Genomic DNA, 69,639 nt, shown 5'->3' with positions numbered 1-69,639 from the left:
TGATCCTGGAGACCCAGGATCGAGTCCCGCGTCGGGCTCCCTGCATGGAGCCTGCTTCTCCCTCTGCCTGTGTCTCTGCCTCTCTCTCTCTCTGTGTCTCTCATGAATAAATAAATAAAATCTTAAAAAAATAGACTTTATTTATTTTAGAGAGAAAGAGAGAACAAGTGGGGGGAGAACAAGATGAAATCAGAGGGGGAGACAAACCATGCTAGACTCTTAAGCACAGGAAACAAACTGAGGGTCGCTGGGGAGGGGGTGGGGGCAGGGTCACTGGGGGGCGGGCAGGAAGGAGGGTGCGGGATGGGGTGAGCACCGGGTGTCATGTAAGACCGATGGATCACTGACCTCTGCCTCGGAGGCGAATAATACACTATTTGTCATTTAAATTGAGTTTATTTTATTTATTTAATTTTTTTTAATTGAGTTCAAATAAAAAAAAAAAAAAGAGACTGTCCTTTCTCCATTGTGTTGTCTGTGCTCCTTCGCCGGTGATTCATTGACGGCGCTTATCTGGGTTCACTCGGTGTTAACTGACTGATTAGTCCGTTCTCTCACCGAGACTGTGCTGGTTTGGTTACTATAACGTGAGTAAGCCTTGAGGTCGGGTAGGGTCAGTCTCCTGACTCTGTCCCTCTTTAGTGCTGTGGTGGGTAAAATCTAGAATCTGTTTGTTGATATCTGCAAGTTAACTTGCTAGAATTTTGATCGGGATTACATTAAATCTATAAATAAAATCAGGATGAATTGACTTCCCATTTATTTAGATTTTCTTTGATTTCTTTCATTGGAGTTTTATAGTTTTTCTCATGTTGAACTCATACGTATTTTGTTAGATTTATACGTAGGTAATTTTTGCCAATGTAAATGCTATTATGTTTTAAATTTCAAATTCTAGGGACACCTGGGTGGCTCAGTCAGTCAAGTATCTGCCTTTGGCTCAGGTCATGATCCCAACGTCCTGGGTTCAAGCCCCACTTCGGGCTCCTTACTCCATGGGGTGTTTGCTTCTCCCACTTCCTCTCCCCCCGCTGCTGCCTTGCTTGTGCTCTCTCTGTCAAATAAATAAAATCTTAAAAAAAAATTTCAAATTCTACTTGTTTATTTTTATTTTATTTTTTTTAAATTCTACTTGTTTATTGCTGAGATATAGCTAATATATAAAAGCAACTGACTTGTGTGTTGAACTTGTATTTTGCAACCTTGTCATTACTGAGTTACAGGAGATTTTTGGTCATTTTTTGAGGTGGGGATTTTTTTTTAATAATAAATTTATTTTTTATTGGTGTTCAATTTGCCAACATACAGAATAACACCCAGTGCTCATCCCGTCAAGTGCCCCCCTCAGTGCCCATCACCCAGTCACCCCCACACCCCGCCCTCCTCCCCTTCCATCACCCCTAGTTCATTTCCCAGAGTTAGGAGTCTCTCATGTTCTGTCTCCCTTTCTGATATTTCCTACCCATTTCTTCTCCCTTCCCTTCTATTCCCTTTCACTATTATTTATATTCGAGGTGGGGATTTTCTACATAGACAATCATATCATTTGAGAACAGAAATTTCTTTCTTCCCTCTCAGTCTGTGTACTTTTATTTCCTTTTCTTGTCTTATTACATTAGCTCAGTCTTTCAGGATTGTTTTTTTTTTTCTTTTTTTTCTTTCAGGATTGTTAAATGTCAGTAGCAAGATGGGACATCCTTACCTTTTTTTCCAATCTCAGGAGGGAAAGCATTAAGCATGGCATTAGCTGTAGGTTTCTGGGTAGATGTTCTTAATCAACTTGAGGAAGTTCTCTTCCATCCCTAGTTTGCTGAGTTTTCATCATGAATGGGTATTGGATTTTCTCAAATGATTTTTCCTCACCTATTGATATGATCGTGATTTTTCTTCTTTAGCCCTGGACACGAATTGATTTTCAGAGGTCCCATCTTGCACACCTGGAATAAGTCCCAACTGATTGTGGTGTATAATTTTTTTAAAGAAATTTTTGGATTTGATTTGCTAATTTTTTTGAGGATTTTTATATCTATGTTCATGAGAGATTTTGATCTGTAGTTTTTCTTTCCTGTGATGTCTTTGGTTTTGGTATTAGGGTAATGCTGGCTTAATAGAATGAGTTAGGAAGTATTCCCTCTGCTTTTAGTTTCTGGAAGAGCTTGTAGGGAACTGGTATCACTTCCTTCTTAAATGTTTGACAGACCTTATCAGTGAAACCATCTGGGTCTGGGGCTTTTTCTTCTTTTTAATTTTTTTTTTTTTACTTTTTAAATTCCTGTGACTTATTTATTTTATTTTTTGTATATTTTTTATTGGAGTTCAATTTGCCAACATATAGTATAACACCCAGTGCTTATCCCGTTAAGTTGGGGCTTTTTCTTCTTGAAGACTGGTTCAATTTCTTTAATAGATATATGAACATTTTTTAAGGGGACAAATAACCTTACTTTTTTTCCTTTTTAGTGAATCATATATGCTCATCGTACGGGTGGTTAAAAAATAGCCATATTAATGGTTTAGTGTATATTTAGATTGTTTGAAATGATTTTCTTTTTTTTAAGATTTTATTTATTTATTCATGAGAGACACAGAGAGAGAGGGAGAGGCAGAGACACAGGCAGAGGGAGAAGCAGGCTCCATGCAGGGAGCCCGACGTGGGACTCGATTCAGGGTCTCCAGGATGAGGCCCTGGGCTAAAGGTGGTACTAAACCACTGAGCCTGGCTGCCCCTGAAATGCTTTTCTAAGCATATCCTCACTCCTATAAAAATATGATCACAGGACATCAAAGTTTGCAACCTAAATTTCCATTTATAATATGGATATATATTTTCATCTCAACAAATAACAGTTCTGTTTCTTAAATTAATGGTTATCATTCTAGTAAATGGATATACTATAATTTATTTCGCCAACTTCCTATTAGTTAGCATTTGGTGGATCTTAATGCTTTCCCTTTATAGACAATACTGCAAAGAATGTGCCTGAATGAGGCTCTTTGAACCCCTGTTTGACTCTTTGACAAATTACTGCCAAGTTGCATCAAAAGGTTGTGCCAGTTTACACCCCACAGCATGAGAAGCTCTATTTCCTATGCTGTGCTATGGACCTAGTGAATGTGAGCAGCGGGAACTCCTTACATGTGATCTGGTCATTACAATTTATTTTATTTTTAAAAAAGATTTTATTTATTTATTTGAGAGAGAGAGAGTACATGAGCAGGGGGGAGGGGTAGAGAGAGAAGCAGACTCCCCGCTGAGCCAGGGGCCTGATGTGGGGCTCTATCCCAGGACCCCGGGATCATGACCTGAGCTGAAGGCAGACGCTCCGCAGACTGAGCCCCCAGGCGCCCTGGCCATTACATTTTATAGATCATTTCATTTCATGCCCGTAGCTTCCCTGACAAATAGACCAGGTCAGATTTATCATCTTGTTTTACACGCCAAGTAAACCACGGCCAGCCAGTCTGTGAGCTGCACCCAGACCTTCCCCCTGAGGCTTCATCGCCGACTGTACTATCCCTCCTTCCTCTAGAAAACAAACTTAAAGTTCAAACAATCAAAAATACAGGGGAGAGTAGAATCTTTCCTTGGTTCTTCTCCTGGCCTCCAGCCTCTTTCCTGCTGCACCACAGTCTGTGGCTCTGCTGAGTTCAGGGGAGAACCTCCCCTCTCTGATCTGCCATTGCTGGATGCCCACTGAGCCTGCACAGGTAGCTGAGCCCTTCTCTGGTGATCTGTCATGTTGCCTGAAGCCTGGGGCCACTTTATTCTGTCTCTCACCTCTCTTCCCCCTAGGAGCCCCCAGATATGGACTAGCCTTGTGAGTAGGGAGGCCATCCAGGGCCTGTCTGGTGCATGAATCCCCGCATGCACCTTCACACACCTCAGCTGTTCTCACTATGCCTCTGAGGTCTAGTTGTATCACAGGGTCTATCTTTTGACCTGACTGTATCCTCAAGTGTTACCTAGTGGTTTTTCAGCTTCTTTCTGTTCACTGATGGTTCCCGACACCTCACTCTTTTTTTCTTCTTTTGGAATCACATATCCAACTACCTGATGGAATGTCCAGTTGGATTTCAGATTCAACAGGTCAAAAATGAAACTCACTCTTCTCTCAAATTGGCTTATTCTCCTGTATTTCCAATCCTCATAGCAGCAGCCATGAAGCAGTGTAATCTCCATTATCCCATAAAATGCTTTGGTCTTTTGCTGTGTTCCAGGTGCTGACTGGGCCCTGGGGGGACACCGGAAACACATTAGGCCAGGTTCCTGCCTTATGAAGAGACAGGTTTGCAGGCCATTAGGACAGACCGTGGAAGGTAACCAAGACTGACAAGGCCAAGGTGCCATGGGGACCCCAACCTCAGCTGGGGGCATTAAGGAGTGTGACACTCAAGCTGAGGCTGGAAGGAGGAGCACAGACGATCAGTAGGTGCTGAGAGCTGTCCTAATAAACTTCACATGTGGCTGTGCCCTCCTTTACCACAAATAGGGGGCAGGTGCCGTTTCAGTCCCACGTTACAGATGAGATCACAGCACAGAGAGGCTGTGACATTGGAGACTGGCCAGCAGGATCTGAATCTGGGCAAAAGTCACAGCTCCACCTGGCAGCTTTCTGTGTCTGGAGGGAGAAGTGAGTGGGGTCCAAAGGAATCTGAACTTTAGAAATTGCTCTGGCCTTGGTCTGGGGGGCAGACTGGGGTTCCAGCATCATCGAGAAGACATGATGGGATGGTGGCAATGTGAGACTGGGGACAAGCATTTGGAGGGAGATCTGAGGGGTGGGGACATGCTGGATGTGGAGTGAGGAGTCTGGACAGCTCTCGGGTCACTGGCTGGGGGACTGGTGGGTGACTCTGGATATTCTGGAAACCTATCCTCCCTCATCACGTTGGCCATGCCAGTATGCACACACACTGTAGTGTGGCTGTTCCAAGACCTGGCTCCTCCCTGTGGCTTGTGTTTTCTCATCCATCTGTGTTCTTGACATGCTGCCCCACGCTCAGGAACATCTTTTCCTTTTGTGCTGATTCAATGCTTTTTCAGGCCTCCTTCATCCTGTGTTCCCGGGAGCCCCATGTCCATTATCTACACACCCGAGGCAGCCGCAAAGTGTCAGTGTCACCTGCCTCTCTGCCACTCATGCTCATGACATGCCACCTGCCTCTGAGCTACCCTAAAGTTTGAACTATGGCTGCAGAACTCCACTGGCTTTTAAGGAACTCCCCACCAAGTGCAACTTGGTGACCCAGGTCGTCATTTTCTTTTCTTTTCTTTTTTTTTTTTTTTTTTTTAATTTTATTTATTTATTTTATTTTATTTTTTTAATTTTTTTTAAATTTATTTATGATAGTCACAGAGAGAGAGAGAGAGAGGCAGAGACACAGGCAGAGGAAGAAGCAGGCTCCATGCACCGGGAGCCCGACGTGGGATTCAATCCCGGGTCTCCAGGATCGCGCCCTGGGCCAAAGGCAGGCGCTAAACCGCTGCGCCACCCAGGGATCCCTCTTTTTTTTTTTTTTTTTAAGATTTTATTTATTTATTCATGAGAGACACACAGGGAGAGGCAGAAATACAGGCAGAGGGAAAGGCAGGCTCCATGCAAGGAGCTTGATGCAGGACTCCATCCTGGGACTCCAGGATCATGACCTGGGCCGAAGGTAGGCGCTAAACTGCTGAACCACCCAGGGATCCCCTGGTGACCCAGGTCTTGAGCTGGGCTCCTTGCCTTGTGGACTTGGCTATGTCTGGACTTGGTTTCTGTTTGAACCATCTGGTCAGGATGGCCGTCTTCGAGCCTGTGCTTAAGGCCAATCTCCCCTAAGCTCTTTGGGTGACTCCTGACTCCATCTCAAGTCACCTTTTCCTGGCAAAAGGATGTCATAGTGTTAATCTGTCACTTGATTCTTCCTACACTGTGAGCTCTTTGAGGGCAGAGGCCAGTGGCTCTTATGTGTATCACTACCATCAGCACTGTCATCTGCTCACTCACCAGCCCAATTACCCACCTACTATTCATCCATCCATCTATCTACCACCTATCCACCCACCTACCATCCATCCACCTACCCACTCATCCATACCCAGCTATCTATCTGCTATCCATTCACCCATTCATCCAACTGCCTGTCTATTCATCTACCTGTCCACACACCCATGCTTTCCCTTCTTCTAATTTTTTGGCTCCTTCCCCTCCCTCCTTTCCTCTTCCACAGGAGGAAGGCATGTTTCCAGGGGAGTTGAGAAATAGCTGTGGAGCCTATGTGTCTGGAGTGAGGTGATAGAAGGGTATAGTAGGAGAAGATGATGTTGGAGTGGAGGAGGGCCAGGGTATGTAGAATCTTGCAGGTTCTTACCTGAAGACCTTACCTGTGCTCTGGATGGGATGGGAACTGTTAGTGGTTACCAGTGGAGGACTGGTGAAATCTATCTTTTGTTGGAAGGACCCCTCAGCAGCTATGTTGAGGAGACACTGTAGTGTGGAAACAGGGAGCCCAGTTGGGAGGGCTTCGCTATAATCCAAGTGAGAGGTGGTGGTGATGGCAGCAGTGGAGGAAAAAGCCACTGGGGTCTAGTCTAGATATATTCTTTTTTAAAAAAGATTTTATTTATGCATGAGAGACATAGAGAGAGGCACAGCGACACAGGCAGAGGGAGAAGCAGGCTCCATGCAAGGAGCCCGATGTGGGACTCGATCCCGGGACTCCAGGATCAGCCCTGGGCCAAAGGCAGTGCTAAACCGCTGGGCCACTGGGGCTGCCCTAGTCTAGGTATATTCTTAAAGCAGATCCAATAGGACGGCTGATGGGATGTGAGGGAAAAAAGAAGGGCCGAGAATAACTCAGGGTTTTGTCCTGAGCAACTAGAAGGATGGACTCCATTAACAGAGATGGAAGAGCTGTGACTAGAGCAAGTTTTGGAGGGAACTTCAAGGGCTCTATGTCAGATGCATTGGGTCTGTGAGGCGAGGGGACATCTGAGTGGAGATGGTCAGTGAGCAGCCGGACACAGGCCTGGATGTTCGGGGAGACCCCGGGCAGTGGCACTGATTGGAGCGTCGCACTGGAAGTCCCAAGACCGGCCAAGACCCTGAAGGAAGAGCCAGGGAGAGAAGAGAGAAGTTGGGTGGTGGACCTGAGCCCTCTGAGGCTGGGAGGTGAGGAGACTGGGAGGTGAGGAGGCTGGGAGGTGAGGAGGCTGGGAGGTGAGGCAGCAGCCCAGGAGCCTGGGAGGCTGGGCACAGGGAGGCGGAGAGGCAGAGGGCGGCGCTGCTGAGGGCACCTGCTCATCCTCAGCTGGACCTGGCTTCGCCACGGGGGAGGCCACATGACAGGACAGTGTGGTGAGGTGGGAGGGACAGGGGCTTGGAGGAGGTAAGAAGCTGGGGGGAGGGAGTGGGGTGCGCCTGTAGGATAGTGTCACCTCGAGGGCAGCGTTGGTAATGAGGGAAATCTCCGAGTCGTGGGACTAAGAGAAGGTAAGTGCTGCAGTGACCTTGGGTCAGGGGGCAGCGGCCATCCAGGTGCTCTGGGGCTTCCCGGATCTGCAGCCCAGGGTGGAGGTGAGGTGGTCGGGACTTTGGGACTCTTCCGGTGCCTTTGTGAAGGCAGGGGAGCTGCGGCGGCCTGTTGCCCTGGGTCTGCAGACGCGGGGCTTCTGTGCCCGCTCTCGAGGGGGACTGGAGTGGACGGCTTGGCTGGAGGTGGCCGCAGTGTCCTCCCGGGTGGCCGCTGCCAGGAGGCGCCTCTGGGCCGGAGGACGCACCCAGGCCTCTGCCGCTAACCGACCCTCGCGCCCGCAGCCTCAGCCGTCCTGGCGGGCCGGTGTTGCCAAGCATCCTGACGGGCGTCCCCGGGGCTTTTCGCCTGTGAGGAGCGGAGTTTGGTGACAGCCGAGCCCCTTGGGCCGCCCGCTGCCGCGCACCCGGGGGAGCGTGTCCCCCCTCGGCGCTGCGTCTCAGAAAAAGTTTCTGTTCTTCAAGCAGCTGGGGAATCGCTCAGAAGCCCCTTGGCGCCCAATCAAGTCTGCAGTTCACGGAGGTTGCAGCCAAGTTGGACGGGAGTCGGCTCAGGGCGGGGGGGAGAGGGTGCCCTCCTCCCGGGGCCCATCAGGCGGCGGCTCGTGCGCCCCACGACAGGCGGCCGAGGCCTCCGGGCGCCACGGGGACCGCGTCCCCCACTAACAACCACACGCGGCTCCTCACAACAGCTCGGCTCGCGGGAGTCAATTAGTCTCAACGAGCAATTACAGATCCTGCTTCGCACACCGGGCGCTGGCGCAGGAGGGGACCCGAGGCGGCTCGGGAGGAGGGGGTGTGCGCCTTATTTATTTTATTTATTAATAAATAAAAATCTTTTTTTTTTAAAGATCTACTCTCTTAGCAGCTTTCAAATAAAACATACTATTATCAACTGTAGCCATCATGCTGTGTGTTGCCTCCAGAATGCAAACTTTTAATTTTATTTTATGATTTTTTATTTTTTTGCAAACTTTTTATTGAATTATAAAATACATATAGAAAAGTGCCAAATCTTAAGTGTATAGTTTTGTTTTTTTTTTTAAAGATTTATTTATTCACAAGAGACACAGAGAAAGAGAGAGGGAGGCAGAGACACAGGCAGAGGGAGAAGCAGGCTCCATGCCGGGAGCCCGATGTGGGACTCGATCCCGGGTCTCCAGGATCACGCTCCGGGCTGAAGGCGGCCCTAAACCGCCGAGCCCCCCGGGCTGCCTTAAGTGTATAGTTTGATGAATTTTTATAAACTGCACAAACCCATGAGACCCACAGTCAGTCGAGAACCCGACGTGGCTAGAACCGCACAGCCCCAGCACTCCCTCCCCCCACGGCCCCCAAAGGGAACCACGGTCCTCACTACCCACTACCCTAGACTGGTTTTGCCTTTTTCCTCTATTTATTTCAGTGGAATCACACAGAACGCGCTCTCGTGTGCTTCGTGTTTCACCCAAGATCGTCTCCTGATGCCGTGGGTGGCTGTCACTCATTAATTCTCCCGCCATGAGCACATCATGACTCCTCCACTCAGCTCTCGGTGCACACCTGTTTCTCCCTTTTGGCCACTACAAGTAGCGCCGCTCTGATAATTGTCATGCACGTCTTTGATGGAGAACGAGCATGCATTTCTGTCGGGTCCACGCCCCAGGGCGGGATTGCTGGGTCATAGGTCTGCGTCTATTTAGCTTTAGCAGGTAACAGTCTGTCTTCCTTTCCTCTTTTTTTTTACATTTTATTTTTGTATGTATTTAGTTATTTTAGAAAGAGCATGAGCGTGAATAGGGGGAGACTCAGAGGGAGAGAGAGAGAGACCCTCAAGCAGACTCCTAGTGGGGCGCAGAGCCCGACGTGGGGCTCGATCTCACGACCAGGAGGCCATGACTTGAGCCGAAATCAAGAGTTGGATCTCAAGTGGCTGAGCTGCCAGGTGGCTGACATCGGTCTTTCTGGACGGTCGCCGCAATGCCCAGTCCCCCCAGGAGCGTACGGGGGGTGCTCTCTGCTCTCCATCCCTGTGAGCACTCAGTGTTGTCATCTGTCTTCATTGCTGCCGTCCTGGAAGACATCGCACGTTGCGGTTTCATTTTATGTCTCCCGATGACCACGATGCTGGGCTCTCCTTCGTGCCTGCTTGCCGTGGGGACGTGAGCCAGCGCTCTCTTGATCTTGGGTCTGGGAGAGCAGGACGGGGCTTCTGTGGGACCTGCACCCAGATGGCCCAGCTCAGCAGGGCGCCGCGCTCCATTGCCGTGGAGACGGTGGACCAGGCCAACACCTCTGTCCCCAGCACCCCCGAAGCCTTTCTGTGTGGAATACACGCGGTTGGCGACAAGCTCCTCTTACATCCGAGGAAACGTTGGATGAGGCCACGAGCTGCGCGGCCTTTGCTGTGCCAGACGCGGGGCCTCGCTCCTCGCTCGGGGCAGCACACCCAGGCTGGGAGCTGGGGTGGGTCTTGCTCCTGCTCTCGGTGGCTCTGTCGTTGCGCCCCGTCCGCGCAGTGAGAGTGACCGCCACACTTCCTGCAGCACTGGGGGGGCCTCGGTGCTACCTCATTTGCCCCACGGGCGGGACAAGGCAGGGAGAGAATCCCACTTTGTTGAAGAGACTCGTCATCCCGTGCTGAGCCACTGGAGACCCAGGACCTTGAACCTCCGTCCTCCTACGTCCCTACGTCCCCCTCTTGAAGGAAACGGCTCAGCCTGGCGGCGGCGAGGGGAGGGGGCCTCCAGGGCAGGTGGGCCAAGTGTGCTTCTGTGGGAGGCTCACGGGTGGGCCCAACTGTTACGTGACTGTGCTACTTGTTCCCGGGGATGCGGGCCGCGGTGACCTCTATTCCGAGGACTGCTGAGTTTGCTCTGAACACAATTCTCTAAGAAAATATTCCTTTTGGCATAAAGCATCCTTTAGGATGATGACGCGTCATTGTGGTCACTAGATCATTTACTTATTTCATTCCTGCAGACGTGACGGGAACGTCTTCGTGTGGCTGGGTGCAGAAGCCTGCGCTCAGTGAGCAGACGGGGACCCCAGGCACAGGCATGCAGCTGGCTGGGTCCCCACAGGCAATGGGGGACCTGCTTGGCCCCTATTGCTTTGGTGTCGTCTTCCCTACTGGCCACGCAGCACGGAGGCCACTTGGTCCTACGGTGGCCTGTGCACGAGCCACCTCAGATCTCAACTGCTTACTTTGGAAAACAGCCCAGCAGTGTTCCAGAAAGCTGAGCTGCGAACGCTCTGCACGTGACCCAGCCAATCTGCTGCTGGGCGTTTGCCCAGGAGAAGTGGAGCCGTGGGTCCAGGCGGACACGTCCAGCAGCAGCCTTCTTCATAACGGTCCCAGGCTGACTGCGACCCAAGGTCTCGCCTGGATGGACACGTTGCGGGACGGTTCCCCGGGGGGGGGGGTGCGGAAACACAGGGACACGCACAGAGGAACGCAAGACGCCCCGTGGAGGGAGGAGCACCCGGGACGACGCATGGCAGCCTCCACTTCTGGGATGCTCGAGGGGGACAAGGCTCCACAGTTTAGAATGAATGAATGAATGAATTTTATCACATGCCAATAACAGCTGAATAAAAGCGTGGCGGTCACTCCCACTCCTGCTGCTTGTGCTTTGGGCGTTGTCGTGTCCAAGAAATCCCTGCCGAGACCGATGTCACGGGGCTGTCCTCAGTGTTTATGGTTTCAAGTCCTGGGTTTCATTCTTTTTTTTTAAAAAGGTTTTATTTTTTTTAATTTTTATTATTTTTTAAAGATTTTATTTATTTATTCATGAGAGACACAGGCAGAGGGAGAAGCAGGCTCCGTGCAGGGAGCCCGATGTGAGACTCGATCCCAGGACCCCAGGATCACACCCTGGGCCAAAGGCAGACGCTCACCCGTTTAGCCACCCAGGCGTCCCTAAATCTTTGATCCACTTTGAGCTTGTGTGTGTGTGTGTGTGTGTGTGTAAGATGGGAGTGCAATGTCAACCTTTTGCACGTGGATCTTGTTTTCCAAGACCGTGTGTTAAGGGGCTGTTCCCCCCCGGTGCGTCCCGGCGCCTTGCTGAGCGTCGGCGCGGTCGCCCGCTTTGGATGACCTGGCTTCCAGGGTCTGTCTCACTGTCCTGGTCTGCGTGTCGCTGCTCGGCTGGGACCACGCTGTTTTAATTACTGTCAGTTTGTCATTTAGTTTGAAATCACGATGCGTGACGCCTCCAGCTTTACTCTTCTTTCTCAAGATTGCTTTAGCTACTCGGGGTCTTTCACGGGCCCACATGATTTTAGGATTTTCCTGAGACTTATGCCAGAAAAAGACGCTCAGAAGAGAAAGCCGCAGGCCAAGCTCCCTGATGAGCACAGGTGGGAAAGTCGTCGGCAAAACACTCTCAAACCAAACCCAGGAGCACGTTCACCGCTTCATACACCACGTTGGGGGGATGGATCAGGATACGGACACCAGTGGATGTGAGGCAGCCCCGTAACAAGGGGACGGGGGTAAAAATCCTCGGCACAGCCACCTGCCATTATCCAGCCCCCGGGACTGTGTCACGAGTGTGCTGAGGACGGGACGAGCACGGCCAACACCAGGCCCGGCGAGAGCCCAGCCCGCCCACGGCTCCCGCACCGCCTCGGTGAGCTCGGCCGCGCCAGCACGAGGGGTGAGAGGCGGCTCTGCATCAACCGACTGCGATGCTCCCAGGCTTTTATTCACTGTTATTGGCATGTGACAAAATTCATTCATTCATTCGTTCAAAACTGTGGAGCCTTGTCCCCCTTGAACATCCCAGAAGTGGAGGCTGTCGCGCATCGTCCCGGGTGCTCCTCTGCCTCCACGGGCGTTTTGCGTTCCTCCGTGTGTGTGTCCCTGTGTGTTTCCGCTTCTTTCTGGGCGCCATCCCACGTGTTCCTCCAGGTGAGTGGGACGATATCACACAGCAAGCCTTCTAAATTTTTTTTAAGAAATTGAATTCTAGGGCAGCCCGGGGGGCTCAGCGGTTTAGCACCGCCGCCTTCAGCCCAGGGCGTGATCCTGGGGTCCCGGGATCGAGTCCCGCATCGGGCTCTCTGCATGGAGCCTGCTTCTCCCTCTGCCTGTGTCTCTGCCTCTCTCTCTCTCTCTCTCTCTGTCTCTCATGAATAAATAAATAAAATCTTTAAACAAAAATACTAAAGACACAGACACAGCCAAATGTCATCAACAGAGGACTGGATAGAGGAGGTTGGTGAGTGTCCACACACGTCCAGTCCTGCCATAGGTGGCAGCGTGGGGGGACCTGGAGGACGTGCTGCTAGGGGACGTGAGCCAGACTCCGAAGGCCGGATGTTGGACGACTGCGCTCACCCGCGGGGCCCACCAGGGCCGCACGATGCGTCACGTGCACCGTGTTGTCACGTGCCCTTCGCGTCCCCCAGCTCCGAGGCTCCTGAACGTGGGGGGGACCCTTCCCCTTCCGCCGCAGCCAGTCCTGCTCGTCTGACCAGCCGTCCGGTGTCCACGGGGCTGGGGCTGTGCTCTGTCCTCCACACGAGGCCATAAGCATGGAGGCTCAGGTGAGCGTGGTCAGCCGGAGGCCACGACCCAGACACCTCGGGAACCATACCGTGGTTAACGGCGAGACTGGGTTATATGCCAGGATTACAATGAGCGCTTTTAAAAGTCGACATTTTATTTTATTTTCATTTTTTGCCTTATCTTTTTTTTTTAAAGATTTATTATTTATTTATTCATGATAGACAGAGGGAGAGAGAGAGGCAGAGATCCAGGCAGAGGGAGAGGCTACACGCAGGGAGCCCGATGCGGGACCCGATTCCGGGACCCCAGGATCAGGCCCCGGGGTGAAGGTGGCGCTAAAGCCCTGAGCCCCCTGGGCTGCCCGGGAAAAGGAATTTTAAAAGGTTAAGCAGCAGGAGGAGCGTGGGCACGAATCTGGCTGACCCTCTCCTGGGGGAGGCCCGGCGAAGCGCGCTCTCCTCCGACTCACCTTGAGGACCACTGAGGGTGACATGAAGCGCCGGGGAGTGGAGGAAGCCGACCACCGTGCACAGGGGACAGGCTGGCCCTCCGGGGACACTTACACTAGCTGACACCCCACCCGAGCCCAGCTGCTGGCTGTGGGGGACGCCCGGCGAGAGGGCATCTGCGGGGGCCCCAGCACCCAGCCCACAGGGAGCTGCCCTCAGGCCCATGCGGCCACGACCCGGAGGGAGCCCGCAAGTGGGGCCTGGCGCACACGCAGCTGTGGGCACGAGTGTGCACGGTGGGTGAGGGCGGAGTGTGCACAGGCCCGGGCGGCGTCTCTGGAGAGTGGCTGGGATGGGGCAGGCCGGGCCGCGCTCAGGGTCGTGGGCAGGGGACCCGGGTGACAGGCTGGTCCTGGGGCCCGCGCGGCACCCTCTCCGGGCTCAGCCACAACGGTGCGGCCCACCCCGGCCCCGCTGACACCCGCTGACTCCCACGGCCACCACGCGGCCCCTGGTGGGAACACAGCTGTCCCTGTCCTGCTGCTTCCGGGACCCCCGCCTTTGATGTCCCGCAGGTCATTGGTTCTCTGTGTGCTCGGCGTTCGGTGACCATTGTTGACTCTCCAGGTTTCTTTTGTTCACTGGTTCTGGAATATTCTCAACCACAGTCCGATCAAATATGGCTCCACGGTGGGGCCGAGCCTTGTCTGCAAAGGGCCGGTGGTACATTGTCGCCTCGCGGAGCCCCCCGCGCAGCCCTCCCTGAGGCACCGCGGTCGGCTTCCTGTCGCTGGGCCTCTGTCTGCACGTTCTGGATTTTTATACATCATACTTTCCCCCTTTTAACCCGATTCCTTTGGAGCACCTGCACCGTTGCCTGTGGAACAGCCCGTTCCCCTTGCTGCTGACACCGCGGCCTTGCACAGCTTGTCCACCTCTGGTGGACCCCGGTGTTGCCCGCTCCCCCCGCCCCGGGGCTGCCACAGAGGAAGCCGCCGTGAACACACACTTACAGGGCCTGAAAGGACGTAAACCCTAAGAGCGAGGGTGTGTGTGGGGGGTGTAGCGTCTCAGGAGCTCCCACCCTGTTCTTGGAGTTCGCTAGGCCACATGCCCTCCCGCCGAGACGCGTGATTTGAAAACATCTTCTCTCAGACTTGTATCCGCCCTGTTGTAACTGCACCTTCCGAAGAGCGGAAGATTTAAATTCTGTCGAAGGCCACTCGATGATTTTTTTTCTTTCATGGATTTTGGTTTTGCTTTTATATCTAAGAAATTTCTGCCCAACCCAAGGTAAGAAAGATTCCCTCGGATGTTCTCCTCTGGGAGGTACAGTCTTAGGCTGGTCGATGAGGGAATCGGTATATACGGTGTGAGGTAGGGATCAAGGCCTATTTTGGGGAATCGAGATGCCTAATTTTTCCAGCACTGTTTGCTGAAAAGACTAATCCTTTTCCACTAAATTTCTTTGGATTTTTGTCAAAACTCAGCTGTCTTTATATGGTGGCTCCATTCCTGTAGTCTCTCTTCTCTGATCCGCGGGTCTATTTGTCTATCTTGATGCCAATCCTACGCTGACTTATTACGGTGGCTTTGTAATAAAACCTGAAGTCAGGCAGTGTTCGTTTTCCAAATCCATGGCTCTTTTTCAAGTTGCTTTGAGAATTCCAATTCTTAGCATCAGATTGGTAAGATTTCTAAGAGAAACCTGCTTAGGTTCCGACTGAGATTGTGCAGAACCCACAGATTTGCTCGGGGCGGATTCACGTCTTAACAACCAGTGTTAAGTGAGTGTTTCAACCAGTGGTTTGCATCCCATTTCTTTAGGTCTTTAATGTTATCACCAAAGTTTTGTAGTTTTGAGTCTGCAGTTCTTGCACATTTTTGTAAGATTTACACTTAGCTATGTTATGTTTTCTGATAGTACTGGGAATGACATTTGAAAAAACATTTCAGTTTTTTTGTTACTGCTCTGTAGAAATACAACTTTTTTTTTAAGATTTTATTTATTTATTCATGATAGAGAGAGAGAGAGGCAGAGACACAGGCAGAGGGAGAAGCAGGCTCCCTGCAGGGAGCCCGACGTGGGACTCGATCTCAGAACCCTGGGATCACGCCCTGGGCCAAAGGCAGGCGCTAAACTGCTGAGCCACCCGGGGATCCCCCTACAACTGGTTTTGAATAGTAAGCTGTGCTGTAGGTGCTGTGAGTTTGCCCCTCGCTCATCATGCCAGCTACAAGTAAGGACAGCCACAGGGGCATCCGAGGGGCAAACCCCTGCCTTCTGGGCTAATGCTCAGCAGGGTCCAGTCCATCTGTCCAGTTTCTGGAGCTCTGTTGCTACTGTCCTCTCTGTCACTGTCCTGATCCTGTGGGTTCCTTTATCATCCTTCTGCTGGGATTTGAGGAGGGAGCATGTGGTGCTCAATCTACTATCTTTAACCAAACACTGTTCTTACCAGGGGGGCAGGTGGGGGGACAGAGGGGGCCTGGCTGGGCTGGGGCTGGTCTGAAGGGCTGCTGGGGACAGGGGGGACAGAGGAGGCCCTGGGTGGTCTGGGCTGGTCAAAGGGACTGATGGGGACAGGGGGGCACAGAGGAGGCCCTGGCTGGGCTGGGGCTGGTCTGAGGGGCTACTGGGGACAGTGGGGACAGAGGAGGCTCTGGGTGGGCTGGGCTGGTCAGAGGGACTGATGGGGACAGGGGGGCACAGAGGAGGCCCTGGGTGGGCTGGGCTGGTCAGAGGGACTGATGGGGACAGGGGGGCACAGAGGAGGCCCTGGCTGGGCTGGTCAGAGGGACTGATGGGGACAGGGGGGCACAGAGGAGGCCCTGGCTGGGCTGGGGCTGGTCTGAGGGGCTGCTGGGGACAGGGGAGACAAAGGAGGCCCTGGCTGGGCTGGGGCTGGTCAGAGGGACGGATGGGGATGGGGATGGGGGGGACACAGGAGGCCCTGGGTGGGCTGGGGCTGGTCAGAGGTACTGATGGGGACAGGAGGGCACAGAGGGGGCCTGGGTGGGCTGGGGCTGGTCTGAGGGGCTGCTGGGGACAGGAGGGGACAGAGGAGGCCCTGGCTGGGCTGGGGCTGGTCAGAGGGACGGATGGGGATGGGGGGGGACACAGGAGGCCCTGGCTGGGCTGGGGCTGGTCAGAGGGACTGATGGGGACAGGGGGGCACAGAGGGGGCCTGGGTGGGCTGGGCTGGTTCGAGGGCCGCTGGGGACAGGGCATCCCAGGCCACAGGAGCTCCAACTCCTCATCCACTGGTCAGTCATCCCCTGTCTGGGGCCCGGGCGAGGGGTGGCCGAGGGGTGGCCGTGGGGCAGGTGTGGCTCAGCACTCCGGCCTGGGCTCGGGCCCCCCACTGCCCCTCCACCAGCAGCAGGGCCTCTTCCTTCTGTGCCGTGGTGGCTCCCAGCCCCTCGGTGCGCCCACCGTCCTCCGAGGTCTGAGGAAGCAGAACCCAGGCAGCTGCCCTGAGGCGGACAGCGGAGGCCAGGCTGGCCTGGATGCCGGGGGGCTGGGCGGATGCTCCCCGTGGCTGCCGTGGACCCGCTCCCGCCCTCCTGGCCGGCTGCTCCATCCCTGCACCAGGCATGTGTGGACAGAGCACAGGTCACTGGGCTGCAGGCCGCCTCAGTCCCCGGGGGCAGGTGCAGGGAACCGTGTCCACAAGAGGTGGGGGCCCTGGCAGCCGGGGAGGGGGAGGGGGTGTCTGTCTGTGTGAGCCCCACAGAGAGTCAGGCTTGTGGGAGGGGTCGGGGCAGAGGGGACTGTCCCTTCCTATGTCCTTGAGTGGGGCTGGTGCTGGCCCGAGCCGGGGCCAGGCATCGGGGCATTGGGGGAGGGAGATGCCGGGCATCGGGGGAGGGGGATGCCATGGGGTCAGGACCCAGGAGGGTGCCGGTGAAGGCTGCGTCGGGGACCCGGGGAGGATTGGGCCGCATGGGCTTGACAGGGGTGGGGGGTGGGGAGACCCGGGGGTCCCCACAGGAGTCCTGCTCAGTGACAGTGTGGAGGGGACAGAGACACAGCTCCACGGGGCTGGTGATGTGTGGTGAGCAGGGTGATGCGGGCCGTGTGTCCCCCGGGGCAGCGGTCATCACTCTGGGGTGCAGGACGGCCTCAGGGCCTGGAGCCGGGAGGGGGTCCTGCTGCCTCAGGGTGTGGGGGGATGACAATGTGCTCAGAGTCCAGCAGGGGGAGGGGGTGCGGGGCGGAGAGCGGCAGGGCTGCTCCTGCTCCTGCAGGTTGGAGCTGCAGGCGGGGGCTGGGGGTGCCTCGGGGCTGGGTCCACGGGTGCAGGGGGTGCCCCTCCCTGGCAGGGCCTGCTCTTGGCCTTCCTGCCGGGGGACTGTTCTCTCTGCTGCCACCCGCCCCCCCGCCCCCCCGTGTCCTACCTGCTGACAGACCCAGCAGACTGTCCTGTCCTCACCCGGCGCCCTCCGGGGCCTCCCCTACCCGGCTGTGGGGCGGCCCGGGGCTTGCACCTTCCGTGCTCCCTTCGGGGGGCCCCTCGCGGCTCCCCTGGCTCTTCACCCCGCGGGCCGGGCAGCCTCTCCCTGGAGCTCCCCAGGAGCCGGGGCGGCCCTGGGCCCGGAGAGCTGCCTGCAGGCCTGCCCGTCGGGGTGGAGGCTGCCGAGCGCCAGCCCCTGCGCCTGCCCGGGCGCCCCCTCCCGCCCCCACCTGCGGAGGACAAGCCCAGTCAGAGCTCCCAGGGCTCCCTGAGGCTCCCCCCCAGGCCCCCCGCTGCCCCCTCCCCACTCTGGGGCTTCTTGGGGTCTTGGGTTTGGGGCGCCTGCCCAGTGGCCCCAGCTGCTCCATGGCCGTGCTCTCCCCGGTGGGCACTGGTTGCCCGACTGGCCCCCAACTTGTCCCTGGTGCTCGGGGGTCTCCCTGGCCGCTGGCAGCCGCCGTGTAAAGTCTCTTCCACCTCTGCGGGAAGACGCGGGTCACGCTCATCTGGGCCTTGCATGCGGCGCCTTGTGGTCTGGGGGTGCCCCGTGTGCGGACGGTGCTGTCCTGGCCTTGGGGGCCCGGCAGCGCCCACCACTCGGCGCTTCATGGGCAAACCAGGGAGCCGGTAGTGTTTTCACCGTGTTTTTTAAAGCCACCACGTTACAGAGGTTTACTTGGAAGTGACATCCGTGTGGAAGGGGCGGTGAGGGGACACAGACTCACGGGCTCCCTGGGGGCGCTGGCTCTGTCCCGCGGAGCCCCGAGGCCCCGGCCAGGAGCGGCGACAACGGGCCAGTAGGGCAGGAGCGTCCGCGGGGGAGGCTGTGCCACGGTCCCGGCCCCGGGCCTAGGCAGGTGCCCCTGCCCCCTGCAGCCTGGCCGTCCCGCCCGTCCTGCCCTCATCGGCTCCCGACCGTGGGGTCGCCCCCGCCCCCCAGGCTCCTGGCTGCCAGGTGCCTGGACACCGAGCTGGAGGCGGGCTGGTCGGACACGGGGTGTGCTCCAAGGATGAAGCATGGTGTCCCCAACTGCACAAGAGGAACACTCGGTCCCCAACCTTGCCAGCGGGGTTGACCGTTATTACCGGACATCCTGCGTCGGCGCCTGGAGACTCCTGAGCCGCACCCCGGCTGCCTCTGCGGCACAGGCAGGGCTGGGTCACCCTAGGGGCCGCGGTGTCCCCGCCGTCCCCCGGCTGGGTTGGGGTGCGCCCTGAAGCCCTGGTGCCCATCATCTCAGGAGAGCAGGCGCAGGCCCCTCTGGGGAGCCCTTGCCCATCCAGGTCCCCACTGGTGACAACGCGGGTGTGGGAGCCGGGTCCACGGAGCTCGAACAGACGGCTGGAGGGGGCTGGAGGGGCTGGGGGTGCGGGTCCCTGGCAGCAGCACCCCAGTGTCTGGGGCCCTGTGGAGCGGCGATGCTCCCCTGAAGAGCCGGGGTGCTGGTGGCAGGCGGGCAGTTCCATGGTCCACGTGGGAACATCCCCCATGCCCGGCGGGGGTCGTGGTGCTGCAGCCGACCAGGCCATGGGGTCTGCTAGACGGGAGGCGGGGGTTGGCGCTGCCTGGGGCCTCAGCAAGGAGGTGGGGCCAGGCCTGCGTCCTGGCCACCCTGCGCCCACCAGGGGTCGGGGAGCGGGTGTTCCCTCCTGCAGCCACGGGGGTGTGGGCCCCCTGGAGGCGGCGGCAGCGAAGTGGCCCAGGATGAGACCCTGTGTGGTGCCCCGGAGGGCAGGGGGCGGGGGCTCCACACGGGGTGCCGCTCCAGGCACCGGGGGCCGTGAGCCGGGTCGGAGTGGTCACCCTGCGTGCTGTCCCGGGCACGTCCCGCTCAGGTGTGCGCCAGGGACGGCGCCTCGGGCCCTCACCTCGGGGCCACTCAGGACGGAAGCTGGGTCCGGCGCGGCCCAGGGGCGGGGGCCGGGGAGGCCCCTAAGACCGGGCACCCAGGGCCCAGGCCGCCCTCCCGGCCGCCTTGCGCAGCGCATCCTTCACCTCCCGGTTCCGCAGGCAGTAGATGATGGGGTTGAGCAGCGGCGTGAGCACCGTGTAGACCACGGACACCAGCTTGTTGAAGTCGAAGGAGTAGATGGCGCGGGGCCGGGCGTAGATGAAGAGCGAGGCCGAGTAGAAGACGAGCACCACGGCCAGGTGCGCGGCGCAGGTGGAGAAGGCCTTGCGGCGGCCGGCGGCAGAGCGGGCGCGCAGCACGGCGCTCACGATGGCGCCGTAGGACAGCACGGTGAGCAGCAGCGGGCCCAGCAGCACCAGCAGCGCCAGGAGGAAGTCCACGAGCTCGGCCCGCGACATGTCGGAGCACGCCAGGTTCAGCAGCGGGGACACGTCGCAGAAGAAGTGGTTCATGACGTTGGGGCCGCAGTAGCCCAGGCGCGAGATGAAGAAGACCTTCCCCAGCGACACGCTGAAGCCCGAGAGCCACGAGCCGGCGGCCAGCAGGCGGCAGAGGCGGCCGCTCATGACGACCGGGTAGCGCAGCGGGCGGCAGATGGCCACGTAGCGGTCGTAGGCCATGACGCCCAGGAGCGCGCACTCGGTGCAGGCCAGCGCCAGGAAGAAGTACAGCTGCGCCATGCAGCCCGCGAACGAGATGCGCCGGAAGCGCGGCGCCGCCAGGCCCAGCAGCATCTTGGGCTCCGTGACCGACACGTACCACAGCTCCAGGAAGGACAGGTGGCCCAGGAAGACGTACATGGGCTTGTGCAGCGCGGGGCTGACGCGGATCACCGCCACGATGAGCGCGTTCTCCGTGACCGTGAGCGCGTAGGCCAGCGAGAAGAGCGCCAGCAGGCCCGCGTGGAAGCCCGCCGGGCCCGGGAAGCCCACCAGGATGAACTCCGTCACCTCGGAGCCGTTGTCCGGGGCGCACATGGCGGCACCTGGGGGCGGAGGCAGCGGCTGGGGTGCCGGCCGGGGTGTGGGAGCCGCTGCCCCGTCCCCGTCCGCCTCCCCCAGCCTGGCCCCCGGGAGCGCCTGCGTCCTCTCGTTCCCCGGGTGCCGGGTGGGAGGTGGGGACGTGGAGGGGAGGGGGCCTTGCGGGGCACACGAGGACGCCTCACATGCCCAGCCCGGGCTGCACAGGGTCAGGGAGGCTGTGGCCACCGTCTCCCAGGTTGGGTTGGCGTCTCGTGGGTCTGGGGGTGAGGGAGCGGCCTGGGGGGACGGGGAAGGGCTGCGCCCTGAGCGGGGCTCCTGGTCTTGTCCTCGAGGTGACCGCCTGCTGGTGACCTGCTGACGTGCATGGCCCCAGGAGGGCAGGGGCCACGCGGGTCACGGCCACCCACGGGGCACCTGCTCCCTGGGAGGATTCGGGGTCCGGGAGGTGCAGGGACACAGGAGGCCCACCCTGGTCACCCCAGCCAGGTCCTAGGGCTGAGGCCCCTCCACGGGCCCTGGGGGTCCAGCCTCCACCCCACCCCACACGCAGCTGCCATCTGGTTGTGCGCTGAGGCAGCCACAGGGTGCAGGGGGCCTCGGTGACCCCAGCCCCTGCAGCGCCGCCACGAGGACTGTGGTCAGAGGGCCCACAGGGCCGCTCCCCCAAACAGAAGTTGGCTCCTGTCACCCCGCCTTGCGCACGGCCCTGGGTCCCCCCTGGGGCTCCCCACAATGTGGCTGAGCCCCGTCCCGGGGCCCCCGCAGGCCGCGGCTGTGTGCACGTCTCCTAAACCCGTTGTAAAGGCAGCGAAGTCCGTCCCGGGGTTGGGGTCACAGCTCCTTACCTGCACCCCGAGCCTCACGGCCTGAGCAGACCCGTGTGGACGTGGAGGGCACGGGCGGGGGCTCGCAGGAGGAACCCCCAGCCGGCTGCTCGGGCTCTTCTGCATCCCGCCCCACGGGCCTCGGGGGCTGAGCTCGGCCAAGCGGTGTGGGGGGGCCGCCTGCCCTGGTGCAGGAGGTGCCCGGGCCCAGCTGCCCCCCCCACCCTTTCTGGAGGCCCCTGAGCCCAGACCCCGGCAGGGTGGCTGCCCCGGCCCTGGGCCCGCTCCTGTCCCTTGTCGGCCTCCTGCCTCCTTGGGAGACTCGGGACTCCCCGGCCTCAGCCCTGCACGCCGCCCAGGGCCCGCCTCACGCAGGAACACGCGGTTTTCACCCTGCGAAGATTTCACGGGGCCGTGGAGCCCAGAGCCCGGGGGGGGGAGGAGGCGGCTGCAGATGGACCCCCCCCTCCGCTGCCTGTGATGGGACGACGGGACGCCCGCCCTCTCAGTGCCTCACGCCCCTTGGCCACCCCGCGGCGACGTTGCCAACCCACTCGAGGGGCTGTGCAGCCCGGTGGGTGCTGCTGGCCGTGCGGCCGGAGGGGGCCCGGTCGGACCTCGCTGGGGTCAGCGCCCTGAAGCAGGGACCCGGTAACAGCACCTGTGGGGGTGACCGCGGGACTGTCCGCTCCAATGTGCCCCTGTGAGCCACGGGACACGGAACCAAGCTCCACCTGGTCCAAGGTTGTCTCCGGGCGGAGTGTGACCGCGCTGGGTGGCTGGGGGGACGGGATTTCCTCGGGAGCCCGCGCCCCACGGACACGAGCAGACAGATGGGACGGCCCCGGCTCCACGGTGACGCTCCCACACCTGTGTCCCGAGCTTTGCCGGGTGCAGAGTCACGTCCCCTGCCCCGCATGCGGATCCTGCCCACGCCGCCGGCCCTGGTGGTGCTCAGCAGCCATGGACCCTGACCCACCGGCCCCGATGCGAGTTCCCACGTGGACTCCAGGCACCTGCATGTCCGCGTGCCCCCAGCGCGCACACACACACACACACACACACACACACACACACACGCAGGCACCCTGCACTCTCTGCCGGCCCCGGGACAGTTGCCAACCCCCTGTCAAGCCTCAGGAGCTGCACGCTGTGTCGCAGAGACGCCTGCACTATCAGCTCCTGACGCGGAGCTGAGCCCCCAAACCACAGAACCCGGCCCCTCGCGGGACGGACACGTGCAGCAGCAGGTCCCAGACAAGCCTGCGGCCCTCGTCCCACGTGGTGCACGCAGGACACCCCCCACCAGGGGCTCACACGGGCCCAGGCGGACGCGGGCGCAAGCACCCGTCGGCTCCCACCTGTGCAGACGCAGCCCCCCCCTGCCCCCCCCGGCTCTCAAGCCCCAGCCCTGGGCCCTCACCTGCGGAGGGCTCCGCCGCTGCTCCCTGGCCTCTCCGCAGAACCCGGGGCCACCAGGGCGGGGACTTAGCGGACGTGGTTCAGTTCCTGGCCCTCAGCGCCGACGGGGGTGACCGTGGGCTCCGAGGGCCGCGTCCTGCCCTCGGCGGCGGCCCCCTGAATGCCCCTAGCCCCAGCGGCCGCATGACCGGGGCCCCCCAGGGCCAGGACAGAGCTTGGAAAATAGAAAACCAGAGGATCCTGTGTGCTAAGGTCCCGCCAGGGATGCCGAAGGCCACCGCTGCCTCCTCCCTGCCCACCTTGCCCAGGAGCAGGCGTCCGGCTTGGGGGAAACACGAGGGGCCCCGCCTGCTCGGGGGGCCCGGGTCAGCCCCGGAGCCCACACCCTGCCCGGCCGCCCGTGGGTTCTTAGGGGCAGCCGTGCGGCGAGCTCACCTCCGTGCCGGCAGCTCCTCCGTGGGCAGAGCTCAGGCGGGAGGGGAGGCAGGGCAGTAGCTGTGCGGTGGCCGGGGAGTGAGCTCCTGCCCCCACCGCCGTCCCAGGGGCTGTCCCACGGCACCCGCAGCTCTGCCCGGGGAGCCCCTCGGGCCCCTGCTCGGGGACGCACCGCCCCAGGGACCCGCCGCCTCGGCCAGCGTGGAAACATGTCCCTCTCCGCCGTCCTCGTGGGCACACGGCAGCTGTGACCCGGTGGGGGGACGTGGGTACAGGCGGCACCCCTACCCTGCCGCAGCTGCTTGGGGTCACAGAGGGGCCCCGGGAGCAATGTGCACCCCCACCCCCGAGCAGCACTGCGGGCTAGACCCTGCTCTCCCGAGTGGGCTTCACGCTGCATCCCTCAGGCCTGGGCTGAGGCCCTGGTCCTGCCCGTGGCCACCCACCTCCCTATGTCCAGCGGGTCCCCGCGGGGCCACACGAGGTGGACAGAGAAGCCCCTTCGCCGGCCGTGAAGAGGCCCGGGAGGTGAGAGGAAGGTGTCCAGGACCCCACATGGGGTGACGGGCTCCCCTGCCTCGTGGGGTCCACTGTCTGCCCACTTGTGCTGTCGGTCCCTGTGCCGTCAGGGAAGGAGCCCTGTGGCCCTGGGCACAGCCCACCAGCCTCCCAGACGCGAGGTCCTGGCCCCCTGGACCCGGATGTCCGGGGCGCCCGGGTGGGCACAGGTCGCCCGTGTTCCTGGGCCCCAGGGTCATTCTGCGGCCGTCGTGGTGACTCGTTCACACTCAGCTGAGCTGGGCTCTGGCCTCTGGGTCCTGCCCCCAGCGGTCAGGGTCCTGGGGGGCTGCAGGGAACAGGCTGGGGTGGCGGGTGCTCGGGCCAGCAGGTGCCGGAACCAGGTAGACTTGGAGTAGGGACAGCATCCAGGGAGAGAGGGCCAGGGGCGGCCGGGGAAGGGGCGCGGGCCCCGGGTGCAATCGGCAGGCTTGGGGGGCAGGGTGGTCAGGGGCTGCTTCTGGATGTAGATTTAGGGACAGGGGCTGTCGGGGCATGGACGTGAGTCCGGCCCCCCCTCCCCGGGCCTCACTGCGGGGGGCATGTGGGCTCCGTGGGCCGCGAGGCTGGGCCTCACCCCTCCCCCACCTTCAGGAGCCTGGCACCACGGCCCCCCGCCGGCGGCTCCCGAAGGCCCTGTCCCCCCCCCATGGACCGTGTCCCCCCCAGGCTATGGCCTCCTGCCCAGGGCTGCTGGGCTCCTGCTGGGTTGCTGATTGCCGCGGGGGGTTGGAGATTTTCTTCAGGGGAGCCTCACATCCAGGGTGGGGCCTCTGCCCTGACTGCAGGATGCGAAGATCTGGGTCTTTCCTGCCCAATCCTCGGGTCACCCGCGACCCCCGGCCCACCTCAGGGGTGCCCAGCACCTGCCCCGCCCCGCCCCCCAGAGTCAGCATCCACCCCGTCCCTGCAGGGTCCCCTGGCTGTCCCCAGCCTCCCCCAGGCAGGCTTCCTCTCGGACCAGAGCCGAGGGGCAGAGCCTCAGGGGCTCGCCCTCCTGCTCCCCCCGCACAGGCCTCACCTCTAGCCGCGGGCCTGGGGGCTCCCCTGCTGCCCCCCCTCCCTGCCGCTGGGGCTCCACCCCTTTCCTCCTTTCCTGGCTAAGCAGGGACACTGGCCGCAGCCTCCTGTCCCCGAGATGGAGGCGAGGAAGGTCCAGCCCCGGGGCCGCACCTGCACCCTCCCCCCGCCCCCCCTCCCGTGGCAGCCCGGGGCGCACTCACCCCACGACCCCTGCAGGCTCCTGCCGCCTGTGCCAGGCCTGCGGGGAGTGGAGTCCCCTCCTGGCCAAGCTCTTCTGTCCCCGCGGCTGGTGGCGCTGAGACCTGCACAGGCCCGACCTGCTGACCGCCGCCGCCCAGGCGGGTCCCCGTGAATTTTAGAGTCGCTTTGTTAGGTCAGGGCTCCCCTCTTCAGTGGTTAATTTGGGGAAATGTTATGTCTTTGCAAGACCGAGGCTGCTGACCCATGAACTCGGCGTATTTTTCTTCCTTCCTTAGACTTTGCTGAGGTCCCTGCGTGGAGCCTGCCTCTCCCTCTGCCTGGGTCTCTGCCTCTCTCTGTGTGTCTCGCGAATAAATAAATAAGATCTTAAAAACCGCGCAGCATTATTGAGGTACAAATGACGACAGTGAATGACACATGCTGGGGGTGTACGGCCCGGGGGGCTTCGGCCCCTGCATGCACCCCGACACCCTTACGGGGTGAGCAGGATGTGCGTTTCCGAGCCCCCGAGGCCTCCTCCTTCCTGCCCCTCCCACGTCCCCCTCTCCGCGGCCACTGACCTGCTTTCCGCCACCACAGGTTCGTGTGCATGTCCTAGAAACGTGTGCGTGCGGCGCGGTGAGGACGGCGCGGGCACGCGGGGAGCCCTCGGCGAGCTGCCCGAGCTCCTGCCTGGACCCTGTGCCCCTGCCTGCGCCAGCTCGGGGGTGGCCACCGGCTCGTCCAGGGATGCCCTTGGGGGGCACGGGGTGGTTTACGGCGGTTCCAGACCGTGGCCCGCAGCGCCGTTCAGATCCCACCGGTTGTGCACGTCCTCACTCGTGTGTCCGCGTGACTCTCGGTGTCATCATGCGTGCACCCTCAGGTGAGCACCGTGGGGATCTCAGGTCTCCCTGGTGCCGCCCTGCAGTCCCCCCTCTGGCCCACACCCCTACCCCAGGCTCTCTGCTCTTAACTCAGAAACATCGTACACGTGGGCCCATGCAGCACGGGCCCTTTTGAGGTGCCTTTACGTCCAGCCGACTTTCCTTGGGGTTCACCCAACTTGGGGGCCAACAGCTATGCCATGTTTCGCGGCTCTGGGGTCGATGCCTGACACTGCAGTGGCCGCGTCAGGTGGCAAGTCTGCTTGGCAGGTCGGAGGGAAAGGCCGTGTGTCCTGCCACCGGCCACGCAGGAGTGACTTAGTTTCTTGACTTCTTGCCGGCACCCGAGGTGACCACTAATTTTTATTTTTATTTTTTTAAAGTTTCTTTTTTTTTTTTAATTTATTTGTGATAGAGAGAGAGGTAGAGACACAGGAGGAGGGAGCAGCAGGCTCCATGCCGGGAGCCTGACGTGGGACTCGGTTCCGGGACTCCAGGATCGCGCCCTGGGCCGAAGGCAGGCGCCAAACCGCTGAGCCACCCAGGGATCCCCCTGACCACTAATTTTTAAAAGAGCTGTTCTGGTGGTTCCGTGGTGATACTTGTTTTGTTTTCAGTTTGCACGTACTTAACGGCTAACGAAGCGGAGCATCTTCTCATGTCCTCATATGACCCGTCTGTATGTGCTCTTTGGTGAAATGACTACACGTTCCTGTTTTCTAATTGAATATTTTTTCATGTTGAGTCTTTAGAGTTTAAAAAAAAATACTTGAATGCAAGTCTTGCGTCGAATATGTGATTTGGAAATATTTTCTCCTAGTGTATAAGTATTTTCACGATACTCTCGCAAAGCCACGATTTTAAATTTTTACAAGGTCCGCTTTAACTTTTTGTAGAATTTTGCTTTTGATGTCAAATTAAGAATGTCAAATTTTTTTCTAGAGGTTTTATAGTTAGGCCCATCATTTAAAAAAATATTTTATTTATTCATGAGAGACAGAGAGAGAGGCAGAGACACAGGCAGAGGGAGAAGCAGGCTCTCGGGGAGGGAGCCCAACGTGGGACTCCATCCTGGACCCCCAAGATCACGCCCTGAGCAGAAGGGAGATGCTCAATCGCTGAGCTCCCCAGGGCCCCCCATTATTATTTTTGAATCAGTTTTTGTGTAAGAGCTGAGGGTTAGGTTGAGTTCATTTCTTTGAAGAAATTATAAATTATATTGATTTTTTTTTTATTGAGGGCTCCATCTGTTCATTGTTAGTGTAGAAATGCATCTGATTTTTGTGTTTAATCTTCTGTCCTAAGATCTTATTGAATCCACTTTTTACTTCTTGGACTTTTCTTTTTGTAGACTTCTTGGAATTTTGTGCATGAATAATTATGTCATCTGTAAATAGAGATATTTGTTATTTCTTTCTTTCTGATATGTATACTTTTAGTTCTTTCTCTTGCCTTGCTGGGCTGGCTGGAACTTCCCGGGCTATGTTGAGTGCGGGTGGTAGGAGTGGGCCTCCCCGCACTATTCCCGATCATAGGGGAGGATCATAGGGGAGGATAGCCTTTCATCAGAAAGGATGATGTTAATTGCAGAGGATTTTGGTACATTCCTAGTTTTCTGAGGGTTTTTTATTAATCCTGAAAGGGGTGTGAATTTTGTCAAATGCTTTTTCTGTGCATTTAATATGATCATAAGATTTGTTCTCTTTTGCCTATTGATGGGATGAATGACAAGGATCGATTTTTTTAAGGTTTTATTTGTTTATTTATTCATGAGAGACACACACAGAGAGAGAGGCAGAGACACAGGCGGAGGGAGAAGCAGGCTCCACGCAGGGAGCCCGATGTGGGACTCGATCCCGGGTCCCCAGGATCACACCCGGGGCTGAAGGCAGCGCTAAACCGCTGAGCCGCCCGGGCAGCCCAGGATGATCGATTTTCAATATTGAACCAGTCTTGCATGCCTGGAATAAATCCACTTAGTTATAGTGCATTAATTTTTTTATATATTGGTTTATGTTTGATGAAGTTTTGTTGAGGATCCTGCATCTGAAGTCATGAGAGATATTGGTCTGTGGTTTTCATTTGCAGTGCTCTCTTTGTCTGGTTATAGTTTCAGGATAATTCTTGTCTTATAAAGTGAGTTAGGAAGGATTCCATCTCCTTTTATTTTTAGAAGAGATTGTGTGAAATTGGTGTATTCTTTTTTAAATATCTGGTAAAAATTCTCTAGTGGAAACATCTTGGCCTAGAAATTTCTTTTTTTTGGGAATTTTTAGACCTTATTTTTTAGAACAGTTTTAGATTTGCACAAAAATAGAGAAGCTAGTACAGACACCCCACACACACTTTATTATCCTTAACATCTTACATTAATATGGTACATTTGCTACAATTAATGAACCAATATTGACATATTACTATAAACAAAAGTTCATAGTTTATTCGTATTTCCTTAGTTTTTATCTAATGTCCTTTCCCGGTCTTAGGATCCCATATAGGGCACCATGTTACATTAAGTTGGCGTGTCTCCTGAGGTTCCTCTTGGCCATGGTGGTTTCTCATCCTTTTCTTGGTTTTGGTGACCTTGACAGTTTTAAAGAGTATGCTCGGGGATTTTGTAAGATCCCCTTTTATCCCCACAGGAATTTCTATGATCTTCCCATTAGATCATAGTTACAGGTTTTTTGGAGGCAGATCACAGAGGTGAAGTACCATTTTCATCCCATATGATCAAGGGTACACATATCAAGATGGTGTAAAAAAAAAAAAAAAAAGATGGTGTAGGATTGTTGGTGTTGACCTTGATCACGTGGCTGAATTGTGTTTGTCAAGTTTTTTTCCATTTATCTCTCCTTTCTATACTTCACTCTTTGAGGAAGACATTAGGCCCACACCTAAGGAGCGGGAGTTTATGCACTCCTTCCTTGAAAGCAGAGTATGTAAACAAATCACTTGGAATTCTTCTGCATGGGGAGTGTGTCCCTTCTCTCCCTTTATTCAGTCATTCCTATGTCAGGATGACTCATGGATCTGCATTTTACCCTTTGGGTTATAAGCCAATATTGACTGATGGATTGATCATTGTGCAAATTGTTCCAGCTTTGGTCTTTGGGACTCCTTCAGTCAGGCCCTATGCACCTTTTGCATACCTCATCATCAGTGTTCTCAATTTTCTCTTATGGTTTGTTTTTGATCACTTCTTTACTTTCTGACATTACAAGATGCTCCAGACCCACCTTACATGTTTCCAACCCCAGTCTTAGAATCAGCCACTTCTCCCAGGAGTCCTGGTTCCTTTTACTGAAGATGATGCTAGACACCAAGATCTGGGCACTGGGTGTGCTCATTGCTACTGGGGCACTACTGCTTCCAGGCCTTCTCAGTTGGCAGAACAAAGAAACACATGTGTGTACGTGCACATCTATGCACACATCTGTGTAGAAATATACACACATGTAACATTTCCGTATGCAGCCATCTGTACCCATGTTAAGCTGAACACAAGATCTTACTGACATCTCCACCTCTTATCCACCCTGCGTGTGTCCTTTAGCCTCCTGCCCTTGTTGGTCTGTAAATGTCAGTTGTAACCGTGAGAACTCTGGATTCAGAAGCATTTTGCTTGTGAAAACTTAGTTTCTTTTCTAGTTTTAGTTATCTCTTTCATCAGGCTGAGTTTCAGTAGTTTGTGGTTTTCAGGGAATTGGTCCATCTCTTTGAAGCCATCAATTTTATGAGTTTAGAGTTGTCTATACAAAATACAGCATCCATTTCTGATCAAAACTCTTCAGAGTGTAGGGATAGAGGGAACATTCCTCAGCGTCTTCAAAGCCATCTACAAAAAGCCCACAGAAAATATCACTCTCAATGGGGAAACACTGGGAGCCTTTCCCCTCAGATCAGGAACAAGACAGGGATGTCCACTCTCACCACTGCTATTCAACATAGTACTAGAAGTCCTAGCCTCAGCAATCAGACAACAAAAAGAAATAAAAAGCATTCAAATTGGCAAAGAAGTCAAACTCTCCCTCTTCACAGATGACATGATACTGTACATAGAAAACCCAAAAGCCTCCACCCTAAGATTGCTAGAACTCATACAGCAATTCTGCAGTTATCTCTTTCATCAGGCTGAGTTTCAGTAGTTTGTGGTTTTCAGGGATACAAAAATCCCTGGCAGGATACAAAATCAATGCCCAGAAGCCAGTGGCATTTCTATACACTAACAATGAGACTGAAGAAAGAGAAATTAAGGAGTCAATCCCATTTACAATTGCACCCAAAAGCATAAGATACCTAGGAATGAACCTAACCAAAGAGGTAAAGATCTATACCCTAAAAACTACAGAACACTTCTAAAAGAAATTGAGGAAGACACAAAGAGATGGAAAAATATTCCATGCTCATGGATTAGAAGAATTTATTTATTTATTTATTTATTTATTATTTATTTGTGATAGGCACACAGTGAGAGAGAGAGGCAGAGACACAGGCAGAAGGAGAAGCAGGCTCCATGCACCGGGAGCCCGACGTGGGATTCGATCCCGGGTCTCCAGGATCGCGCCCTGGGCCAAAGGCAGGTGCTAAACCGCTGCGCCACCCAGGGATCCCCTAGAAGAATTTATATTGTGAAAATGTCATTGTTATCCAGGGCAATTTACACATTCAAAGCAATCCCTATCAAAATACTGTGGACTTTCTTCAGAGAGTTGGAACAAATCACCTTAAGATTTGTGTGGAATCAGAGAAGACCCCGAATAGCCAGGGGAATATTAAAAAAGAAAACCAGAGTGGGGGCATCACAATGCCAGATTTCAGGTTGTACTACAAAGCTGTGGTCATCAAGACAGTGTGGTCCTGGCACAAAAACAGACACATAGATCAACGCAACAGAATAGAGAACCCAGAAGTGAACCCTGAACTTTATGGTCAACTAATATTCGACAAAGCAGGAAAGACTATCCACTGGAAGAAAGACAGTCTCTTCAATAAATGGTGCTGGGAAAATTGGACATCCACATGCAGAAGAATGAAACTAGATCACTCTCTTGCACCATACACAAAGATAAACTCAAAATGGATGAAAGATCTAAATGTGAGACAAGATTCCATCAAAATCCTAGAGGAGAACACAGGCAACACCCTTTTTGAACTCGGCCACAGTAACTTCTTGCAAGATACATCCATGAAGGCAAGAGAAACAAAAGCAAAAATGAACTATTGGGACTTCATCAAGATAAGAAGCTTCTGCACAGCAAAGGAAACAGTCAACAGAACTCAAAGACAACCCACAGAATGGGAGAGGATATTTGCAAATGATGTATCAGATGAAGGGCTGGTATCCAAGATCTATAAAGAACTTATTAAACTCAACAGCAGAGAAACAAACAATCCCATCCTGAAATGGGCAAGAGACATGAACAATCATTTCTCCAGAGAAGACCCTCACATGGCCAACAAGCACATGGGAACATGCTCTGCATCACTGGCCATCAGGGAAATACAGATCAAACCCACACTGAGATCCCACCTCACACCAGTGAGAATGGGGAAAATTAGCAAGACGGGAAACCACACATGTTGGAGAGGATGTGGGGAAAGGGGAGCCTCCTGCACTGCTGGTGGGAATGTGAACTGGTGCAGCCACTCTGGAAAACTGTGTGGAGGTTCCTCAAAGAGTTAGAAATAGACCTGCCCTACGACCCAGCAATTGCACTGCTGGGGATTTACCCCAAAGATACAGATGCAGTGAAATGCTGGGACACCTGTACCCCAATGTTTCTAGCAGCAATGTCCACAACAGCCAAACTGTGGAAGGAGCCTCAGTGTCCGACAGATGATGGATAAAGAAGCTGTGGTCTGTGTATACACTGGAATATTCCTCAGCCATTAGAAACGACAAAAACCCACCATTTGCTTTGACGTGGATGGAACTGGAGGGTGTGATGCTGAGTGAAGTAAGTCAATCAGAGAAGGACAAACATTATATGTTCTCATTCATTTGGGGAATATAAAAAATAGTGAAAGAGATGAAAGGCGAAAGGAGGGAAAATGAGTGGGAAATACCAGTGAGGGTGATGGAACATGAGAGACTCCTAACTCTGGGAAAAGAACAAGGGTTAGTGGAAGGAGAGGTGGGCAGGGGGTGGGGTGACTGGGTGGTGGGCAGTGAGGGGGGCACCGGACAGGATGAGCATTGGGTGTTATGCTATATGTTGGCAAATTGAACTCAATAAAAAAAAATAAAAAAATAAAGTTGTCTATAGGATTTCCCTCTTATCCCTTTATTTTTTTTTTAAGATTTTATTTATTTATTAATGAGAGACCTGAGAGGCAGAAAGACATACAGAGGGAGAAGCAGGCTTCCACTGGGGAGCCTGATGTGGGACTCGATCCCAGGACCCCAGGATCATGCCCTGGGCCAAAGGCAGATGCTCGACCTTGGAGCCATCCAGGTGCCCCTCCCTGTTATCCTTCTAGTGGCTGTTGGGTGTTCAAGATATCACTTTTTCTATTCTAGGTATTGATTTGGGTCATTTTTAACTTTTGTCGTTCTTGCTAGAGTTTTGTTAATTTTATTTTTCTTTCCAAAAAACCAGCTTTTTGTTTTATTAATTTTTAAAAATTGTTTTCCTGTTTTTGACTTCATCAATTTCTGATTTTATCTTTATTATTTCTTTCTTTATGCATACTTTGGCTTTATTTAGATTTTTGAGATGGCAGTTTAGCTTATAGGTTTGAGATCTTTCCTGTTATGTAAGTATTAAGCACTAAGAACTTCCCTCTTAGCATTACTTTAGCTGCACCCCACAAATATTGACATGTAGTTTTCATTTTCATTCACTTCTTTGTGTTTTTAAAATTTCCTTTGAGACTTCATCATTGGTCCATGGATTATTTTGAAGTACGTTTAATTTTCAAGTGTTTGCAGATTTTTCTGTTGTCTTCCTGTTAATGAATTCTTGTTTGGTTCTATTATGGTCAGAAAACATATTCTGTATGATTTAAATTCTTTTAAGTTTGTTAAGGTTTGTTTTATGACCTAGGACATAGTCAATTTTGGTGAATGTCCGGTGGGTGTGAAACAAATGTGTATTCCTCTGCTGTTGTGTGAGTGTTCTGCAAATGTGGATTCGATCCTGTTGGTTAATGGTGTTCAGTTCTTCCAGACCTTGTGGATTTTCTCTCCAGTAATTCTGTCAATTGCTGTGAGTGGCATCTTGAAGTCTCTAATCAGAATTGTGGATTTGTCTATTTCTTTTTTCAGTTTTATCCATTTTTGCTTCATATATTTTGAACTTCTGTAGTTTGGTGCATACACATTTAGGATTGTTCTTTGTGGTGGGTTCATCCTTTTTATTATTATGTAACGTTCCCCACTCTTCCTAGTAATTTTCTTTTATCTGGAATCTTTCTCTGATAGCAATATAGCCACTCCCACTTTTATTGATTAATGCTCACATAAAATATCTTTTTTAAAAAAACAGCATATAGGGATCCCTGGGTGGCGCAGCGGTTTGGCGCCTGCCTTTGGCCCAGGGCGCGATCCTGGAGACCCGGGATCGAATCCCACGTCGGGCTCCCGGTGCGTGGAGCCTGCTTCTCCCTCTGCCTGTGTCTCTGCCTCTTTCTCTCTCTCTGTGTGACTATCATAAAAAAAAACAAAAAAAAACAAAAAAAAAAAACAGCATATATTTGGATCATTTTAAAAAATTCACTTTGTCAACATCTGTCTTCTAATTTGTATATTTAGAAGATTTACATTTAAATTATTATTAGTGTGTTAGGGCTTATATCTGCCATTTGCATTTTGGTTTCTGTTTGTTCCCCCTGTTTCTCATGTATCTGTTTTTTTTTTTCCTTCTCTCCCTCTGAGTTATGTTAACAGCTTTCTGTTTTGATGTATTTATAGTGTTTTTGAGTTTTGTATAATTTTCTTATTGGTTACCTTATATATAACATATACAAGATTATACTATATAATACTATATTATATATGTTATGTATATAACAGTTAACAATTTCATATATATAAACAATTATATGTATGTATATATACTTATATACTAAAGCCTTCTGGTGTTGCCATTATACCACTTCAAGTGAAATATAGAAACCTTACTTATATTTAGTTTGTTTTTTTTTTTTTTACCCTTCCACCTTAAACACAGAACCATCTGGAATTATCCTCTGTACGCACTGAGCACCACTTCGGGTAGTGTTATAACATAAAATGTGATCAAAGAAATTCACAAAGTGAAGGATAGTCTATTATGGTCCCTCTACTTTTAACCATTTCACTGTTCCTCTTTCCTTTCTGAAAGTCCCAGGTTTTTATCATTTGCTTTCTGTTTGGAGGGTTTTCTTTAGCCATATGTAACAGTATGTCTGCTAGCAAGAAGTTCTCTTGTTTTCCTTCATTTGAGGATGTCTTTATTCCCCTAATTTCTGCAGGATGGTTTCACAGATGTAGAATGCAGGCTTAACACTCCTCTCTTTCAGCACTTAAAAACTGGTCTCCTGTTACCTGCTGGCCTCCATTTCAGATGAGAAATTTGTTGTTATTCAAATTGGTTTTCCTTTATAGATAATGTGTCATTTTTCTTTGGCTGCTTTTAGTTTTTTTTTTTTTAAATCTTTGGTTTTCAGAATTTTAATTATTATATGGTTTGGTGTGAATTTCTTTGGATTTTCCCTGTTTGGAATTTACTCAGATTCCTGTATCTGTAAGTTTATGTCTTGGTAAGTTTGCAGCCATTGTTTCTTCACATTCTTTTCTCTCCTTTCCTTTCCAGATCTTCAGTGATGGAAATATTAGCTCTTTTCTTATTGTCCCAGAGGCCTCTGAGGCAGTATTAATTTTTTGTCTATTTTTTCTCTGCTGTTTACATTATGTAAATTCTATATATTTGTCTTCAATTTGACTGATGCTAACCTCTGGCATTTCCATTCTACTCTTGAGTCCATTTAGTGAGGGTTTTTTTAAGGTTTTATTTATTTATTTGAAAGAGAGTAGGGGGAGGGACAGAGGGAGAAGCAGAAGCAGACTCCCTGCTGAGCAGGAAGCCGATGTGGGACTCAATCCCCAACCCTGAGATCATGACCTGAGCTGAAGGCAGATGCTTAACAGACTGAGCCACCCAGGTGTCCCTATTTAGTGAGTTTTAAAAAAACTTCAGCTATTATATTTTTAATTCTATAATTTCCATTTGGTTCTTTAAAAGAATAACAGCTTTGGGTAGCCCAGGTGGCTCAGTGGTTTAACACCGCCTTCAGCCCGGGGTGTGATCCTGGAGACCCGGGATCGAGTCCCACGTCAGGCTCCCTGCATGGAGCCTGCTTCTGCCTCTGCCTGTGCCTCTGCCTCTCTCTCTGTGTCTCTCATGAATAAATAAATAAAATCTTAAAAAAAAGAATAACAGCTTTATTGAGAATATAATTCATACACCAAATGTATCCTTTAAAAGTGTATCACCGAGTAGTTTTTAGTATACTCAGAATTATACAACAATCACCACTGGCTGATTTCAGAACATTTTCATCTCTCTTGAAGGAAACCCCATACCTATTAGCAGTCGCTTCCAATTTTCTCCTCCTTCCAGCTCCTGGCAACCCCTGATTCACTTTCTCTGTCTATGGATTTGCCCAATCAGGATATTTTATATAAGTGGAGTCACACAGGTGGTCTCTTGTGTCTGACAGCCCTCACTTAGCACGATGCTGTCACGGTTCATTCCACTGTTGCAGGTGTCAGAGCCTCTGTCCCTTCAGTGGCTGAATATCGTTCTGTGCTGTGGATAGACCAAATTTTGTTTATCCTTTCATCAACTGATGTACATCTAGTTTGTTTCTGTTTTTTTTTATTATGAACATTGCTGCTATGAACGTTTATGTACTGGTTTTCGTGTGGACATAATAATTTCTCTTTGATACGTAACTAGGAGTGGAATTGCCGGGTCGCAGAGTACCTCTATGTCTAACACTGAATAACTGCCGAACTGTCTTCCAAAGTGACTGCACCATTTTCCAATGAATGTTCCAGTTTTTCCACATCCTCACCAGTAATTCATTTTTATAACTTCTATTTCTTTGCTGAGATTGTCTATTTTTTTCCATTTGTTTCAAAAGAGTTTGCAATATATTGTGGAAGCATTTTTATGACGGGTATTTAAAAATCCTTGCCAGATCAACTTCATCTTGTGTCAGTTCATTGCATTTGATCATCTGTTGTTTTCCTGATTTTTCAGATGATGCGTGATTTTCACTCGTATTCTGGACTGTGATGTAAGACACTCTTGCAGTCACCCTGTTTAGGTTCAGCGTGTAGGTTCTACCTTTTTGTGGCTTTAGTTCCAATGACAGTTTTTTTTTTTTTAAAGATTTTATTTATTTATTCATGATAGTCACACAGAGAGAGACAGAGAGGCAGAGACACAGGCAGAGGGAGAAGCAGGCTCCATGCAGGGAGCCCGACGTGGGATTCGATCCCGGGTCTCCAGGATCGCACCCGGGCCAAAGGCAGGCGCCAAACTGCTGTGCCACCCAGGGATCCCCCAATGACAGTTTTTAGGGGCCTTTCAAGGCTGCCCTGGCCTGTCTCATTTTTCTGGTGCTGTGGGGCTTCCACTCAGTCCCCGCTGGTCCCCAGAAGTCTGGTGTCACTGTGTCACTGTCTGTGGTGGGGAGCCAAAGCCTCTGGGGCTGGGTGGAGGGCTTTGTTGCTGCTGTGGCTGTGGGCAGACTGGCCCACCTGCCTGACTGTGGGGTCTGAGTCAAGCTACCCTGTCAGCAGTTACCAGTGTGGGAGGAAACCCACAGCCTGGGCCCCTCCCTGATATCTGGCAAAGCTCAGGGCTGCCAAGGCCATTGGTTGCTCTGCTTAGAGATAGACAGACCCTTGGTACATTCTGGAAAGGCCCTCACTGTCCCCATTGGCCCCTGGAGGCCATTGGTGGCTCCTACTTCTGTATATCTGATTTTGGACTGTACTGTCTGCCATTGCATCAGTTGGGCGGCAGGAGCTGGCTGGGCCCTGGGGATCACAGGGCCATGAAGGCAGTTCTCTGGCCCTTGGGACTGGGGACCCTTCTCCTCATTCTCGAGGCAGTCCCCATTGGTAAGTACTTCCTTCCTTCATCCACGGGAGCTTCTGAAGGCAGCAGGTGTGTAGAGCCTGGGATCCTGGGGTGTCTCTCTGGCTCTTGCTCAGCCCAGAGGTGGATGGGTCATCCTGGGACGGGAGAGCTGTGGCGTCCTAAGCGTGTACCTCTGGAGACGCTTACTCTAATGACTGAGCAGCTCTAACTCCAGGGTGAACCTGGGGTGCAGGTCTGGGTCAGAGAGTGGATGGAATGAGGGGACATGGCTAGTGTCTGGTCCCAGTGACCCCCATGGACGGGAGATGCTGATGCGTCTGCTGAGCGGCTGCTCCATCTCCTGTCCCTGGGGCTGGGCTGGCGGGGAGCAGGAAAGCCGGCTGTACCTGGCAGTGAGGGTGACCTTCAGCTCAGGCTGGGGCAAGGAAGAGAGTCACAGTTCCGGGGAGCTACAATAGCAAGGTGGGGGGCACAGGGGCGTGGGGTGCTGCTGGGTCCAGAATCGTGGGCAGGAAGCTGTTCTCCCAGAGGGAACAGCACGGAAAGGCTGGTAGTGAAAGAGCAGCCCCTGGGGGGGACGGCACACAGTGGCACGCGGCCTTGGACTGGGTGTGGCAGAGTGAGAGCCCGGGTGTGCATGTGTGCATGTGTTGGGCAGGGTCACAGGAGAGGGTAGCAGTGTCCCTGGAAACTGCTGGTGATACAGGGCCCAGCCCAGGTGACCCCAGAGCTGGAGAGCAGGGGCGCCCCGGGCAGTGGTGGCGAGCTGTGGGCAGTGCGCAAGCTGGAGGGCATCCCGTTTCGTCTTAAAGATGCAGACAACCATGCACGTCTATGTCCAGAGAAGCGCGGCGGGAAGGCGATGAGGAGGCTCTGGGGAGGGTGCCGGGGATCAGTGGAGACCTTCAGGTGTCAGCGAGAGGGGCGGGTCGAGGGCCATGCCTTCCTCTGGCCCTGTGTGGGGAGTCTGCCCCTGTCTCCTCCCTCTGTGGGTCCAGGATGGGCCCTGGAGGTGGCGTGGGGTGGCCCAGGCCGGGATGTAGACTCCTCCGTGGCTGCTGTTGTGTTTCTCCAGCACCAGCCCCAGAGGGGGGTTGTGAGGATGGAGGTGGGAGGGGCGGTGCAGGACAGACCAGGGGGCAGAGGCCTAGGAGGGGTTCAGGGACACCTCGGTGGTCCTGTGGACTGGGCCCGCTGGCTGGGGTCTAGGGAGCTGCTGAGACCCTGAGACCCGAGGAGGCCGGCTTGGAGAGTGGAAGTGGAAGGGAAGGTGCAGCCCAGGTGGGTGGGTAGGGGTGAGCAGGGCGCGGAGAGAGGGGAGGTGTGAGTCGGGGCCGCAGGGCCTCTTCAGGAAGCGGGGAGATGGTGATCGGGCGGTGGAGCAGGGTGGTGGGAAGGGCCAGCCCAGTTCCAGCCAGCGGGGGACCAGGGGACTTCCTCACCTGGGGGGGTGACCCACATCAAGGGGCCCCAGAGGGTTGGCGGAGCAGGGGCTGTGGGGGACGGGGCTGTGCACGGGGGCGAGGGGCTGCAGGGCGGGGCTCTGTGTGACCCCACCCTTCACCTTTCTGGACTGCAAGCCCTGGGACAGGCCGGGCCTGCCTCTACCCCGGTGCGCGCCTCTGAGGCCGGCCTGTCCTTCCGTCCTGCTGCAGGTGGGCCGCCGCACCTGCGGCTGGGGTACAGACACAGCCCCTGCGATGGAGTGGTGCTGGTCGGACGCGACGGGGAGTGGGGACATGTGTGCAACCAGGAGTGGACATTGGCGGAGGCATCCGTGGTGTGCAGGCAGCTGGGCTGCGGGCCCGCCGTGGGCGCCCCCAAGTACGTCCCGCTGCTTGGGGAGACGCTGCGGCCCCGGCTGCACAACGTGTCCTGCAGGGGTGACGAGCCCTCCTTCTGGGACTGCAGCCTTGGGGCCTGGACGCAGACCGCCTGCCCTCACGAGTGGGTGGTGGTGGCCCTGTGCGCGAGTAAGTGGGCGCAGGAGGGCTCGTGCAGGGAGCAGGCCCACTGGGGGGGACCGTGGGGACCAGACCCCTTCCGCCCTTCGGTTAGGGCTCCTGTCCTTCCCAGCCACCAAATGCTGCTCGCGAAGCGCTCTTCATGCAGAGGGTGCGGCTGGGACGGAACCCGACAGAAATGCCGCCGCCTGAGCCTGTTCTCTCCCAGGGGGACGCAGAGTGAACAGACTCGGGAAACGGCAATTGCGGAACGTGGGGGGCAGGAACCAGACGGGCGGGGCGGGTGCCCCCCTGTGCCCCAGAGCCGGCCGGGCGCCCTCCGCCTTCGGTGTCTCGGCCCGGCAGATGCTCTCCCTGGGAGGTCCCCTGCAGGGTCTCCCACTGCCTCCGGGCCTGTGCCCCAGCAGCCTGTGCCTGAAGCCGGCCCACTCCGGGGTTCAGGGGCCCCGTTGGCGGAACACGCAGGCTCCTGGGTCACCACACGGTCTCCAAGTCAGGCACAGGCCCCGGTGAGCGGGGACGCTCTGGGTGGGGGGCCCTGGGAGCGGAGGGACCCCTGTGACTGCTCAGGAAGGACCCCTGTCAGCGCTGCGCTGACCCCTGGAAGGAGCAGGGCTGGTCTCAGGCTCGGCCCCGGGGCAGGGACCGTCGTGGCCCCGGGCAGGCTGGTCCTGGAGGCAGGCCACAGCGCCGGCAGCGTCCCCACCTCGGTCCCATGGCCTGTGCTCCCCAGACGGCACTTTTCGGGAGATCCGGCTGGTCAAGGGTCGCAGCCCCTGCGCCGGGCTCCCCGAGATCAGGAACGTGAACGGCGTGGACCGCCTGTGCGGCCTGCACGAGGAGGAGGCCACGGTGTTCTGCGGGGAGCTGGGCTGCGGGCGGGCGCTGCAGGCCCCCCGACGGGCCGCGGCTGGCAGCAGCCGGTACATGACGTGCCAGGGCACCGAGCCCACCATTCGAAACTGCAGACTCAACAACAATCTCCGCGGCGGCTGCGACTTCCAGCAGGACGCGGAGGTGGTGTGTTCAGGTGAGGCCGTCCCCCCGGGCACCTGGGAGAGGGGAGAGGCCGGAAAGTCGTGAAGCCCGGGCAGAGGTCGAGGCGGGAACACAGGGGCCCGGGCGGTGCCTCACCCAGTGGGCGCCTGCGTGTGCCGGCCCTGGCTCAGGGGCCCCGGGCCGGGGCTGTTGCCCGTGCAGCGCGCGTCAGGGACTGTTGCCGGCCTCCTCGCAGTCCCGTCTCAGATGGCCAAGGGAGGTGGCCCTTCTGGGTCCTGCCCGAGCCCCGGGAAGCAGGAAGGCCGCCCTCCTGGGTGCCTGGGCCTGGCCTGCAGGGGCACACGGGGCCTGGAGGCCACCGCCTGGGCGGGCAGAGGCTATGACACCTCCAGGTGGGTGCCTGGAGGAGGTGACTCTGCCCTCTGCCCTCGGGAAGTGACGGGGACCCCTGCTCCGTTCTGGGTGCGGGGTGCACGGGCCCCCGCTGTACCCCCTCCCAGGCCTTGTGGCCCGCTGCCCTCACAGGGGGTCTGCCCCATGGTCCGTGGTCCGGGACGTGTCTGCAGTGTCCCCTGCAAACACTCATCCTGCGGCTGTGTGTCCTCCCAGGACATGTGGAAGCCCGCTTGGAGGGTGGCGAGCACCCCTGTGCTGGGCGTCTGGAGGTGAGGCGGGGCCTGACCTGGGGCACCGTCTGTGACGCTGACCTGGACCAGGCCACGGCCCATGTAGTGTGCCGGGAGCTGCGGTGCGGCTCGGCCGTGTGGGCTCCCGGCGGCGCGCACTTCGGCCTGGGCTCCGGGCCCGTGTGGACCGAGGCCTTCCGTTGTGCGGGCAACGAGTCTCTGCTGTTCCACTGCCCTCGGGGGCCTGGGCACCGGTGCGGGCACCGCCGTGATGCTGGGCTCAGGTGCTCAGGTGAGGCGGGCCGGGAGGGCCCTGACGCTCAGCCCTGCCCCTCCCCTGCCAGCCACGTGCTCACTCCCCCTGCGGGCTCTAAGCTGGTTTCCTAAGGGAGCCTCCTGCCCAGACGGGGGTGTTCCTGCGGGTGGAGGGAAGGGGAGGGGAGGATGGTGCCCCCAGGCTGCCCCCCGACGGCAGGCACAGGTGCACAGAGGTGGGACCAGGCGCCGAGGCTGCGGGCAGGGAGCTGGTGAGGGAAAGGCACAGCTCTGGGGCCACCACCAAGACCCGGGGCCTGGAGGGGCAGCGGGGATGCTGACACCCCCTGCGCTCCTCAGAGTTCCGGCTGGTGAACGGCAGTGGCGGCTGTGAGGGGCGCGTGGAGCTGCAGGTGCAGGGGGCCTGGGCGCCCATCTGCGCCGCCCACTGGGATTTAGCGGATGCCACTGTCCTGTGCCACCAGCTCAACTGCGGCAGCGCAGAGGCCACGCCCCCGGGAGGCCACTTTGGGGCCGGGGACGTGGGCATCTGGCCTGACGCCTTCCACTGCGCCGGCACAGAGCCTTACCTGTGGCACTGCCCCGTGAGCACCCTGGGCAACCGGGCCTGCGCCCCGGGGAGCACGGCGGCTGCAGTGTGCTCAGGTGAGTGGGCGCGGGCGCCCTGGGGCTTCCGCGGGAGGCCGGTGCCCCCCCGCGACCCCGAGCGGCCTCCATGCCCCCAGGTCTCCCGCACGCTCTGCGCCTCAGGGGCGGACACAGCCGCTGTGACGGCCGCGCGGAGGTCTCCCTGGACGGCGCGTGGGGCCGCGTCCTGGACGCCGCGTGGGACCTGCGCGCCGCCGCCGTGGTGTGTGCGCAGCTGGGCTGTGGCCGGGCCCACCGGGCCTACGACGCGCCCCCCCCGAGCCGTGCGCTCCCCGTGGGGCTGAGCCGTGCGCGCTGTCGGGGCACCGAGACCCGCCTGACCCAGTGCAACGTGTCCAGGTCCGCGCTGGTGCCCGCGGGCACCTCCCGGGACGCGGGCGTGGTGTGCTCGGGTGAGTGGGTCCCGGCCCCGGCCCCCCGCCCGCCCGACCCAGGCCGCCCCCAACCCAGGGCACACCCCCCGACCCAGGGCGCCCCCGACTCCGACCCAGGGCGCCCCCGCCCCCGCCCCAGGGCGCCCCCGCCCCCGCCCCAGGGCGCCCCTGACCCTGACCCAGGGCGCCCCCGACCCCGACCCAGGGCGCACCCCCTGACCCAGGGCGCCCCCGACCCCGACCCAAGGCGCACTCCCCGACCCAGGGTGCCCCCCTGACCCAGGGCGCCCCCGACCCCAACCCAGGGCGCCCCCGACCCCCCTCCCGCCCTGAATCGCTTCTCCGCAGGGAGCCGGCGCGTGCGGCTGGCGGGGGGGCCCCACCGCTGCGCGGGGCGTGTGGAGGTGCTGCTCGGGGGCGCGTGGGGCACCGTGTGTGACGACGGCTGGGACCTGCGGGACGCCCAGGTGGTCTGCGGGCAGCTGGGCTGCGGCCACGCCCTCCGCGCCCTGGGGGCCGCGCCCTTCGGGGCCGGCTCGGGCCGCATCTGGATGGGCGAGCTGCGCTGCGGCGGCCGCGAGTCCGCGCTGTGGCGGTGCCCGTCCGGGGGTGCGCAGGGCTGCGGGCACAAGGAGGACGCCGGCGTCGTCTGCTCAGGTCCGTCCCGTCGAGCGTGCCCGGGGCCGCGGTGGGGGGGGTTCGCGCTGTCCCTCCCCGGAGCTCCGCCTCGCCTGCAGGCCTGGGGGCTCCTGCTGCAGCGATGCTGCGGGCCCAGCACCTTTACACGGCCTGGGGGGGGGTCCCGCGGGCTCCGGGTCCCCGGTGTGCTCGGAGGTGCGGGGGCCGGCCAGCCCTGCTTGGGGTCTCTTACCTGGGGGGGACACCTTGAGGGGGGCAGGTCTGCTCAGAGGTGCTGGGGGCCTGGGTCAGCTCTTCCTAGGCTCTCTCACTTGCAGGGGGTGGGGGCCGGGGGCGGGCTGGATCAGCTCTGCCTGGGGTCTGTCACCCCTGCTCACAGGCTCACCTCACAGTGAGTGGGAGGGTCTCTGTCTCAAACTCTTGGGACCCCTATTTCAGTGTGGCTGGGCTTTCTCCAGGGCTTTGCAGGTGGTGTTTGAACGTCTTTGTGTCTTAGCTCATGCTGTGGAAGGCTCTCTGCATTGCCCGCGCGGGGGTGTGGCCTTCTTGGGTGACAGTGGTGCCTTACTGGGGGTGTGAGCCCCAGGGGTCTGCTGGGGCTGCTCCCCACGGCCGAGCCGAGCATTCACTGTGGCTTCTTTCATCCCTTCCAGTCCTGGTTTGCTTTAGGAAAGTTTTCCTCTGCTTTGTCTCAGAGGATGGCTCTGTTGCAATCGCGTGTGTTCCAACGTGACCCGTGGCCTCATTATTTTAGCTCTTCCCTGTCTCTTTTATTTATTGTTTTCGCGGGAGGGGCTCCGGAGACCGTAGGTGTGCGCGTCACTGCTTTGCCGGGTGCAGCACCGCTCTTGCTGGACGTCCTTCTCAGCTTGGCCGGCTCGCCTTACGGGCTCCCGCGGCAGTGCTCCCTTGCTGACTGAGGGGCCTCGGCTGCGGGGGGCGGGGGGCCCTGTTGCTGCGGCCACTCCGCATGGCAGCAGCGCTCCGGAGTCGAGAGCAGAGGCCAGCGAGGTGCGGGGGCCCCCCAGGCCCAGAACGGCTGTGGTCATTCTTACACTGTTTGCTCAGTTGGCTGACGTCCCAGGGCCAACCCGGATTCCAGGGGTGTGGGTGCAGGCAGGAGATCTTGGTGGCCTCTCTGGTCACCTATCATGGATGCACTTCCTTCGAGTGTCTTTTATTTTATTTTTTTATATTTTTATTTTTTATTTTTAAAAATTCATGATAGAGAGAGAGAGAGAGAGACAGGAGGAGGGAGAAACAGGCTCCATGCAGGGAGCCTGACGTGGGACTCGATCACGGGACCCTGGGATCACGCCCTGGGCCAAAGGCAGGCGCTAAACCGCTGAGCCACCCAGGGATCCCCTTTTGAGTGTCTTTTATTTTTTTATTTTTATATTTTTTAAGATTTTATTTATTTATTCATAGATACAGAGAGAAAGAGGCAGAGACACAGGCAGAGGGAGAAGCAGGCTCCATGCAGGGAGCCCGACATGGGACTCGATCCCGGGTCCCCAGGATCACATCCCTGGCTGTGGGCGGCACCAAACCGCTGCGCCACCGGGGCTGCCCTCGAGTGTCTTTTAAAAGCCTATTTAAATTTTAATTTGTTATGACCCTGTCATATGCAATTCGTATCCTACTTTCTCCACTTATCCTGTAGACGTATTTTTGACGTATCATGGACTTGCATAATTTTGAAGAGTTTCCTGTGCTTTATTATGGGTGATATCGTAGTCTCCTTAATACGTCTCCCTGTGGTCGGAGTTGCCCCACTTGAGGGTAACGTGATGATGTTCGGGCCATGACCAGCCAGGGCTGATGTTGTCTCTGAATATGGAATGCTGCGCTCATTCCTGTTTTTTTTTTTAATTTTTAAATTTTTTATAGTCACCGCTAAGTTGATCATCTAGTACACAAGGATTGTTCTATATTTGGTTTTTCAATTAATTAGCATATAGGTAGAGTTCAGTGATTCATCAGTTGCCTATGACACCCGGCGCTCATGCCATCCCGCGCCCTCCTTCCTGCCTGCCCCCCAGGGACCCCCACCCTGACCTCAGCGACCCTCAGTTTGTTTCCTGTGATTAACGGTCTTGCCACAGTTGGGCTATTGTGGGCCTGGCTGCTGTGAACACTGGGGTGCAGGGGTCCCTTCAGGTCACTACACCTGAACTGTGGTTGGAGTTTCTTCTGTTTCTGTCCTTTGCAGTGAAAGTGGTGTTAACGTCCTCTATTTTATTATTATTTTATGTTATTTCATTATTATTGATGATCTTCTTCTTTCTTCTTTCTTCTTCTTCTTCTTCTTCTTCTTCTTCTTCTTCTTCTTCTTCTTTTTCTTCTATGTGCTTCTTTAATTTTGTTTTTGATAGGTTGATGTAATTGGCTGCTCCCATGTTAGGGGCATAAATATTTACAATTTTTAGACCTTCTTGTTGGATAGACCTTTTTATTATGAAATAGTGCCGTTCTTCATCTCTTATCACAGTCTTTGGTTTATAATCTAATTTGTCTGATACGAGGGTTGCTACCCCCACTTTCTTTTGAGGACCATTAGCACGACACATGGTTTTCCACTCCCTCACTTTGGACCTGGAGGTGTCTTTAGTCTAAAATGAGTCTCTTGGGAGGCCTGGATGGCTCAGAGGTTTAGCGCCAAGTGATCCTGGAGTCCTGGGATCGAGTCCCACATCAGGCTCCCTGCATGGAACCTGCTTCTCTCTCTGCCTCTCTCTCTCTCTCTGACTCATAAATAAATAAAATCTTTAAAAAAAAAACATAAAATGAGTCTCTTGCTGACTGCATATCAATGAGTCTTTTTAAAAATCCAGTCTGACACCCCCGTGTCTTTTGATTGGGGCATTAGGCCTGTCGACGTTCAGAGTAACTATTGAAAGTTATGAATTTAGTGTCACTGTATTATTACCTGTAAAGTCTCTGTTCCTTCCTGGTCTGTCGTACTCTTGGGCTCTCTCTTAATTTAAAGGATCTCTTTTTAATATTCCTTGCAGGGCTGGTTTAGTGATCACAAATTCTTTTAGTTTCTGTCTGTCCTGGAAGCCCTTTATCTCTCCTTGTATTTTGGATGACTGCTTTGCTGGATAAAGAATTCTTGGTTGCGTAGTTTTTTCATTTAGCACTTGGATTATTTCTGTGTTTTAAATGGTTTCCAAGGATGGATTTCTGGACAATTACTGACACCTGCTAAGATGTTTCAGCTGGGGATTAACCCTGGTCACCTGAGGTTAAGCGCCCCCTGCATCTCTGGGGTGGGACATTGTCATGGGGATGCACGACTGATTTAAGGTTCATGCAGGGGCTCCCGGGTCGGATGCCCCTGAGTGGCATTGATCTTGGTGCTGGGACACTCTGACTTTGGCCTTCAGAGATGTCCCCTGGCCTGAGTGCTCTTGTCTTCCAGAGTCAGTGGCTCTGAGGCTGCGAGGTGGCACCCAGCGCTGTGCTGGGTGGCTGGACGTGTTCTACAACGGCACGTGGGGCGCCGTGTGCAGTAACGCCCTGCAGGACATCTCCATGTCCATCATCTGCAAGCAGCTGGGCTGTGGGGAGCAGGGCTGGCTGGAGAACAGGCCGGTCCCCACTGGCTCGGGCCCCTCCTGGGTGGACAACATCGAGTGCCGCAGGCTGAGAAACTCTACGCTGTGGCAGTGCCCCTCGGCACCATGGCACCCGCAGTCCTGTGCCCCTGGAGAGGAGGCCTGGATCACCTGTGCAGGTGGGACCCTGCAGGTCCAGGAACAAGCCACCTGCAGGGACTACCCTCGCTCCATGACTCAGGGCCCCGGGAGGGTCCCTTGGGCTCTATAAACTTCATTCGGAAGCCTCCCAGGGCATTTACATGGGATGGTGACTGTGTAATCCTACAGGAGTGTCAGAGAAGATGACGCAGGATTCCGGGGAGCCCCTCAACTGCTCGTCCACCCACAGCTGCCCAGGTACCCCTCTGCCCACCCCCCCGTCCGCTCCTCACCTTGGTCCCACCCTGCGGTGACCACAGCCCCCTTTCCCAGGGGAGGCCGTGCTGCGTGTGCGTGGGGGCGAGGACGGCTGCTCAGGCCGCGTGGAGCTCTGGCACGCTGGCTCCTGGGGCACCGTGTGTGACGATTCCTGGGACCTGGCAGACGCGGAGGTCGTGTGCCGCCAGCTGGGCTGCGGGCCGGCCATGGATGCGCCCATGGGGGCTGCCTTTGGGCCGGGCTCGGGGCCTGTGTGGCTGGACGAGGTGGGGTGCCGGGGCAGCGAGACATCCCTGTGGAGCTGCCCTGCGGAGCCCTGGGGACTCGGAGACTGCGGCCACAAGGAGGACGCGGGCGTGCGCTGCTCCCGTGAGTGGGTGGCGGCGGGACAGGTGGTGGCAGGTTGGCTGGGGGCTGGGGTGGCCGCCGGGAGGGGTGCCCACTGGGGGCTGCCCCGGTGGTTGTCCTGTGTGCATTGGGCTTGGGCTGCGAGGTCCGGCTGGGGCCTGCGCTGCTCCCCTCGCCTCAGGCCACTCCCCTTCTCTTGCAGGTGACAGGGGACCCCCGGCCCTGCCGCCCGCTCTGGCGCACACACCAGGTAGGCTGCTCTCGCTAGGGCTTGGCTCACGCCCTCCTGTGTGGCCCCGCCTGGGGCCCTGCGTCGGCTCACAGGGGCGCCAGGGAGTCTCCCGTGGGCGCCGAGGCCCCCGTCAGCCCCTCGGGATGCCCGGGCCGTGGCTCAGGCCCTCCCAGCCCCTTCTCTGGGGTCACTCTTGTACCAGCTGGGGGTTCTGACCCGGGAACAGTGTGGCCTTCCTCCTGGCCCCCACCCTCCCCTGCCGCTCCCTCCTGACCTCTGCCCCGTGACCTCAGGGCCACCTCTGGGGGAGGAGCGCAAGGCCCGTCTGTCCTTTGGGGGCCTCACCCACCCTGAGCACCTCTGGTGGTCCAGGCCCAAGGTCACAATACCCCAGGCACACGGGCGCACAGGGGAGACCCCGCCTGTCACTGTCCCCACAGGAGCCCCCCTGGCCCGTCCGCCTGCCCTCAAGGCTGGGAACCTGCCCATGATGCTTTGCTTTGTCCTTGGCACCCTCCTGCTGGCCGTCTCCCTGGTCCTGGGGGTACAGTGGTACCGCGGCAGGAGAGCCCGCAGGGGTAGGTGGCAGTAGCTGGGAGGTTGACACGGGGCTCTGGGGGGAGGCGGGGGAGGCGGGGGCGTGCTCTGAGACCCAACCCATCGCGGCCCTTCCTGTCCTGGGACCCACTCAGCGAGCGGGCCCCACTGTGTGGTGACTTCTCGGTGCCGCTCTAGGGCCTATGAGTTACAGGGTGGGGGGACTCCGTCCCTGCTCAGCTGCTGAGGGGCCCCGTGGGCTCCTGATGCCTCGTGCGGTGCGTGGGCTGGAGCCGGGTGGCCCTGGTGCCCTGGTGCTGGCGTGTCGCCGTCGTGTGCGGCCGCAGCAGAGGGGCCAGGGTGCTGCAGGGCACCTGTGGGCCGGCGGGGGGGCGCGGCAGGGAGAGTGCGTCTGCTGGACGGCTGAGCTGTGGCCTTCGCAGGTTCCAGGATGTGGGGGAGTCTGCCCTCGGAAGGCGTTTATGAGGACATCGGCGCCGTCCCCATGGCGGACCAAGGCGAGGGACCCACAGTGTCCGGGACCCCGGCCCTGGAGGAGGAGTATGATGACGCTGGGGAGCTGGAGCTGGGCACCGAGGACGAGGACGAGGACGAGGAGGAGGAGGAGGAGGAGGAGGAGGAGGAGCCGGCGCCCCTGAGCCCTGCAGGTGTGCACCTCTGTGCCTGGGCGTCTGTCGCGCTGTTTCTGCTCTACTGCTCCTACGCCCGTGGCTCCGCTCTGGCCAGCGCCTACATTTAAAGACTCTGAGAGCCACCTGTCCGTGTGTCCATGCCCCTCAGTCCAGCGTCACAGGCTTGGTCGTTAGGAGGCTCGGCCATCCCTTCAAAGTTGCCCCAGAGGCTGGAATCTTCCTAAGGGTGGATGTGGAGTTAGGGAGGGTCCTGGGGTTTTCTTCGGGTTTCTTCTCCTGGTTGCTCCCAGGTTCTAGCACCTTGTCCTGCTGGCTGTGATGGGGGGTGCTGAGCAGGTGGGGGGGATGCGCTGTGACCCTGGGTCACTGTCCTGGGCAGGTGGGGGGGGGACGCGCTGTGACCCTGGGCCACTGTCCTGGGCAGGTGGGGGGACGCGCTGTGACCCTGGGCCACTGTCCTGAGCGGGGAGGCGGGGGGACGCGCTGTTACCCTGGCTCACCCTGTGCAGTGACCCACGAGGGCCCAGAAGGTGTGGGGCCCTGAGCCATGGGCTCGATGCGCGTGTCTCTAACGCAGGTGCGGCCCCTTCCGGCCGAGGCCCTGGAGCCCCGGCTGAGACAGACGACGCATCGCGCCCAAGGCGGTGAGGACAGGGAGCTGGCCGTGGGGACGTCAGTGGGACCACAGTGGGCAGCGAGCCCCCGCCCTGGTGGCTTTCACTGTCCTCATTTCAAAAGCAGATGTCATTAAAGTCCCTTTGGAGTCACTCCTTCGTGCATTAATTCAGCTCAGAGACATTCCTCAGAGCCCCGCAGCCCCGGGGCAGCTCCCGGCCTCCCTGCTCCCGGGCCGGGCTTTCCGCGCTCCGCACCCACCTGCTCCTGGACGCCCCCCCAAGCCGGTGGGGGATCACGGGGGAGCTAGCGGTGTATGGGCTCCCCCACCCCGGCCTCACCCCACCCTGACGGCACCCATCCCCAGTGCACCCCTCCCCGACCACACCTCCTCCCCGACCACAACCCTTCCCCGACCTCCCCCACCCCGACCACCCCCTCCCTGACCACCCTCTCCCCATCACCCCCACCCGACCACATCCCCTCCCGACCACACCCCCACCTTGATCACCCCCCCCTACCCCGACCACCCCCTCCCCACCACCACACTGGACATCCCAGGGACTGGGGTGTGGGGAGGGTGTAGCCCAGGGGTGGGTCCCTGGGGTCCAGAGGAGACAAGTGAGTTGCGGGAGGTGGGGTGGGGATCTGAGCATGACAGGGGACCCGGGAGACCGTGGGGAGCAGAGCGGGCCGGTGGGGGGGTGCCCAGGGCCCAGGACTCGGAGGAGGCGCGGAGCTCGTCCCTCTGGCTGCCCGTCTGCACCCGCTGTGCCCAGACTGTGCCCCACGGCCGTGCGCCCCACCTGCTGGACCCCCCGGGCTGTCTGTGGGGTGCTGGTGGGGCGTCTCTGGCACCAGGCCGGGCTGTGGTTCACGGGGTGCCCGGGCTGCTGCCCCGCGGGCCCTCCTGGCCTCTCCCTCCAGACTCTTCGCGCCTCCCGCTCTGGAAACCTGGGCGGCCCCCAGGACACTGGTCGGCGGCAAATCTCCCAGAAAGAAACCCCTATTGACCTTATTCTGTTTATAAAATAATACACATTTATTATTGCAAGTTTAAAAACTCCTGGAACCAAGAAAGAGAATGGAAACACTTGTGTGCTCAGAAGCGAGCCCCTCAGCCTCCAGGTGTATGTCCGGGAGGACGTGTCGGTCTGGACGCCAAGGCGTGAGCGCCAAGCGCGGGGCCCGGGGTGCTTGGCCTGTGTCCCGCGTGTGTCCCACGGGGCGTGCACCTGCCTGTCGGCCTGGGTCCGCACGCGGGCCTGCCGGGGTGTTGGCTCCTGGCCGGTGGCATGTGTGGCTGCTTTTCCAAGAGCCCGCGCTCTCGGAGGACTGTGCGCTGCTTGCGGTCGCTGACCACGGCCCCGGAGGATTCTAGGCCGTCCCATCACCCTGCCACCTCGAGATCCAAGCTCAGGGTGTCAGTCGCTGGAAGGTGACGAGGCTGTGGCCCCGGAGCCCGCACCAGTCGGGTCGCTGCCCTTGGAAGAGACTCCAGAGAGCGCCCTACGCCTGCCTCCTGTGAGGACCCAGGTGGGCTCCCCCCTCCCCGGATCTGCCTCCAGGACTGCGGGCTGCGGGCCCCCCATCTGTGGTGTCCCACCCCGAACACATGGAGACAGCCCGGGGGCTGGGCGGGCCCTCCTGCCTCTGCGGGGCCAAGCCGCCCGCACACCGTGCTGGACCAAACGTGTTTCCGGAGTGAGGACACTGCCAGGACCCAGCCCTGACGAGGCTGGAGGGGACAGCGTCCTTGCTCCTGCACCGCAGGGCGCACGGGACTCGTGAAGAGGCAGGGTGGTGCTGGGGTCACGGGCAGCCCCACCAGGGCCCCCCACCCCGGCTGTGCCCTTCTCCTTCCCTCGAGGTGGTATGAGGAGGGACGGAGCAGCCCCGGGGCCACCTGCCCCGGCCCACTCCTGCGGGGCGCCCGGGCTTTGTGTCCAAGAGGAAGCTTGGCCGGTGCAGGCCTGAGGGGTGCCAGGGCTCGCCCGTTGCTGCAGGGAGGCCTTCCCAGAGCTGCCCAGGGAGCAGAGGGGCCGTGGCCCTGACGACTTGGGCGACTCAGGGGCCGACTGTTGGGGGGGACAGGCCGGACCCTGGGCCACGAGCCCCTGGGGCCTGGGGACGAGCCTGTCACTTGCATAAACAGGGCGGGCGGCCTGGTCGGGCAGAGCGTCAGTGCGACCGCTGGCCGTGGGCAGGGGCCCCGCCGGCACCAGAGCTGTTTCCCACGCAGGCAAAGCGTCGGCCCACAGCCCACAGCTCGCTCCGGGGCCCCGGGGACCCAGACTCTGTGCTGCTGACCTGCCCGCCCACCGCCCCGAGCAGCAGCTCAGGACCCTTGGAGCCCCTTGGGGGTCGTGGGCTGCCGACCCCTTCCCTGTGGCCCCTGCTGACGTCCTTCCCCCGAGGCCGACGACTGCGGGCCCACAGCCACAGCTCCTGCGGGACGGGACCCACTCCCCACAGTGGCTGCCGTAGGGTCCGCACCCTGCTGGCTTAAAACCACAGACACCGGGCGCCATCCAGGGTTCGAGGCCCCACCCCTGAGCCCCGGCGCGGGTCGCCCTCCCTGTCTGAGCCTGTGGGAGGGTCCCCGTGGCGTCCCGTGTCTATGTTCATGGCGATCCAGACACGTTGCTCATGGACGCTCGGCTCCAGTGTCGTCTCCACCGGCCCCGGGCTTCCCCTGCATCCACGGCCGGGGTCTCTCATCAGGACCCCAGTCAGGGGGGTCAGAGCCCACCTCATTGTGGCAGGGCCTCGCCTCGGCTGCACGTCTGCGGTGACCCGTCTCCAAAGGCCACGTGCAAAGGCTCGTGTGTTCAGACTTGAACATATGCTAGGGCGCCTGGGGCTTGGTCACCGTCCCAGGGTCCTGGGGTCGCCCCCACGTCGGGCCCCTGCTCGGTGGGGGATCTGCTTCCCCCTCCCCCCCACTGCTCCCCTGCTCACAGGCGTTCTCATTCTCTCTGTCAAATAAATAAATAACATCTTAAAGAAAAAAAGACGTGAGCGCATCTTTTCAGGGCACACAGTTCAACCCACATGTGTGGATTAGGAACGGGTTAACTGGCTTCTTTCTTTTTTTTGTGTAATATTTGATTATTCATTCGTGACAGACACACACACACACACAGAGAGAGACACAGGCAGAGGGAGGAGCAGGCCCCATGCAGGAAGCCGGACGTGGGACTCGATCCCGAGACCCTGGGGTCACGCCCCGGGCTGAAGGTGGCGCTAAACCCCTGAGCCACCCAGGCTGCCCCTGTTAACTGGTTTCTGAGGAGTTCGGGGTACACCTGGAGCACAGGGGGGTCTTCATGCGTGGAGCTCAGGAGACCCGCTGGGCACTGGGCCGTGGGGCCGTGAGCGTGTCCCTGGATGGGCGAGTGGCTGGAGCCTGTTGTGGGACGGAGCAGGGCAGGATGTGTCAGTTCTTGGCCACAACGTTGGTGACAGAGAAGCACGGAGCGGGCGGGGTGGGGGGGACGCCCTGGAAGGCGGGGCAGGTACTACTGCGGGTCCCTGAACCGGCCCCGGCCCCGTCACCCCGACACGCTCGGAAGCGAGACCAGCGGGGAGAGCCCGGAGGAGCCCGAGGACCTCGTCAGGGCCGCCACCCGCTCTGCAGGGTCGAGGGCGGCACGGGCCCCGGGGATCTGTGACACTGGCACGAGGCGGAGCGGCCGGCCAGGTGCTGGGACGCCGTCAGAGGCGGGCGGCTGCCAGGATTTACGGCTCAGGGCAGAGGGAGGGTCGGGGGCGCACAGGGGGCGGGGGGTGCTGGTACTAGGGCAGGTGGGACCCGGGGATGGGGGCAGGCTGGGAGCACGGGGTGGACAGTGCCCCAAGGAAGGGACTCCGGCCCTCCGGTTATGGGGGTGGGGACACTAGGACGTCACAGATCCAGCTGGTGGCCCGTCCCCAGAGCTCGGGGTCAGCAGGAGACTGTGACCGCGAAGGAAGAGCCGGTCAGCAGCGGCTTCGGGGCAGTTCCAGCGTCTGGTGCTGGATCCCCCGGGAGCCGTGACGCCCCCCTGGGGGGCAGGACGAGCATCCACGGGGACCTGGGCTGTGACTCTGCAGAGGCGGCATGCCCCGTGTGCGCAGCACGGGCCTGTGAGGTGGGAAGAGCGTGGCCAGCACGCACGCCCAGCTGTCACCGGCCCGACAGGTGACAGCCGGGCACAACGTCCACGAGCCTGGTGTCCAGACAGGTGCAGGGGTCCCAGGCCGCCAGGAGGCCTTGACATCACCGTGACCTCCGGGAAGGGTGACGGGGCTCCCCGGGCGAGCTTGACCCACGGGCTCCTCGGGGACTGGATGGGGGGTCGCGCTGGGGGCGCTCAGGTCCGCAGAGCACACGGACTCGCTGTCGGTTTCAGGACTGTGGCTGGGGCGGCTCACGGGGCAGAGGACACAGCCGAGGAGGCCACGGTGACAGCGGGACGTGGGAGGAGCGGGTGGACGTGCCGCCGCCAGCCTGTGGCCCAGCAGGTGTGCAAGGTGTGGGCTATGGGGTGGCTGTGGGACCCCGGGAACAGCAGCACCCGGGGGACGTGTCCTGGGAGGAAGCCGGTGGCCTCCAGCCAGAGGTTGCTCAAAGACGATGACGATGGGTCCAAAGGAGACAGAGCCAGCTGGATGCGCTCCCGCCAGTGACATCTCGACCCATTCGAGAGCCAAATAGTGAACAGTCACGCGATTTTGCCTCGTGTGACCTTTGCGCCTCCCTTTCTCCGTCACCTTCAGGAAAAGGTGACGACGTGTTGGCTCGGAGCGCGGGCTGTGGGGGGCGAGCCTCCCTGGTCCCCGCCGCCCCCGGGCGCTCTGGAAGGAGGCTCCAGCCAAAGGGGGCCCCGCGGTGACCTCGGACGCCCCGCGGCCTCCGCGTCCCCGGGGCCGGGTCTGGGGTCCCACCAGCCTTACGGAGCCTCCGCTTCTCCTCGAGCAGCCGCTTGTCCGGGAAGCGGAGCCCCAGAGTGGCGGTGTGCAGGTCGCCCGTCAGGTGTTCTGGGCGCACGCTGAGTTTCGTCAGCTGGTTTTTCTGCATCTCAAGGATCATCGTAGGCTTCGGTAGCCGGTTGGACGGGAACTGTATTGGTTGAACCAGGCTTCCGCCCTCTGGCTGAGCCTCCGCTGCTGTTCATCGTTTGTGCGTTATCAGCCCGACCTTGTAATGTTTTGTGGAGGGTTTTGATCTGTTTTCTCCTCTTATAATATCTTTGCCGCGGGTCTCGGAACTCAGGGCCCTGGTGGACTTGTCGGGTAAGTCAGGATTGCTTTAGTCTTTCCCCTCCCTGGAAGATGTTTTGTAAAATCAGAATTCTTCCTTCCTTAAAAAAAAAAAGAAAGAATTCTTCCTTCCTTAAAAAAAAAAAAGAATTCTTCCTTCCCTAAGTCTTTGTTAGAGAACCACACACAAGACTTTCATCTCCTTCTGAATCGCCTGAGGCGTGACACACTCTGTGGCTCTTGCCCACAGATGCTTCCACGCACAGTGTTTTGCATTTTAGAGCTGTCGTCAGGGTGCAGGGGTCCCGGCGTTTCCCTGCATCTGTATCTTCGGGGTAAATCCCCAGCAGGGCAATTGCTGGGTCGTAGGGCAGATGGAACTAGGGGGGGTGGAAGGGGAGGAGGGCGGGGGGTGGGGGTGACTGGGTGGCGGGCACTGAGGGGGCACTTGACGGGATGAGCACTGGGTGTTATTCTGTGTGTTGGCAAATTGAACACCAATAAAAAATAAATTTATTATAAAAAAGAAAAAAAAGTAGAGCTGTCATTGCACGGCCTTCTGGCTCACACACCTTCCCTCCCTCCCTCCCTCCCTCCCTCCCTCCCTCCCTCCCTCCCTCCTCTCTCCCTCCCTCCTTCCTTCCTTCCTTCCTTGTAGGGGGAGGAGGGCAAAGGGGAAACCTCAGGGAGACCGGGCTCTGCGCTCAGAGCGGTGCAAGGCTCCATCCCACGACCCTGGGATCACGACCTGAGCCGATGCCGAGCCGGCCGCTCCCCCACCTGCGCCCCCCGGGCGCCCCGGCTCGCACAATTCCTGGTGACAAGCCAATATTTTATCTCTGTTCCCTCATATGTGAGTCTTCGTCTCCTTCAGCTCCTCTTGAGAGTCTCTGTTCCGGGTCAGACTGGGTGACGGTGGTCACGACGCAGAGTCAGCGTGTGTTTGTGCTGCTCGGGGCGACCCTTGAGATCCCTGGACCTAAGAAATCTTTTGTGACCCATTTCCATTGTTGTTTCCACCCCCTTTTGGGTGGTCCACTTCCGGCTGACAGGCGGCTCGGTATCCCTCGTGGGTCAGCGGAGACGCTGGTTTCCCAGGTTTCTGCTTGGCCTCCGTCGCGAGGAGCGGCTGCTGCTGCGTCTGCAGAGCCACCAGCTCTGTGCCTCGAGAGCCTCCACTTGACGCACAGCACTTTCCATGTCGACACGTCCGATCTGGCTTTTAATTAAGCCTCTGCATTTTTGTCTTCACTTACACTCACTTTTTTAGCACGGACCACGGGCTGCTTGGATGCAGTTACGGATTCCGTGTCCCGCGCGTGTTCTGCTCTATCTGCTCACCGACCTGCACCCTGGTCTGTCACGCTTCGGTTCTGCCCCTTTCGTCTGTCATCTCGAACGGATGCCGGACGCATGATTTCGTGTTGTCATGCACTTCAATCAGTTTATTAATAATATCTATTTGTAATATTAAGCTATTGACTTTTTTCCAGAAAAATGCCTCCTGTCTCTGTCGTGTTTCTGGCCGGAAACGAGCAGGTCACGATCTGTTCTCCTCTGGGAGGCTCCTTGTAGGCACTTCGGGCGGAGCGGGCGGCCTTCGCTCGGGCTGGCGGGGCCTGCGTGGGCCCCGGAGCCCCTCCGCGTCCCCTCCTGAGCACCTGCAGTCCACGCCCCGGGAGGGTGGCCGGCACACGGCTTAGCTGAGGAAGGACGAGCCGAGTCCCAAGAGAGACCTGGTATTGCCAGCATTGGGGGGAGGGGGATGTGCAAGTTACATCAACAGTGAAATAAAATTTCTCCTTTGGGTTGGAAATTTTGGTGAAGCTACGGGAAAATTAATACATTTGTACATTATTTGCATTTTTTGAACAAAGAAACAAAATTTGACAGTTTCCATAAATATCCCCTCCGTGATGAATTCCACCTCCCCCACACTGTGCTCTGCATAAATACTCAGTGCTCACGTACTTGTAAAAAGATCCAGTGTAGTATTTTTTTTAAAGATTTATTCATTTATTCGTGATAGACATAGAGAGAGAGAGAGAGAGAGAGAGAGAGGCAGAGACACAGGAGGAGGGAGAAGCAGGCTCCATGCAGGGAGCCCGATGTGGGACTCGATCCCAGGACTCCAGGATCATGCCCTGGGCCTAAGACAGGTGCTAAACCGCTGAGCCACCCAGGGATCCCCAAGTGTAGTATTTTAATAACAGAAAAATGAAATAATTCAAACCTCCATTAATAAATACCTGACTAAATAAAATTACTTTGTACAGTAAAAAATTACAGAAATCTACAAATGGCGTGACAGACAGCTATCCAGTATTTGTTTAGCGACGCTCAACAAAAATTTTCTGGAAGAATGCAAAAGAAGAAATTAACAGGGATTCCTCTGGAGGTCGAAACGGGGTGTGTGTAAGTGGGGAGCGCAGATCCGGGGAGGACCAACCACCCGTGGAACTGTTTTCACTCTTCCTGGAACATTTTGCAGGGATGAGACCTAGGTATCTGCTCTTACAGAGGAGAAGTGGGGGAAATAATTCAAGGTTGGTTGCAATCACTTTCTCCGGTCACCTGTCCAAGCCGCTGAGGAGATGTGGGAAATGAGGGAACTTCACGGCTTTACGGGGCAAAATCAGTGACAGTTCGGAAATAGCACCGAGCACCTGCAGAGTTGGGAGATGAGCCCTGAGTGGTCTCCAGGGAATCCGGGGAATCATGCACGGGAAGGGAGGGGGCTTGGCGGGTTCTCCGGAGAAACAGAACCAGCAGGAGGTACTCACACGCTCTTGGACTCGTGAGGATTTGCATTCACATCTATACACACGCGCACACACGTTACATAACATGCACACACACGTATACAACACGCACACCCCTGTAGCACGCGTATAGACAATACACGTGTGATTGCCTGCCTGTGTGCCGACCGACCTTACGGTGAGTGCGTGCATATACACACTGAGGTACATTGGGAGGTGTATTTATTTTTTTTTAATAAATTTATTTTTTATTGGTGTTCAATTTGCCAACATATAGCATAACACCCAGTGCTCATCCCGTCAAGTGCCCCCCTCAGTGCCTGTCACCCCCACCCCCCGCCCACCTCCCCTTCCACCACCCCTAGCTCGTCTACATTGGGAGGTTTATTATTGGGATTGACTCGAGTGTTCGTGGAAGACGAGAAGCCCCAATGGCCACCGTCTGCCACCTGCAGACCTGGAGCAGCTGATGGCGTGATTCGGCCACATCCAGAGGCCTGCAAATCAGGGGCTGTTTGCAAGCATGATTCTGAGTCTGGAAGCCGAAGAAGCAAGTACACCTTCCTTCTCTTTTTTGTCCCGTCCTGGCCTCCAGGGTCCTGGTGATGTCCCCCCCGTGCGTCAGGATGGTCTGTGATCTTCACGCCCATTCAGAGGCTCATGTCTCTCAGAGACACGCTCACAGACACAGCCCAAGGTGATGTCTGGGCAGCTGTCCCGTGTCCCAGAACCCAGTCGGGTCGACACAACGAAATCAGCCGTCGTAGGAGTTGCGTCCTCTGCAATTTGAGGCCAAGATCCGGTGGCCTGAGCAGAACCTTGGGGAGCCTCCCGGGGGCATGGGTGACGGGGCTGAGTCAGCTCCCGAGTCATGATGGTCAATAAGACGCGGGCGGGACTCCGAGTCGGGGTGCAGCCCAGGGATCTGCGAAGGAGCCGCGCGCCCCATGTAGACTAACATGGGTCAAATTCCGGGAGCTGCAGCCCGTCAGTAACAGGTGGCCGAAGCCACCGCTCCCCGAGGTGCCGTAGGCAACTCACAGGGGAGTGTTTTCCCGGCAAAGCCGTCTCGAGGGGGTCCGAGTCAACTCGCGCAGAGAGAGGGTGTTTATAGCGGGTGGGGTGCATGTCTCGGGGTCGCTGGTCCGAGAGCCCGCCCGTTTACAGGCTTTTGACCACGAGCGTCAAGACTTTCCTGAGGGCTGCCTTGACCTCCTTGTTCTTGAGGGAGTAGATGAGAGGGTTCAGGGTGGGGCTCACAGTGGAGTACAGTACGGCCATGACCTTGCCCATCCCTGGGGAGTAGCTGGAGCCAGGGCTCAGGTAGGTGTAGATGATGGTGGAGTAGTACAAGGTGACGGCGGTGAGGTGGGAGGAGCAGGTGGAGAAGGCTCGCTGCTTCCCCTCGGCTGTGCGGATCTTCAGGATGGTGGAGATGATGAAGCCGTAGGACACCACGGTGAGCAGGAAGTTCAGCATGGCGAAGAAGATGTCGGCCATCACGGCCATGATGTCGTTCACGAGCGTGGAGGAGCAGGAGAGCACCAGCACGGGGGGGATCTCGCAGAAGAAGTGATCGATCACGTTGGGCCCGCAGAAGCTGAGCCGCGTCATCAGGCAGGTGTTGACCCCGGCGCCCAGCACGCTGATGCCCCACACGGCGCCGGCCAGCGCCGCGCACACCCTGGGGCTCATGAGGGAGCCGTAGCGCAGCGGCCGGCAGATGGCCACGTAGCGGTCGTAGGCCATGGCCGTGAAGAGCAGCACCTCCCCCGCCACCGACCACGACAGGAAGTACATCTGGGCCATGCAGCCCCGTAGGAGATGCTCCTCCTCTCTGCCAGCAGGATGTCCAGCAGCTTGGGTACCACGGTGCACGCGCAGGTGACGTCCAGCACAGACAGGTTGACCAGGAAGAAGTACATGGGCGTGTGGAGCCGCGGGCTGGAGGCGATGGCCGCCACGATGAGGAGATTCCCGCCCAGCGCCGCCGCGAAGAGGCAGAGGAAGAGCGCGAAGAAGGGGCCGCGCAGCCGCGGCGCGTCGGAGAAGCCCTGCAGGATGAACTCCGTCAGCAGCGTCCGGTTGCTCATGGCGCAGACTGGCCTCGGCTCCCGGCTCTGCGGCTGCAAGACAGGGCGCAGCTCACGGTCCGCGGTCCGCGCCGGGGCCCCTCGGGGTACCCCCCCCATGAATGACGGCCAGCGTCCGGTCTGCTTGGGCAGCACAGCCACCAAGCTCCTCTCAGGAAGGGGCAGGAGTGCTCCATCCCCCACCTCCTGCCTCCATCCCCCACCTCCTACCTCCATCCTCCACCTCCTCCCTCTTCCTCCTCCTCCTCCCTCCATCCTCCACCACCTCCCTCCAATCTCCACCTCCTGCCTCCATCCTCCACCTACTCCCTCCTCCTCCTCCCTCCTCCTCCACCTCCTCCCTCATCCTCCATCTCCTCCCTCACCCTCTGCCTCCTCTCTCCAACATCCACCTCCTCCCTCCATCCTCCACCTCCTGCCTCATCCTCCACCTACTCCCTCTATTCTCCACCTCCACCCTCATCCTCCACCTCCTCCTTCCATCCTCCACCTCCTCCCTCATCCTCCACCACCTCCCTCCATCCTCTGCCTCCTCCCCACATCCTCCACCTCGTACCTCCATCCTCCACCTCCTCCCTCCATCCTCCACCACTTCTCTCCATCCTCCCACCACTACACTAAGGACAACCCTCTCACACCTCAACATGGCACACTGTCCTCCCACAGTGATGGTCTGACCTTGCCATGTCCCTGCTGGAGCCCTCAGAGATGATATCCAATGTCTCCAGGGGGCCTTCAAGTGTCACCATGTCCCATCAGGCCAGAGAGTGTCTGTATCGCCCCTGCTTCTCTCCCCTGCACCCCTAAGTGTCCTGTCGCACTTCCTCTGCCTGACTCCCCCCCCCATCCCTTCACACCCCTTGATGACCTGCCCCAGACATGAGATTCCTCCTCAGGAACATCGGAGCCTCACCGAGCCCTGGCTCTGGACAGGGGGACGGGGAATGATGCCAGGGGAAGGCAGGGGGCCACGGGGCAGGGCAGATACCTCTGCAGTCAGGTGGGACCTAAGTCACCAAGAGGGAGCGGCATGAGGTCCAGGCTGGGGGTACAGTCGGGGCCAGAAGAGCAGGGTCTGAAGCGATTCACGCAGTCCTGGGGGCCGCCAGGAGCTTCCCAGTCGAGGGCTGCCACACAAGAAGAGAGCAGAGCCAAAGGGTTTTCCAGAGACGCGTGTTGCTGGTTCTGGGGGTGATGTGTCCAGGCCTGGGCAGGGCAGGCTTCTGAGGCCTGGGTGGCAGCATCCAGCTCTCGGTGGGCGACCCTGCCTGGAGTCCCGGTCCCGGCTGGTTCTGTGACGACTTCAGAAATCGGCACAGTTGCAGGAAAGTTTATATTCCTTAGTTACATTGGTTGTGGGAAAATAGACGGAAAGAAACTTCCCCTGGATGAGCCTACAAATGACAAGTGGGTGAACGTCAGTCTCATGGAGAAGGTGGGACATTTTGGAGACACCCCATCACCTGGTGGAGAGGGACCCTCGGAGTCTTGGTCCCAGACCTGGGGTCAGGCTGCGGCGACCACGACACACTGCGCGCATCTGCACGCCCCGGCCCCTGCGACAAGCAGCGAGGTACTTGTGCGGGAGCCCGCGGCCGCTGCCCAGCAGGTGGTGGCCTCGCTTGCTGGGAAGTGGGGGCGGCCGGTGACCCCAGCCCCGAGCCGCCGAGCGGACACCCCCGGGACCCAGGATCCCCCACCCCGCGTGGCCTGCCGCTGACATCTGCACGGCAAGCACCTTCTAAGGTCTCCAACACAGAGTGGGGTGTATTGTCCCTGAATTCTGACCTCGTCCAGCAAAGGCACCGAGCTTGCTCGGGTTCACGGGGACACCCCGGTCTGTAGGGAAATATCCCTGCTTGAAACATGCGATGGGCCTGGTCCCCAGCGCTTCCCTGTTTACAGCCCTAGGAGGGCTCCGTGGGGGAAGGCCCAGCAGCCTGGGGGCACCCCCAGCTCCCGAAGTAGCCTGTGGACCGTTCCGTTCTGTGCAGTTCTGCAGCATTAATAGGACGTTCTTGGAGGCGCTCTTGAGGATGTGATCCTGGCAAGGGGACCCGAGGTCGTAGCCCCTCAGCCTTCCCCCCCCAGGGAGGAGGACCCTGCACGGCCCAGCGGTTTCTGATCTGCTGCCGGCTTGGGCCGCTCCGTGGATGCGGGGCCGGGGGCCGAGGGGCTGCGGTGCGAGCAGTGGGGGCAGCCTCCCGGGAACCCCCGCCCCCACCCCCTGCTCCTTCCCCGACCCGTCTGAGCCTGGACACCGTGCTCGGCAGTTGGTTTAAAAACTCGACGATGGGGATCCCTGGGTGGCGCAGCGGTTTAGCGCCTGCCTTTGGCCCAGGGCGCGATCCTGGAGACCCGGGATCGAATCCCATGTCGGGCTCCCGGTGCATGGAGCCTGCTTCTCCCTCTGCCTGTGTCTCTGCCTCTCTCTCTCTCTCTCTCTGTGACTATCATAAATAAATAAAAATTTAAAAAAAAAAGAAGCAAGAATGCTGAATTAAAAAAAAAAAAAACTCGACGAAATGGCGAATTCTAACAACCACACATTCTCCGAAAGCAGAAGTCAGTGGTGTTCAGACACACCGAACCCGACCCTCCGTAGCGCCCAGGACTGCCCTGCGCACGACACCAGGGCACAGCCAGGTACCCGCACCCGCTGGGACCGCAGACTCAAGGACCTGGATCCCCGCGGCCACGGTCACCTCACAGCGAGACACACAGACGCCGTGTCATCCACAGGGGAAGGCGCGGCCTCGGGCCCCCTGTGGTCTGGCTCCCTCCTGTGGGTCTGGAGGGGACAGGTGTCGGGCGGCCCGCAGCCCTGGAGGCCGTCAGGGGCCCGCGGCGCCTGGGGGACGGTGCACAGCACGGCACCTGCTGCAAGGACGTGCTCCCCGGCCTCCTCCCTCCCCGCCCTGCCCTCCCCGCAAACACGGAGGACGCCCAACAGTTACCTCCTAAAATTCCAAACTGCTCAATAATAATAATCTATGACCTACAGATACAACGTTTCATGGCCTCAGTCATGGTAATTGTGCTAATTCTGTAAACGGTGTCTCCTTAACAGCAGGAGAGAGACGCGAGACGGAGAATGAACACACGGCGGGACGCCTGGGGGCTCGGCGGTTGGGCGTCTGCCTTCCGCTCAGGGCGTGACCCGGGGTCCCGGGATCGAGTCCCGCGTTGGGCTCCCTGCACGGAGCCTGCTTCTCCCTCTGCCTGGGTCTCTGCCTCTCTCTCTGTGTGTCTCATGAATAAATAAATAAAATCTTAAAAAAAAAAAAATCCCTGAGCAGCCTGGAGCTCCTCCGAGCCCTAGAGGCAGGGTAGGGGTCCTGAGGCAGCCGAGGGAGGCCCCGGGCAGGACTCGGCACTCGGTGGCAGGCGGGTCCCTGCTCAGGACGAGGCAGGCAGCCCGGGTGGAGTGACCGTGGTTTTGAGCAGAGCCGCCTGCTGGCCTGCTGTGCGCCCGGAGCCAAGCCGCCAGCCCCCCCCCCCCCCCCCCCCCCCCCCCCCCCCCCCCGGGATCCACTGCAGACCTGTCACCTGCAGGGCCTCAGAGGCCCTGGGCCTGGGGACCTGAGCGCGGTGGCCTGGGCCGAGCGGCTGTGCAGGGAGGCGGGGGCCGGAAGCGCAGGCAGGGGCTGGCCCTGCTCCAGGCCACACAGGACGCCCAGTCCCCGCGCACACTCAGCCCCGCTTCCCTGCAGGCACTGCCCAGGAGGCTTCTTGGAGGCGGTGGTGCTGACCTCCATGAGTGGGGAGGGAGCAGGTGCAGGGAGGGCCAGGTGTGGCCGTGCCAGGGCCCGGGGCTCTGGAGCAGGTGACGCAGCCGGGACGCCTGGTTCTCTCGTCCACGCATGTGGGTGAACTGAAGATTGGTTTGGGGGTGCAGGGCAGACCTGCCGCCGGGGCTGGGGCGTCGTCGGGGTCTAAGAAACGGCGGCACGCAGTCCGGCGGGGAGGACGCAGGGCGGCGGGGGCGCGGGCTCTGGGGAGACTGAGGTCCTGCCCCGTCCTCACGGCCCGCAGCCTCCCCTCCCCTGGACGTCCGCCCGGGGCTTGGGCCTGTCACCCACGAGGGTGCACAGCCCCGCACCCCTGACCCCCCGGGCCGCCACCCTGCTCTGCACCGGTGCCCTCCCCGAGACCTGCTCCTGGGCGCTGTCCCCTCTCCTGCGCCCTGGGGACCCCTCCGACCCCTCCTCACACTGTTCACGTATTTAAATCTAACAAAGGCCAAACCATGTCTCCTGGACGTCGTCTCCCCCAGAGCCCGAGGTGTTGACGGCCCCGCCCCCGTGCAGACCTGCCCTTCTGAGGGTGCCCCGCCTCGATCTCCCGTGCCTGCCTGTCTCCCTCACCTGCTCTTGCCGCCCCCCATCCCTGCGCCGTGGCTGGTGGGTCTCGAACCTGCAGGGTCAGGCACCCGTCCTGCGACTCCTGTCCCCCACCCTGCTCTGAGGGGGGCCTCCCTCCAGCCCCCGCACCCCGCTCCACCCGGACTGGGCCATCCTGGCCCATCGCCTTCTGACATCGCGCTCGCCCCACGGCCCCACGACGGGTTAGAGTCCCTCCCGTGCCCCTAGAATCCAGGTGTTTTCTCTCACACCCACGGGGCTGCAAGGCCGCACGTCTCTCATGCTCCTGGTTGTCGCTGCAGGAAGGCACCCGCCTGCCCCCCCAGGGACGTGGGGGCGCTGCGGCCTGTCCACTCCCTCCCGGGACCACGAGGCTAAGCCCTTGCAGTTGTGCCGATTTCCTCCGGGGAACACGTTGAGCCGCAAGCTGCTCACACAGCCCTGGCTGCATTCTCAGGGGAGGCCCCGCGGGATCCGGCCCCGGGCTCCCTCGCCGGGGTCCTGGCCCCCAGGGCGGCCGGCTCCCGTCTGGACACTCCGTGCCTGTGAGGGGTGGACACTGAAAGCTGCGATGCCCACACTTGGATCCAAGGACCCCAAACCCGGTAGGAGCCCGAGAGTCTCCGGGGCCCTACCCTGGGCACGGACTCCTGAAGGCCCGGGCCCTGGCAGGACGGCAGACGGCGTCCCCTCCTCCGTTTCACCAGCACAGCGCCAAGACCCGTTGTGGCCGTTCCCTTGACCGATCCGACGCAGCTGGTGTGGAGAGGGCATCACGGGCACATCGAGGCATGAAGCGAAGGTGCAGAAGGAGCCTCAGAACCAGGCGCACAGGGAGGTCGGACGGATCAGACCAGGAGCATAAAACGATTCCAGTTAATAGGTCGGCGACTGAGCGGAGAGGTAGGAATCCCAAGGAGGAGCACGGGAATTCCGGACACAAACCACCAGGACGGGGACGCAGACTGCCTCCGAGAGGCCGTTGGTGGACGGGACACGGCTGAGAGCTAGAGGACTCAGGCTCTCCGGCATCGGGGCCGTCTCGGGGTGCGCCTCCGTGACCGTGTTCCTGTCTTCTGCTCACACCGTCCCCGCCGCGTGTGTGACCTTGTGAGCCGGGCACACTGCTAGACCCCGTAACCGGGCCTCCCCAGGCCCTCTGAGCGCGTTTCCTTCCTGTGAAGAGGGCTGACTTCTCCACCAGAGTCAAATTATTGGTGGGAGCTTCTGGAAGCTTCACTTTGTTTGTTGGGAATCACTCTTTATTTTGTCAGGATGGGTCTGTTTTGTTTTTTTTTTAAAGAAATTATTCATTTTTATTTTTTTAAATACATTTATTTATTTATTTTTTGGTGTTCAATTTGCAAACATGTAGAATAACACCCAGAGCTTATCAGGATGGGTCTGTTTCGGTTTCAACGCTAGTTTTTCCCTCATTGTTTTATTAATTTTTAATTTAATTTCAATTTGCCGACAGCATAGTAGAGCATCACACCTGGTGCCCCCCAGGGCCCGTCACCCGGTTACCGCATCCACCCCCCCCCCGCCCACCTCGGCGATCTTCAGTTTGTTTCCCAGGGTCAAGAGTTGCTCATGGTTTGTCTTCCTTTCTGACTTTTCCCCACTCGCTTTCCTTCCTTCCCTTTTTTTTTTTGTTTTTTGTTTTTTGTTTCCCTCCTTCCCTTGTGGTCACTTTCACTATTTCTTTTTTTTTAATTTTTAATATTTATTTATTTATTTATTATTTTTATTCAGAGGTGGAGAGAGAGAGCAGCAGAGACACAGGTAGAGGGAGAAGCAGGCTGCCTGCGGGGAGCCTGATGTGGGACTTGATCCTGGGTCTCCAGGATCACGCCCTGGGCTGAAGGCGGCACTAAACCGCTGCGCCACCCAGGCTGCCCACTTTCACTATTTCTTTATTCTGCGTGTGACTGGGAGCATATGGCACTCACCCTCCTCTGAGCATCACTCCCTCCAGTTCCATCCACGACGATGCAGGTGGCGAGACTTCCTCCCTTCTGACGGAATAGTCCGCTGCGTACACATGTGCGTGTACCACAGTCCTCGCTGTTGTACATTTATTTTTTTCCCCAGCTTTATTGAGATATAATCGACATATATAGCATTTGTACGTTGAGTCATACAACATGGATCTGACACATCTGCACGTTGAAAATTTTGTATTTTATGAAAATACAGCATCAGAGCGTTAGCCGACACCTCCCCGTGACACACGGGTACCACTTCTTTGTGGTCAGAACTTAGGATCCGCTCTTAGAGCATTCACGTGTGTGATGCAGGATCATTAGCTGTAACTAATGATCCCATTAGCTGTTAGGTCCCCCAACTCGTTAATCTTATCACGGGAAGCTGCTCCCCTTTGACCAGTATCTTCCCATTTCCCACCCACCTGCCCAGTGTCTGTTCATCATCACCTTGCTGTTTCTCTTAGTTTTCGGTCTTGTTGGTTTGGATCCCGTGTAAGAGCCTCACACTGCGTGTATCTTGCTCCGTCTAAGGGGGTCAGTCAGCACAACGCTCTCAAGCTGCATCCCAGTTCCATAAAGGTCAGGCCTCCTGCCTTAGGCTGAACGGTGTCCTGCCGCGTGTGAGAGCCGTGCTGCGGTGGACGTGGGGGTGCAGAGACCCTTACACGCTTCTGATTCAACCCCTTTGCATACGTGCAGAAGTGCAATGCTTGCGGCATAAGGTAATTCTCTTTTAATTTTGGATGGAATAGGAGCCTCCACGCTTTTCACAGGGGCTGCCTCCGTCCGCATTCCCACCCACAGGGCTGAGGCTTCCTCTCCCCACGTCCTCACCAACGCATATGATCACTTCGTGTCAGCCATTCTGACGGGAGTGAGGTGATGCCTCATCGCGGCTTTGTTTTTTGCTTTTTTTTTTAATTATAAAATACATACATTTTTTAAATACATACATTTTAAATACAGATAGTACAATGTGAAAAACAAAACAGAATATTCAAGACACAATGGTGAGCAAATGGATGTATGAATAGCTTGATCAATCTGTTAAAAATGTTCAAATTTGCGGTTTTAAAACCACTTGAATCTAAATATTAATCAAAGATATTATAGAAAGAAAAGATCAACATTAAAATAACCTTTAGGTTATTGTTTTTCTTGGGCTAGAAGAGAGCTCTTGATTAATTTTAGAGCTGAGTAACCAATTTGAATAAAAAAGGAGGGATCCCTGGGTGGCGCAGTGGTTTGGCGCCTGCCTTTGGCCCAGGGCGCGATCCTGGAGACCCGGGATCGAATCCCACATCAGGCTCCCGGTGCATGGAGCCTGCTTCTCCCTCTGCCTGTGTCTCTGCGCCTCTCTCTCTCTCTGTGACTATCATAAATAAATAAAAATTAAAAAAAATTTAAAATTGAATAAAAAAGGAAACGGATATGTGTAAATTCCAAACTAATACAGATGCAAAAGAAAGATGACTCCTAACTCTGCGAAAAGAACTAGGGGTGGTGGAAGGGGAGGTGGATGGGGGGGGTGACTGGGTGATGGGCACTGAGGGGGGCACTTGATGGGATGAGCACTGTGTGTTATTCTATATGTTGGCAAATGGAACACCAACAAAAATAAATTTATAATAAAAAAGAAAGATGACAGAGAATTGCTCTTTTAAAAAGGAACAATTTCTCTTAGAAGGTAAATGATCTAGAGTAATCATACATTACAACAGAGCTCAGGACACCCAAGACAAACATCAATAGAATTATAAGGAGAAACAGACTGTTGATAGGAATGCAGTTCCCCTCTGGCCCCTCACTCATGCCCACATACCTACTCCCTTTTTTCGCTTGCTTTATTTTGATGCTTAGCATTTTCAGGGGTGACATACTAAATACTTACCTCTTTATTGTCTGATCCTCCTTGCCCCTACTAGAGTGTCAGCTGTTTGCGGGCAGGACATATGCCTCTTTTGTTCACTTCCAGAATAGTCCATGGCACATAGTAGGAGCTCAAGTAATAGTTGCTGAACTCATCGCGGCTTTGATCTGTAGTTGAGCCATCTTAGTCTTTCTAAAATTTAAATTGCATTAGCTCACGGATAGTACATAGTTTCAGATGTAGTGTTCAGCGATTCCTCAGGTGCCCATCACACCACGTGCCCTCCTCCATGCCCGTCACCCAGTTGCCCCATCTTAGTCTTAAGGGGACTCTTTGGTCCAGTGACACAGTCCTTATCCCGTAGGTACGACCTTTCTTGGGTTTTAATGGAAAACCAAGTCTCTTTAACGCGATGGACTCGAATTGCAAAGTCCATCTGTGCCCCGCATGATGAGAGCAGCTCACATGCAGCCCCCTGAGCCTTCCAGACACTGACAGTCCGTTGTCTCCGTCCAGGGCCCCGTCCAGGCACAATTCAGGTCGGCCCGTGGCTGGAAGGCCCTCGCATCCCCCGCCTCTATTTTTTTCCAAGACATTTACCGTCCATTCCCATCTGCCCGGCAGCTGCAATCTCTGTCCTCTGACCCCTCAGGCCAGCTGGCCTGTGGCCCTGTGATGCGTCGTAAGTGCCCCGAGGTCACCTCGCAGTCGAGCTTAGACACAGATCCTTACACTGACTCCATCCTTTCCAGGTCTATTCCTACCCAGTTTTGCCTGATTTAGGCCAGTCTCAGGTTCTAGAAAGAGCTGTGACACGCAAAGAATTTTGCTCTGAAGATTACGATTGTTCTTGTGTGAGGGCTATTGAGAAAACCTACTTAAGACTATAGAAGTGTCCTTAAAAAAAAAAAGACTACAGAAGTGGAAACAGCCCGTCGTGTCCTTTTTAATTCAAAGTTTTCTAAAAATCCTTAAGTTTGCATATGTTTTATTCTGAAGCAGGAAAAGAACAAGAGACTTGCTGAGAATTTGTGCCTAGGGCTTGGGAGGAAGGCTGCCACTCCTGGGACAGGACGCCACCCACCTGAGGTGGTGGGCTCCCGACACCTGCGCACACGAGCCGGGAAAGAAACTGAGCCCTTGGAACATCGACTGATTTGGAAGATTCCGGAATGACATGGAAAGGCTTGCATGCGAGGCGGCTTATTAAGTGACGCGTGCACAGTCATTCTGCATTCCCCGCAGCCTGCGTGCTCATGGACGGGCTTCCTCGGATAGAATCACAAGAGTCTGCTTTTCAATTTTCTCCTTTTAAGTGTCCTCTCTTTTCCAATGTTACTAGCACAAAATACACTTTTATAATGAAAAGAAACCCCGTGGATGCTTCCCAGGGAATCCCCGAGGCGTGGAGCCCAGAAACCCAGGAGCGGATGCGGGCCGGGGGTACGAGGCGCTTGGGGCCCCCTGGGCTCCTGCGCGCAGCTCTGGACCCTCACCTGGGTGGGGAGTCTCCCCCAGGCGGCGGAGCGGAGGGCACTTCGCCTGTGAAGTCTGGCCCCAGAGCTCAGCCCTGGAAGCGCGGCCTGCAAGCCCCTCGCAGGTCGGAGAGGCAAGCGCTCCGTGGCCTACCAGCCGCCTGCTGTGACGTCCCGTGGGGAGCTCAGGGCTCCAGCAGCACTGCCCTCGCTGCCCCTGGCCACCGCCTTGGTCCCCGGCTGACTTTCCGCAGGTTTTACCAACCTCACGAATGTGATCAGGGAGAGAAGAGGAATGGTCCTGTCTCCGGACTAACCATGTCACCAGAATGCCTGTGTGCGGCCTTTCCAACGTGAGCTCTAGTTGGTAGAGACCCTCTGCTTGCTCCCCCAGAGCCTCGCCTCGGGCGGAGGGAGCAGGGGCATGTGGGAGAGAAGCGCGCTGGCCAGGGCTGGGGCAGGGCTTTGCCCACACGGGCCCGCTGTCCTCCCCGCCGACCCTCAGGTGCGGGCTCCGGCGCTGGGCCAGGCCCCTGTGTCGGGGGCAGGACGGCCCACCACAGGCCCCAAATCAGAGCCAGCGCCCGAGCGCTTCGGCCCATCTGTCTGCAGGAGCGGGGCTCGGGTTTTCCGGCCGCCCTTGGTGGCCAGGCGGGTGCTGGTGGCCAGGTGGGCGCGGGTGGGTGCTCCGACACGGCGGCCTGAAGATGCGTC

The 69,639-nt window shown here is 57.5% G+C and overlaps 2 protein-coding genes and 1 pseudogene across 2 annotated transcripts; 1 reads left to right on the top strand and 2 right to left on the bottom strand.

Moving 5' to 3' along the window:
* Positions 1–19,850: 19,850 nt before the first annotated feature.
* Positions 19,851–20,807, bottom strand: LOC144300740 (olfactory receptor 226-like). The gene has a single exon (XM_077877005.1). The coding sequence runs from the start codon at positions 20,805–20,807 to the stop codon at positions 19,851–19,853; it is 957 nt and encodes a 318-aa protein (XP_077733131.1).
* A 16,207-nt stretch (positions 20,808–37,014) lies between these two features.
* SCART1 (scavenger receptor family member expressed on T cells 1) lies at positions 37,015–48,805 on the top strand. The gene is given in 15 exon segments (XM_077877067.1): positions 37,015–37,258; positions 38,894–39,211; positions 39,936–40,232; positions 40,811–41,119; positions 41,443–41,748; positions 41,829–42,151; positions 42,409–42,531; positions 42,533–42,782; positions 46,189–46,326; positions 46,329–46,484; positions 46,655–46,723; positions 46,799–47,113; positions 47,295–47,342; positions 47,765–47,902; positions 48,305–48,805. Coding segments are annotated over 15 exon segments (3,174 nt in total). The 5' UTR covers positions 37,015–37,191; the 3' UTR covers positions 48,622–48,805.
* Positions 48,806–57,500: 8,695 nt separating this feature from the next.
* On the bottom strand, positions 57,501–59,278 carry LOC144300748 (olfactory receptor 13A1-like; annotated as a pseudogene).
* Positions 59,279–69,639: the final 10,361 nt, after the last annotated feature.

Source organism: Canis aureus, chromosome 29 (genome assembly GCF_053574225.1).
Source record: "Canis aureus isolate CA01 chromosome 29, VMU_Caureus_v.1.0, whole genome shotgun sequence".
Taxonomy (NCBI): Eukaryota; Metazoa; Chordata; class Mammalia; order Carnivora; family Canidae; genus Canis; species Canis aureus.
The sequence above is the reverse complement of the archived record's forward strand: the minus strand, read 5'-3'. Positions and strand labels throughout refer to the sequence as shown.

Coding starts and splice junctions, on each gene's coding strand:
- LOC144300740 (XM_077877005.1), bottom strand. CDS start 20,807: ATGTGCGCCCCGGACAACGGCTCCGAGGTGACGGAGTTCATCCTGGTG.